General features: G+C 43.2%; 1 protein-coding gene across 3 annotated transcripts; it reads right to left on the reverse strand.

The window, feature by feature from the left end:
- Nucleotides 1-21807: 21807 nt before the first annotated feature.
- On the reverse strand, nt 21808-56865 carry Rnf212 (ring finger protein 212). 3 transcript variants are annotated; one of them, XM_028867448.2, is made up of 12 exons: nt 55729-56865; nt 51278-51339; nt 42449-42523; nt 39023-39079; nt 37857-37915; nt 32962-33014; nt 32805-32856; nt 31878-31920; nt 30152-30215; nt 24506-24578; nt 22366-22529; nt 21808-21994 (listed from the first exon to the last, which is right to left on the reverse strand). In XM_028867448.2, the coding sequence occupies exons 1-12, from the start codon at nt 55835-55837 to the stop codon at nt 21882-21884; spliced, it is 924 nt and encodes a 307-aa protein (XP_028723281.1). In that variant the 5' UTR covers nt 55838-56865; the 3' UTR covers nt 21808-21881. The 3 variants fall into 3 exon arrangements, with proteins under 3 accessions (XP_028723281.1, XP_037065204.1, XP_037065205.1); XM_037209309.1 differs by having other exon boundaries at nt 24506-24599; XM_037209310.1 differs by lacking the exons at nt 32962-33014; nt 42449-42523; nt 51278-51339; nt 55729-56865 and having other exon boundaries at nt 24506-24599; nt 39023-42007.
- Between the last annotated feature and the right edge of the window lie 8593 nt (nt 56866-65458).

The following is a 65458-nucleotide window of genomic DNA, read 5'->3' on the forward strand; positions in this document are numbered from 1 at the left end:
GCTTGTAGAATTCTTTAATAGAATAAGAATCTTAGTCCAGCTTTGTGGTGTAGGAGCTGTGGTTATCAAGTCTAGGAGGCTTGGCAGAACCCTTCTGAGATTTGTGTGCGTGGCGATGCGGGGTGGAAGACCCAGGTGTGTTTCTGTAACACCCTATAGTCAGTCCCAGAGCTGACAGTTTATATTATGGCCTCACAAGTCTCTTTCTGAGGAGAGATTTCTGTGAAGGGCATTCTTGCCTCAGGCCATGGCTGAGGCTGACCAAGTACCTGGCTGATCATTTAATTCCTCCGTTGCCTGAGCCAGTATCCAGGTACCCGGTGATGAGCTTGGGCAGGATAGCCATCCTTGGTGGTCAGGGTTCCTCAAAGAAAGAGTGGGAGGTCCCTGAGAGGGACTCCTGTGACAGCAGCTCCCACCTGCATAGGAGCCCCTTCGATCTGAAGAGGAGGAGGCTCCAACAGAGCTGGAGACAGGGGCTGTGAAGCAGAAATGGATGCTAATCTGGTCCCAGTTCTGGGCCTTTGAAGACTGGGAGCTGTGGGATCCTGGTTCCTCCTGAGCCTTTACAGATATCAGGGCTGAGCCAGTCCCTGATCGGTGTCTCTCATGTAAATGGAAGGCCTACAGGAGGGTCCTCACCGGACTACTTACCCCCTCATGAAGGGACAGGGAAACTGGCCAGTTAATTGTTTTCATTCTTCCTGAGAGGGTTCTGATGCTCAGTGCTTGCCTCCAAGTAAGATCGTGGTTCCCCACATTGTGCAGTAGGACTTGGAGTAGAAGGGTGAGGCAAAGGGCCCAAAATCCTTGGCTGCTGAGAGAGGAGTCGACAGTTCTCAGTGGGGTTACCCTGAATGTGCACACAGGCAACTCTACCCTGTGACTTGGGGTCATCCTTTTAGACTGCCTGCAATCCCAATACTACTGGGTTTGGATACTGGATTGTGTTACATATCCTTCCACCAAAGACCACGCTCCTTATAGATCTTGCCTGGCCCTCTCACATGCCTACAGGATGGGAGAGGGGCCTCAAAGGCCCAGGCTGCCCAGGAAGGTAGGATGGGCACAGGGAGAGATATAGGCAGGTGATCCTGTTCTCTTTTGGGTGAGCCAGCTGCTTTCTTTAGGCAAGGTGTTTCCTTTAGAGATCTCAACTCTGGAGTCTGTCTGATGTGGACAGGGTAGCACATTACACTAGGCTCAGGGGCCATCACAGAAGCCTGAGAATTGTAGCCCTGGGAGATCCAGGATCTCCTGAGTGAGAACACTCTGACCTGCATGTAGAGTGACTGTCCCAGATAGGAGGCAGACCTCCCTGATTTCCCCCTTGTTGCTCAGTTCAGGAGAGGTTGATAGATGGACCCATCAGCTGCCTCACTTTGCCCAAGTGAGCACTGGGTGAGCATTGGATGGGAAAAGGAAGATGACCACCCACATCCACATGCTTCTCTGACTAGGGAGGCCAAGTATCCAGAAATGAGATCTCAGCCTGGGTCTGCAGTAGCCTAAGTACGAGTAGTAGAGGTAAGTGAGAGGGGGCTGAGGCTCTCATGCCCCAAAGCAGCTGCCCCCTGGCCCCCACTCTGCTGCAACAGCCGTCAGACATCTGGCCTTGGGCCGTCAGGTGGTGACAGCTGCCAACAGCTGGCAGAAGAGGCAGTGGGATGTCTGAGTTTCAGGGCTGGGTTCTGGCTGGGCTGGAGCTCCCTTCAGCTGCATGGGAGCTAGTGAATTCCATGCAGGAACATGGATGTCTCTGTTGAAGAAGCATTTCTCCCTCCCCATAGAAAGTCAGCATGTAGAGCTTCTGCTAACAGGACCCAGAAGGAAAATCATAGCAGCTGTACTGGGTCTGGAGACTTTGTGAGGCTCATCTGTCTCCAGGATCTAAAGATCTTGGGACTGTGTCAGAGAGCCAGTTAAAGGATCAAGAATAGGAAGCTGGAGTCCTGGCTTCCAGAGGAGCAGCTAGGCAGCTTTTTGCTAGGCAATGTGCCTACCCTAGCCCACCTGGAATGTGGAATTCCCAAGCAGGTCTCTACCTAGGTTACCTCACCTCCCAGACTGACACTGGGGAGGTAGAGGCAGAATACCTGGCTGGTTAGCTAAGGAACTCATCCTTCTAGGGACATAGGCTCCTGTTTCTCTACTCCCACCTACCCCTCTCCAATCTATCTTAGCAGCTAGTTCAAGGAGCCCTTAGCCTCTCCTTCCCAAGGTCCTCCAACCTTCTTGACAAAGGGTGGGGGCTGTATGTCCAGGGGACAACCTGGCCTTAGTGGGGACCCAGTGATTCTGCTAGGCAGGCTTCCTTAAGGCTAGAGGTATTGCTACCAGCCTTCATGAGGACTCAGGCCACATTGGGTCCAGTATCTGACCCTTCAGTGAGGCTATGTCCAATTGTGAAGCTGGAATTTGCTGTTCTGAAGCTAGGGAGCATAGCCTCTAGAACCCCGTTGTTTTTTTGTCTGGATTTGCCAGTGTCCAGGGCTAGCGCTCTTGCCTGAATGTACAGGCCAGATGCTCTGGGGCTAGGAAGACCTGTGAGATTCCAGGAAGCCACCCAGATTCCATGTATCAGTGCACTCTTACATGACAGAAGCTGGCAGGAGCCAGCGGTGAACACACAGAGGGTACACAGACCAGCTTAAGAGAAATTCCTTGTCCATTTACAGCGTTTTCTTCAATTTTGTTGCTCTTTCTTCCAAAAGCTATCCTCCATCACTCCTCTTGGAACTTCTCCAAGACAATCGGCACCCGCCTCACTTACAGAGTACAAAAAGTCTTTTACAGAAGTAGCTGGAGCCAATGTAACAACAAGCAGAACACGAGCAGCCACAGGAGGACCAGTGCTCAGAGTGCGGGTGGTGGGAATATGACTCAAAGATTGACCCTCAGGTGAAGCCTAGATCCCCCAAAGGTCAGGAGTGAGCATCAAACTAAGATCCTACCACCATGATGATTATGCCTGGCTCTGGCTATGACATTGGTATTCCTGCTTCCTGGTATGAGGCTGGGTATCCTGAGCCCAACCCTATATCTGGACTCAGATATCCATAGCCTGTGTTAGGACACAGTCCTGGCTACCCAAAGGAGCATTTTGCTGCCTCCTTGCCTAAGCCCTGTGCAGCCATTCTTATCCTCAATTCAGATATACCCCAAGTTGTTCTCTACCCAGCCAGTGACTGGACTGAAGTCTTATTGGGGCAAGAGGAGGCCTCTGCCGCGTGGATTCTAGACCCACACTGGGTGTGTGGTGATGGGAGCATTTGTGTATCATGGGTACTCTGCCCCACTGGGAGGAGGCCCTGTTTGGCTCTCCAGAGTCTCCCAAGGCCAACACTGAGCACAGGGCACTCCCAAATCCACATGCCAGGGATGTCTGACTGTGAATGGTCAAATAGAGGTTCTTGTTCCTGATTCAGGGCAGAAGGGCTGGGGGAAGGTTGTAGGATATAGAGGGTCCCAGTGTTTTGGGGGCTGGGCTAGTTGTCCTTGGCATAGATGGGGACAGGAAGTTGTTGCACAGGGATAGGCACTGGAAAGGCACAGCTAGGCAGCCCAGCCACTATCTTGAATTTCTGGAGGTGCCTGGGGCTGGTGTCTCCTAAAGCCCTGTTCTTGGAGCCCACAAGAATTGTCCAGGGGAACCTAGTTGGCTGGAAGCACAGCTGTCACCTACAAGCCCCTGTAGAGGCAGTAGCTATACTGAGGAGCCTCCCAGACTCAGGGCCAGTATACAGGCCTGAAGGAGGCACAATCCACCCTTTGTTTCCAAGGCAGCCGAGCCTTCCAGCCAAGAGGAAATGAGAGGAGCAGCAGCCAGCAGTCCTCGCCAGCCTGCCTGGGCCTGGCGGCCAGAGCCCAGCCCAGCCTAGGAGCTGCAGGGCCCTGCTGTGGGGAGGGGCAAGTCATCATCCATGTCTCTGCACAGCTCAGCCTTAGCTGGGATACCGGTGAGGCAGTAGAACCCGAGGGAGCCTCAAGGTCTGAGAGACATGCATACAAATGGTAGAGAATCTGGAAGGGCAAGACAGTGGCCTGAGACAGGTGTGCCACCAAAGTCTTTTTCCCCAGGCCCCTGCTGACACTCCTGAAGAGCCCGTTACTGGAAACCCTGGGGAAGGGTCCCAACTACATGGTTCTAGCTCCTCATCAGCCTGTAACCTGCCCTCAAATCCCAGGGGCATTTATGGGGCTTGGTTTTCTGAATCTGCAGGGCTTATGATCTGGACTCCTGCTTTGCATGTTCCATGTGTGCTATGGCCAGGTTTGGCATATGGGTCCTCCTAAAACCTGCCCTCCATGTTGAAGACATCCCTTTCACTATGACCCCCAGCCACCCATCCCACGTTCTTGCCCCTATGGTCCTTGGGTCTTTCTTGTTAGAGTTGGTAGAAACCAGTTAAGGGTCTATGGGATTAGATGCCCTACCCAGCTGTCTAGAAAGGTTTTGCTCCTGCTACTTCCACCTCCTACCCAGGGACTGAAGTGAAGCTTCCACAGGGCATCTTCTGGCTACTGCTCTGTGCTCACTGAGGAGCCGAGTCTGGAGAGCAATCTTGGATGTAGCATGAGGCATCTGGCCCCAGGCCCACCTCAGAATCCCATTTCCACAGCTACTGATGGAAGTGTGCATATATGTGAGTGTGTACATATATAATACATATATATGTATTCCTGAGACTCTGCTGTCCCCTCTGTCACATTTCCTTCCTCAGCAGCCCCCTACCTACATGTGGCTTGGTCAGGAGGACAATGACAAGGCTGAATTCACATAATGGTGCCCTGGGCCCTATAGCCATAAGGTTGTCCACTGAAACCCCTCACCCCCAGACAGCAGGGTCTCAGACAACAGCTAGGCAGCCAGATGTCACCCGCTATTTCCTATCTTGTGGCACACTCCAGATTGGCTAGCTCAGGGCTGAAAGCAGAGCTCTGAAGACTTGTCCTGGGTCCATGCTTAAATCCTGGGTCCAGTTCTTTATCCAGCGGCCCCTGCCTTTGATTCTGACAGGCACAGATCTCCATCAAGGCCCAGGAACCCTAGGGGACCAGTGTCACCTAGAATACAAAGAGTTCTCATGTCACTAGCCCTGGGGACTTAGACCTCAACCTTTGTGACAGACCCTCTGGAAGGTCCTGGGACCTGAAGCTCATCTAGAATGTGAGGGGCCTGAAAAGCTACTCTTGAGGCCCAGAGATCAACCTTCCCCAGAGGTTCTGGGTTCAGCTGTATGGCTGAGTGCTTGCACCCAAGACTGCACCACATGGGCTGAGTAGAGCTCTTGGACTCTGTGGGGCCCTGTCCAGGGAGTAGGAGGGTGGCCAGTGACTAGGGGGGGTCCACTTGGTGAGGTCTGTCTTGGTCATCTAGGAACTAGGACAGGGGTTAGACCCTTTGAACCAGCATGTTGTCTAGGTTAGGAGTAGAGAATGTGGTCTGTATTATCTGGGGCCTTGTATATCCACCCACAGGAGAGGAAAAGTGTACCCGGCCTTGAATACCCTAAACCCTCAGGCATGTCTGTGCACTTGCATGTGCATGTGCTAATCCTGCCAATCATTAGTCATCAGGGGCCTCTCAGACTCACCCACAGCTCTGTGGCCTTGGACTGTAGTGCCAGCAACTGTGGGAAAACACCCAGTCTATGGGTGGGATAGGGCAGTAGTACTCTGATCTGTGGAGAAGGGTCCACCCTTACTTTTGGTGGTATCCCAAGTGTATCTGATTCTGTCCTGGTTCACCAAATGGCCAGGATCTTCCTGGCTATTATCCATCCCACTTTGGGTGTAGCCAGCATATGGAGAAGAAATTCCTGGGAACTCTGGTCACCCTGAATTCCTATAATATGCCACACATCACTAGCCCAAAGTCTGAATTCTGCTAATCAGCTGCAAGTCACTAAGGTAGGGTTGACTTCTGGTGTTTCCATTGAGGCTTAGCCTGCCCTCTGCCCAAGAATCTCAAGGCTCACTTAGGAAGTTTGCCAGAACAAAGCTCAGTTGGCCAGGAACATGGGCCCAGGACTGGCTGACACCATGGCTGCTATTTATCCAGCCACTTCCTGGTGGAAAGCTTCAGGGTGCTGCAGTCAGGATAAAGGAACATGTCACATTATATGAGAGCTTCAAGGCAGGTACCGGGGACCATGTATAGCTCCTGGTCTGGACAAGGTTGTGAAGAATAGTTGGATCTCCTAAAGGGCTGCATGTGACAGGGAATGCAGTCTTGCCACACACAGGACATAAAACTTCCTGGAAAGATCCTACTGAGTGGGTTGGGTAGCTTCCCGACACCAGCCTACTTGCTGGCCCCTATAGAAGACTCTATACATATAGTGATTCCATAGTGGACACTGGGTGCTTGCTGGCTGGGTGGCTCTAGGTTCTGAATTATTTGTGGATGCTGCATCCACAGCATCCAAGCATGGCTGGGCTTGGAAAGAGAAAAGTTCCCAAGGCTGTCACTCTAGGGATTCAGGGACCTTATGCTCCCAGTGACCAGTAGGCATGTCAGTCCTGAAGGCTGCAGTTTATATCCAGAAACAGCATCACAGGCTGGGCAGAGGCCACGTCTGGGTGTAAAAACAGACCCTTGCCCTGGGTTTCTGTGAGCCTTTGACTGTGATGGGGATCACCGCTACTTTCTTTGGAGCATAAGTTTCTGAAGTGATGATTGCTCAGATGAGGGGCCCTAGGTCAGGATAGGGCTTAACTGGGAAAGCTGGGAGGCAGAAAGGCTGACCCCACTCTGTACCACCTACAGAGCTCCTCCGATATTTTGCTGGATGCACAGGGCCACCATGTACTCAGTTCCCTCCACAAACATGGCAAGCACCTTCTGTCTTCTGTAGGCTTTCTGTCTTCCAGAAGTTTGGCTGGGAGAGGGCTGCAGAATCAACAGCTTTTGTCTTGAGCTTTATTTATCCAGTGATGGCAAGGTCAGTGGCTGCTTTCAGGAGGACAAGTAGCCACAGGTTTGTTAGCTTGGTGGATGCAGACTTCTGCCCCCACAGGAGATCTCAGAAGCTGAGAGAGTGTGTGCAGGACAAAAACATGTCCCTGCCAAGTTGCCGCAGTGCTGGGGCCAGCAGAGTCCACTGCTGCATACCTCTGCTTTGGAGCTGTACTGCTTCTGGTGTTAGTCTCAATAGGGGCCTTCAGTTTCTTCTCCTTGGCAGGCACCCCACCTGCCCCTCTGAAGATGAACTCTGTCCCTGTCTGGGTGGAAGAAGCTGGCTTCTCCTGGCCCTGTAAGGGCCAGCCACAGGTGTTGGAGCATCTCTTGGTGGATCAGCACAAACTACTCTGCTGTTGCTTCAGTTTCCACTGGAAAACAGCCCCGTGGAGTGCTGGCTCCATGCTGCCCAACAGTTGCCACTGCACTGGCTTCTCAGTGAGGAATCACTAGGCAGACATGGCCTCTCCTGCTGGACCTACCAGGGAGAATGCCTGCTCTACCTGGTGAGACAGCCTTTAGCTTGTGAGGGACAAGAGAGTCACTCAGTCCTCTGTCTTAGAAATTCACCTATGTGTTCTAGAGTAGGCAACAACAAAAGTAGCTCCATGGTCAGGTCAGAAGTCCACCTCCAAAGTAAGCCTCACCAGACCCAAATCTCCCAGATACCATTCTGTGTGCCCTGGTAGCCAGATGTCTATGCACATGAATCTGTATATAAGTGGGTGTATGCATTAGTGTGCACCTGCATGGGTAAGTGTGCTCAATGTGAATTAACTCTACAGTGCAGGGTCAGAAAAGAGCCCAGTACTTATGCAATCATGGATGCATGAATGGGCTACACTGGGTAACAAAGGGCAAGCTCCCTGTTTGTCCTAGTGTCCTTAGCAAGGAGGATCCCAAGGGTGAGCCAAACAGCTTCCTGCTGGGCTGAGTCTTCTTGAACCTCTAGGCACTTACATGTCAAGCCAGGCCCCTCTTCTGCCAGGGCTCAGGGCTTGTGTCCACCCACCCAGCACAAGCCTCCTGCCCCTGACCTGTTTTCTTTGGAAGGCGGAGGATACTCTTTGGTGCAGTGTGGTTGATACATCAAACTACAAAAGGACCCACTGGGTAAACTGGAGGCCCCAGAACCTGAGTAGGCTGGACCCTCAGGTGTACAGGAGGATCATCCTGCTCTCACCCAAAACATCTAGAAGCTCCAGGGACCAGAGTCATGCTCTTTCTACTCAAAAGTTCTGGTACCTGAGGAGGACCGCAGGTTAAGAGCTCTGGAAGCTGAGGTAGAAGGAGTTTCTTGAGTAGCACCTGGTAAAATGCTTGCTCTGCAAGAATAAAGAGATGAATTTGACCTCAACACCCGCATAAAAGAAGTTGGGCATGGCAGCATGAGCTTGTAATCCCAGTGTTGGGAAGGCACAGAGGGATCCCTGGGCCTCACTGGCCAGGCAGCCTAGCCTATTGATGAATTCTAGGCCAGTGAGAGACTGTTTTCCCCCTCCTCAAAATCAATAGCACTCAAGGAATGACACCTTTGGCCTCCATGTGCACATGCACATCCATATATGTGTACCCACACACATACATATGTACTTGCATATGAATGAGCGTGTAGAAACACACATGCATGCACGTACACATACACATACACACAAATAAGACTTTTTGAGTAGCTCAGAACCAAGCATAGAGGTGCCTGCCTACTACCCTGTGGTCAGACAGATGGCCAGCAGGCCCTTCAGTTCATGTCTGGCAACTCAGGGAAAACCAGTCCAGGAGGCAGGAGATTGAGATGGGTAAAGGTGGTGATGCAGAGAATTCTAGAAGTCACAGTGTATCCTGCCCTATTCTCAGAGTATGGGATTCTGCTCTACCAGAGTGGGCAGGGGGAAGAGAGTAAAGGGCCTCTTGGATCATCAGCCCCAGGGGTCGTGTGAACAGGGCCTCCTGTGGGCAAAGCTTTTGTGCTTCTTCACAACAGGAGAACTTGATGCCTCTTCTCATGTTTCCTGCAGTGAATGTGTGCAAATGCACACCAGGGCTACCTCTGCTCCTGCTGCCCCAGTCACAGACAACAAGTAGAGCCTGGGTGGATTCTACAGCTCAACTTTGCAGAGAAAACAAACTTTAACAGAAGGGCCTTCTCTAGTGCTCTAGGGCCGTGTACTCAAATCATTAGCCAGTCTGTCCTCATAGAGGTCTTGGCTCAGAAAACTCCTGTGGCGAATCAGTTTTCTGCCAAGTGTCAGTCTGAGATGTAAAAACAGAGAAACCAGAAGCATTAAAACTAAGCAGGATGGGAGGGTCGTCTCAGCAGGAAGTGGGTCTGAGACATGTCTGTGGCCAGGCCAGCAGCAGCCTTCCTACATGCACCTCACTGGAAGCATTTAGCCAGTCCCTAGGGGAAATGCAGTGTCTTCCCTTCCTGTAGCCTGGGACCTGGTGTAAGGACCAAATTTCCCAGGGCCAGAAAGAGCCAAGCAGCAAAAACCATGGCCTCTTGGTGTGGGGCCAGTTGCATTTTTCACATCCTCCTTGTTTTGAGAGTGGGTTTGAGAGTGATCCCCAAACAGAGTCCATCTCTCTTTGCACACCACTGGACACTAGATGCCAGGACAAAGTCAGTGTGCAGGCTGCCCCTACAGGGCCTCAGGTCCCAGTGTAAGTGTGTGGTGTAAGAAGATTCCAGGCCACGTTCTGTGGGGTCAGCACATGAGCAGCAAAGGAAGCCAAATGGACCCTTGGGAGAGACAGGCCATGGGGTATAGGCTGTACAGAAGGTAAAGTTTTAATTTCCCTAACTTTGGAGACCAAACCCAGACATATTTGTGCCTTTGGGTCACCAACTCTGACACCTTCAGATATGGATTTGGGTTCTTAAGGACGACTCATGCCTTTTACTTGTCCCCCTATCAGCTTGGGGGTGGGCTGGCTTCTGTCCATCCTAGCCCCTCACAAAGGAGTGAGGGTTATGGAATGATGCAAACCTGTGTAATCAGTGTACTGTCTCACTCCACCCCATCCAGCCCTTGGCCCCAGAGCCTGAGCTATAGTTAGGCAAAACAGCAGAGGCCATGGGGAGGGGATACAGGAGGGCAGAGGTAGAGATGGTGAGAAGATAGTCTACCTGGGTACCCGAGTCTTGTCCCTACACCTTTTGGTTCTTCCCAGCCCTCACCCTAAGTCACCTCCTCTGCTGTCCTCCCCAGTGGCTGTCAGGCTTGGTCAAACCTAGACCTTCCCTTCCTGGTGTCTGGCAATCCCCTTGGGCATCCTTCTATTACAGTCACACCCTGGACATTCCCCCTAATACCTCACCTCAATAGGGCCCTGAAGTCTAGGCCTTTCCTATACTCAGCTCAGGAAGAGTTATGGAAGGCTCACAGGAGTTCAAGGTCATATTTCTCAGTGTTTCTATGGTGGGAGAAAAGATACTTCCTGAAAACAGATTCCTGAGGTTTCTAAAGGGCCCTAACTCCAATTACCAAATTCCTTCCTCCTCCTCCTCCTCCTCCTCTGAGAGGTACACAGTGCCCTATATCATAGAGAATACACCTCAGGCAGCGGCTACAGGGGAAGCATTGGGGCCGTGGGTCTCCTGCCCATACCCCTAGGCAGCTAGAGTCTCTTCCAGGTATTCCGAAGGTCCCTTGGGGAGGAAAGTTTGGGTTCCTGGCTGGACACAAGGCTCTGAGGCCCTAGTGTGCTCTGTAGGCTGACATGACACTTTGACTGGTATGCTCTGTTCAGATGGCACCCTTTGAAGGAGAATCCTGTTACACTGTGTTCTATGCTGTGTGGTCAGAGGAGCTCTTCTGAAGGAAGCTTTCTGAATAAATGTAACAACAAATGACCTATTGCCTTCAGAAAATGAGGTGACATTATCCCACAAACCAGCCATTTTGTCAGCAGTTTTTCAGGAAATCTTTGGACTTACCTAGTCCTATTCATGGATGTTCACCAATTCATGCCCATCCTGATCATGCTGAACCTGCAGCTACTGTCCATGGTAGAAGGTATGTGAACAGTCACCCAAAGCCTCATGCTCCTCACATAGTGTTGATCTGGGGCTGAAGCTCACTGAGTCAGGCAACTCCCAAGAGCCTGCACAGACCAAGGTGGCCTCTGCTTCCCCTCTAAGTTGTACCCCATTTCTGTTGGTCTAATCAGTCCTTACACTCTGACTGTGGGAAACTTCAGACTCTCAGAAACCTCTGGTATCTGGCCTGGTGCAGGTAAACTCCTATCTGCTCTTAAAGCTCTTTGCCAGTCTTTCAAATTTCCCTGAGGTTGAATTGCATGGCAGGGCCCAGTTGACCCTGGGTGAGAAGAACAGGTGAGAACTGGTAGATGCTCATATCTGTGGCAGTAATAGTCCTGTCCTGACAGTAGCAATAGAAGCTGACATGCCCATAGACAGGCCAGGAACAGAGCAGATCTTATGACTAAGGGCCTTGTAGCACTGGCCTAAGTTGCTCATTGCTATGCCTAGTATAATATTTTAATTTTTTTTAGATTTAAAAAATTTGAGGGCCAGCATTTGCTGCCAAACCTCATGACCTGAATTTGACCCCTGAGACTCACATCACAGAAGGAAAGAACTCACTTCTGCAAGCTGTCCTGATCTCTATAACACACACTGTGTGTGGCACATGCACTCACAAACCCATATAGTGAATAAAAAAATATGTAATACAAAATTAAAAAGAAAATTGAATGTGGTGCTGAGCAATGGGCCCAAGTTTTTGCACATGCTTTATCACTGAGCTATAGCTATACCCCAACTCCAACAATTAGTTTTGTATATGATGCATGTACTTGTGTATGTGCACATGTGCACATGAGTGCACATGGATGTGAACACATTGCATATGGAGGTCAGAGGCCAATATTAGGTATCTTAAAACTACCACTCTCTCACCTTTATTTTTTAAGATACTGCTTTTCAGGCTGGGAAGTGGTGGCACACAACTTTAATTCCAGCACTCGGGAGGCTGAGGCAGGCAGATTTCTAAGTTTGAGGCCAGCCTGGTCTACAGAGTGAGTTCTAGGATAGCCAGGGCTAACAGAGAAACCCTGTTTTGAAAACCACCACCAACAAAAAAGAGTTTTTCACTGAACCTGAAGTTCGTTGATTCAGCTATGCTGGCTAGCCAATGAGCTTCAGTTAACCCACCCCTTTAGAGCCAGAGTTACAGATATGCACCACCATTCCTGTCTTACATGGGTGGTGGGATCTGAACTCAGATCCTCATGCTTGTGTGGCAGGCACTTTACCCATTGAACCACCTCCCCAGCTCTCCCCAATAGTTTAATTTTTGAAAAGGGAAACAGGAATAATGGGAAAATGCATTAAAGCAGGCAGCAGAAGCAGTGTCCCCAACACACCAAAGTTTACCCTGTGTTTCCCATAAGTGACTGCATAAGGACACATCTCTATTAGTGACGGTGTATAGTAAAGGTTAAGATCATGGGTCCTGGCATGAATGCCTTAGGTTGAAACATACCACACTCCTGAGAGGCTCGAAAATATGTATTTCACTGTCTCTTGTGTAGGCTGAACAGCACTCCCAGAAGCCCACAAGACCACAGCTATCCACAGCTGCACTCTACCTGTACCATAATTGTGGTACCATCTGTCCCTTCTTTGGCCTTGTAGCTGGGTGACAGGTAGGCCAGCCAAACCAAAGCTCTGTGTATCTTGGTTTTTCTGGGCCTACCTATTATCAGAGTTGGCATTTTTTCTTGAAGAAGTAAGAGTTCTGGGTGCAACAAAGTTTTCCCAGGTGACTCATGTGTATGTGTCCACTGATGGGAAACCATATTGTGTATACACTGATGGGGAGCTGTATATGTGTCTAGTGATGGAAACCATTTGTGTACCTGAGGGAGAACCATATGAGTGCCCACTGAAGGACTACATATGTGACAAATAGGTAAGTGTCCACTGACAGGAAACTGCACATGTGTTCACTGAAGGGAATTATGCAAGTGCCAATTGATAGGGAAATGCTTGCTTGCCAACTGAGGCAAACAATGAGAGTAAATCTTGATAGGCAGAGGTGTATATACTGATGGGATTTCATATACCTACTGCAGACTTGTCTTTCTCCTCAGCACTACTTTTGAGGCTTAGTCTCGTTGGTGCATTTACGTCTAACTCAAGGGTATTTATAACATTGCATATGTGAAGCCAGTCTCTGGTGTGCCTGTCTGTGGACACTCTGGGCTGTCTTTGGTGCAGATGCCACCTTCTGCCTTTCCAGCTCTGTTCCCAGTGTTCCCAAGACACTTGTGTGTCCAGAATCACCAACTAGTATGGTGGGGACAGGGTGGCTTCAGATGAGGGGCTATCCTGTAGCATATAGCCCAACAGAGTTAACCTGCAATGGATACAGATCTAACTCCGGATTCTTAGCCCAACCCCCACAAGGAGGTTTTCTCATAGCCCTAGTTGGTTCAGTGAAGAGTATAAGTAGAGATACTGATGCAAAGTACATGGGGTGGAGAACATGTTCCATCAGGCTCTGAAGCCAAACTAGGGTTCTTCAAGACTGTCTTTTGGCACAAAGCCCAGCTGCTGCTCAGCTCTGCACAGCAGGTAGGAACATGCACAGCATGGACATTCACTTTAGAACATTCTATAGCTCAAACCTGTCCACAGTTTTACATTAATTGAATCTAGTAAAGAAACTGTGAGATAAGCAGTTACTAGAAAGAAATGGGCCTGTACTTTGTATCTTAAAAGGTTTGTTTAGTAAAGTTTTCAACTATATTTTACCTAGGTATTACTTTGTGACAGTCTAAAGCAAAAACTTTTGTCAGAATGTAGGCTGGTGCACATTCATCTGGAGTTAGCAGGTGGTTATTGCCTTGAGACTAATGGACATCAGAGTCTTGGGCATTCTTCCTGTGGCTGCTGTGAGTCCTGAGAAGTGTTCTAGGTTAACTGGCTAACACCTGTGAGAATTCACCACATTAAAATTGAAGCCCAGAAACTAGCTTAAAGAAACAGAATCAAGATCTGCTAGTCCCTCTAGGATTACACCCTCATTCATGTATTTGTAAATGTTGTGCTTAGAAAAAAAAAATCACCAGTAGAAAGGGCTGAATCTCTGTGTTCACCAAAGGAAGACATTCATGAAAAAAAAAAAAATCAGGCCTTTGTCTAAAATAGTCAATGTCAGAAAACAAAGGCAAATTTGTGGAAATGTTCCAGATTCAAATTCACCAAAGAGGCACTTTATGCAGCACAAGTTCCAGACTAGACTTAATCCAGATGTACCAGACTGGGCAAGCTGGAACATAGTCCTGGGAAGAAACTAGTTTATGGCTGACCTCAAGGTACATGAAACCTGCAACTATCAAATAGTTCACAATAAAATTGTGTATACATGTAAATGTGGGCAGACAAGAGCAAGCATATTTGAGCATATGCAGGAGTATGTGTATTGAACATCATGTGTGCATATACAAATATATACTCAGTGGGGTGTCAAAAGCTGGGTTTTTTTTTGTATCCACATCTACATTGTAAATTTTCTGCCACTGTGAAATTAATCTCAAACTGAAAGGTAACCATAGGCACTTCTGATGAAAGGGCAAGTGCAGGTGTGACATGATGGCCTAGGGAGACTCAGGATAGCAGTGATGAATGGCTTTCGATGTGTATGTGTCCAGTATACTCTCTGCTCAGTTCCTCAGTGGGCATTCCTCTCTGGGGATGTAGGGCATCTTTTGGGCTTTGTAGACCAATTTGTACTGATACAGGAAGAGCTGGAGTGGGGCTTGGTAGGGGTAAGATGGGTGTCAGGGCAAGGTTGAACTTTATGGATAACAGGTTGCAGGCCTAACTTACTCTCAGGCTCTCCTTCCTCTGGTGCCATTTCTACCCAACAGAATGCTCAGTACCAATGAAGTCGGTGTGAAGGCTTGAATTTACCACATAAGAATTTTAGGAATTTCCTAGTCTGAAAACTTGCTCAAAGCATCCCTTTGTATTTACAACTGCTTGGGTTTTGAATTTTTGTTCTGTTCAGAGAAGCCCTGGCTTCTTAAGAGTTTGTGTTTATGAGGATCAGGATTCAGGCTGTCTAGCTGTGCTCCACTCCATTTGGTGTTCAGGCTGGGTCAGTATCATGGTGCTGTCTCAGGGAGCTGGCTAGGAGCCCAGGGTTCCTCTGGGCCTGGCCAGGAGGAACATTACTGCTTGGAGGGCCAACTAAAGGTGACTCAGGCTCAAGGGAGAGTGTCTTGTGGTGACAGGTCAGCAGAGGGCTTTGGGCCATTTGGCTAGACCCATCTCCTGCATGTTGGTCTACTTCCTGAGCCTGTGTCCTAGGTCTTCCTGTCTGTCGTGGGGCTTCTGGATTGTTCTTTCTAATAAAGTGCTCTGTTGGATGGGATGATGCAGGGGTCCCCACACTGTTATTCTTCCCAGACCCACCTTATAATATCTAGGTTCTCAATGATAGGCCTACATCAACAACTGCCTGGATGCTATGGTCAGGAAAGGCACAAGTTTAGCTGAGGCTAAGCACTCTGGTCTCTCCAGAAGCATGCCATCAGTATTATATGGTAGTGGTAGTGGTAGTGGTAGTAGTGATGATATTTTGTTTGTGTTCTAACAAATAAAGCTTGCCTGAAGATTAGAGTGCAGAGCTAGCCACTAGGTTAACCATAGAGGCCAGGTAGTGGTGGCATACACCTTTAACCCCAGCATTTGGGAGGAAGAAGCAGGAAGATCAGGAGTTCAAGGCCACCCTGGGCTACATGAGATTGATCCAGTCTAAATGAGAAACAGAACCAGGCGTAAAAGCTCACACCTTTAATCCCAGCATTAGGGAGGTGGAGACAGGAAGTGATATGGCTGGGCAGAGAGAGGAATATAAGGCGGGAGGAGACAGGAGGAGACAGGAGCTCCGCTCTTTTCAGTCTGAGGACTCCTAAAGGTAAGAAGTCTCTCTAGTGGCTGGTTCCTTTACTTCTCTGATCTTTCAGCATTTACCCCGATAGCTGACTCTGGGTTTTTATTAAAACCAATCAGAATTTGCACTACAGTAGTAGATTCTGTTTGACACTGAGAAACAGTGCTCAGAAGTACCACTCATTTTTGAAAAGCATGTTTGTAAGGTAATTTCTAACTTCACAGTCTTTATTCGTGAAAAATTTAAAGCCAAAAATGCAATCTCTGCCAGAAGTCAGAGAATTTTTAGTCTTAGAGATGGAAAGTCAAGAAAGGCAGAAGTTGAGGTTGAACTTAGGATCTGGTCAGCTCAGCAAAGGCACATGAGAAGGGACAGTGCTGGAACCATTGGAAAAACAGGGATTCTGATATGGGAACCATGAAGTTTATGTTGGGAAAGAATGTTTCTCCAAGCAGTGTTAGGATGCCTTTGAGATATGTTTGGGGGCTGGGTACTGGTAGCACACGCCCTTAATCCCAGCACTTGAGAAGCAGAGGCAAGTGGATCTCTGTGAGTTCAAGGCCAGCCTGGTCTAGAGTGAGTTCCAGGACAGGCTACAAAAGCCACACAGTGAGTGAGTGAGTGAGTGAGTGAGTGAGTGAGTGAGAGAGAGACAGAGAGAGAGACAGAGACAGAGACCAATGAAGAGCAAAGTAGCGGTTAGAGGTCTTAGAAATTTTTAGGAGGTAGACCTGACTTCACAACCATGTATGTGTATGGAATTGTGAGCACACTGAGATGGAGAAACAATCCCTAAAATGAGCAAAAGGCATAGTGCTGCTGCTTGTTCATCTGGAGGTTTATCTACATAAGGTCTCCTACAAGGGTATCTAGAGAAAGCTGCTGGTGTGGGAAGAGAACAAAGATGTGACCAGTCACCCGCTCACTGGGCTTGGACTCTAAGCTGAGTCCTAGATGTAGATATGAACTGTTTTGTAGTAGGGCGTTTCTTCACTAAGCCTGGCCACAGCTTTCAATAAGACCTTCCCTCTGAGCCTCCTTTAGAGCAGTGCACTCAGCCCACAGCTCTGCGGCCACCCTTGCCTTCCTGAGCCATTCTCATTGGGGTGGGACATTGTTTATGCTCCCCTTGGAGTTCCTGTCCACTTCTAGGGATATTCACCACAGCCTCCCAGTTCAGCCAGCAGCACTTGTATGAATCTCTGACCCTCCTCCATACTCAGGACTTCTTTAGCTACTTACTACTAGCTCTGTTCCCACTGTACAGAGACGTGACAGAGACCTGTATCTCTACTGGAGCCCTCAGCTGGGTCACCCCATCCTGTCCTGTGTTAGAAGGCCATTGTGAGAGTCCTGATCCCTCTTGTTCCCTATATACCTATGAAATCCTTCCCATCTTCTGGGCCTCTGTGTGTGTGTGTGTGTGTGTGTGTGTGTGTGTGTGTGTGTGTGTGTGTGCGCATGCCTCAGTGCTGGGATTAAGGCATGTGCCACCAAGCTGGATTGGAACAGATTAAAAAAAAAAAAAAGATTTACAGCCGGGTGGTGGTGGTGGTGGTGGTGGTGGTGGTGGTGGTGGTGGTGGTGGTGGTGCAGCACACCTTTAATCCTTCCCAGCACTTGGGAGGCAGAGCCAGGCGGATTTCTGTCAGTTCAAGGCCAGCCTGGTCTACAGAGCAAGATCCAGGACAGGCACCAAAACTACACAGAGAAACTCTGTCTTGAAAAAAAAAATTACTTATTATTATTTTATATGTATGGGTGTTTTGCCTGCATGTATCTGTGTACTGTGCACATGCATGTAGTTCCATCAGAACCAGAAGAGGGGAGTTGTTGGATCCCTTGGAACTGGAGTTACAGACTCTTGTGATTGATGCTGGAAACCAAACCTCGGTCCTCTGCAAGAGCAGCATGTGCTTTTAACTGTGGCCAAAAACTCTGGGCAGATTCTTAAAAGGACTTATGCTTGTGACTTGAGGGGGTTCAGCTGTGCCTCCTGCACTCTTGTCACTTGCTCTTGTATGTACAATGCGGTTATAAAAGATGGGCTATAAGATGTTACCTTGTAATAAAAGTTATATAAGGAGCTGTGGTGATACACACAGCATGGACTACACAGCAAGATCCTGTCTTAAATAACAAACAACTGGGGTTGGTGGTGATGTGATCAAGTGTGCACTCAAGAAGGAGGACAATGAAGAATAGAAGGCAGATAGTTATAGTGGGTAAGGTAAAATATTTACTCAGTACCTATTGGGTGTGCTATGGCTAAGGAGATTAGATATGAGAAACAATGCCATTATAAGACTGATTATCTATTAAATAAGAATCTAGTGTGGAGTAACCTAAGGCTGTTGGACTCTGTTCCATTCTTGAATGCTTAGTGATAGTCTTTACTTTTGGGCTCACTGTCCTGCTGTTGTACATAGAACACTCCTAAGATACCCTAGCTTTTAGGGATACATGGTTGCTCCTAGTGTGTCTCCCTGGTGTCATTGATAAACTTGGTTTAGTTAGACCGTGAGGCACACACACTAGAAAGGATCCAGGGAACCTCTGCATCTGACCTCATCATCCCATTTTCCCTTTGTGAGTTTCTTCAGTTGCCTAAACTTTTCACAATGCTACAATCAATCGACAGCTTGTTTTTCTATGAAATGAATCCTACAGGGACTCAGAGCAACTCCAGCTAGCATGGTTCAGCGCCCCCTAGTGTACCACATGGTACTGTGGCAGAGCCATGTTATCCCCAAGAAGGCACTGCCCCACATAAATGGATCTGTGCTTTGAGATGACACTGTTAACCTGTAATTATTTTACCTGTCAACTAGTTAGTTACCCAAACTTTCTTACACCACACTTAAAATGACTGTCTTTCCATTCATTTTCATACAATATCACTATTAACAGCAAACATCTGAAAGGAAATGGCTTGTCCAATCTGAACTAGAATTATGTCATTATCCTAAAGAACATCCCACTAGCTTACTCATTCTGGCTCCAGTGAACAATCTGGCAATGGTGAAATGGCTCAGCAGGTAAAGATGGTTGCTGACAAGCCTGATGACTGAGTTTGAACCCTAAAACTCACAAGGTAGGAGAAAACTAACTCTTGCAAGCTCTCTTTGTACCTATATGCATGCACACACACACACACACACACACACACACACACACACACACACACACACACACAAATAAATTAAAATAGAGTAAAATAAAAAAAACTCTTCAGATTTAATTCCTCTTGGTCACTTCCTTCTAAAGTATTCCCTCAGAATTTCACATGGCAATGACATTTTCTGTTATATTATTTTTAGTTGTAAAGATTTCCTCCTCCTTTAAAACTCAGAAACTTAGCAAAAGAAAACTGACAAGTGTGTTCATTTCCTGGTCATGTGTGACATACACTGAGACTGTGAAGCACTTGTAGCTCTGCTTCCCTGTGTCTCTTACAAGGGCTTTTCTTGTTGGCTGAGAGCGATGCTCATCGGGAAAAGGGGTCTATGAATCTGTAGTTAGGGAGGAGCCAGAGGGACTTCTGAACTCTGCTACATTGTGACTTTAGGAAATAAAAGTCCATTTGGTGGACAACATGTGACCATCTGACACAGCATACCACTGAGCCAAAGCTATTTTGTTAGTTACCATGGCAAGTCAAGGCGAAGGCAGAACTCAGCTGCTGATGAACTGCAGGTGGGACTGTGGCAAGCAGGAAAGGTACTGCTCTTCCAGGGTTAGGGTAGGTGGGACAGGGTGCTTCCTCGCCACCCCCACAGTCTTACTTCTCTGCTACTCATACCACCCACCACTGGCCCTTGACTTCCACACACCTTGCCTCTGAATAATTCACACTTCTATGCTGCTGTTGGGGGGTGAATGTGGGCTTCCAGTATTGATTGGTGACACCCAAGAGCCCCACCTTGGAATGCTACCACCTGTGTAAGTAGCAGGGTTTGGGCAACTGCCTACATGTTTACTTAAGTGAAGATTATTGGAAAAAAACAACAGATGGACTGGGGTTAGTGATAAGTGCTGATGAAAGGGTCCGACAAGGGTAAACATCTCTACTCAACCAATGTGCCCTGGAACTAAATGGCTCCCTAAAGCTCAGTTGTAACTTAATAAAAATAGTGTGCAATGCTAAATATCATGCTATCAAAATTTATGTGTAGAATGTAATATAAAGCAATGGAAGAAATTGTAAAAATTTAAGATTATATCTGAATTATCAGACCCTGTGATCTAGAGCTCTCCTGAGGGAAGAATGTAGTGGGGTGAGATGCATCTGCTGGATTCTTCAGCACTGTTTTCAACATTATTTCCCTGAGCAACACTACAGCCATGAGTGTGGAGCTCAGTCTGTTGTGCCCCTTTGCACCTGACCCATGGGTTAGGGTTAGGCTCAAGGTTCATCTTGAGGTATCATAAACACAGGAGGTCATTTATATTTCACATTTATCTGACATCTTAGCATTAAGTAATCATGTTTTCATTATATGACAGAAAAACATTTCTATCATAAATATGGATTTTATAACATTTTGTAAAGTTATGGGAATTGGAGGTGTAGAGCTGGCTCAGGAATTAAGAGTGCTTGCTAGTTGGGTGTAGTTGTGCATGCTTTTAATCCTAGCACTAGGTGGGGAAAGGTAGGCAGATCTCTGTGAGTTCCAGGCCAGCTTGGTTTATATAGTGAGTTCCAGGACAGTCAGGGTTATGGGAGAGACCCTGTCTTAAAAAAACAAAACCAAAACAAAAAAACCAACACCCTGCCCCAATCCAAACTATACCAAATAACAACAAGAAAAAGAATGTTTGCTGCTCAATCTTGAGGACTAGAGTTCAGATGCCAGTACCCATGTTAGGTGGCTCACTATTGTATATAACTCCAGCTCCAAGGGATCCAATGCCCTCTTCTGGACTTGGCAGAGCCCTGCTCCCTCACATGTACAGATACTCACTCAGACACATACACATAAAATAAAATAATGTAAATATTTTTAAAGAGTAAGAGCAAGTGGTGATTATGATCTAACACATTACATGAAATTCACAAAGAATTTATAAAAATATTTTTACAAACAAATTCTGGGAATGGAAGCAACTTAACACAGGTATATTATTACAAGATTTCTGAACACCCATCACATACTTTCAGGATCAAGCACACTCCTGGGAGAAAGCCATGCCTGGGTCATATAGCCTTCTTGTATAGCAGAGGAGGGCTATTTCTGCTCAGCAGTCCAAGCATCATTTCCCGAGGGCTGGGGAGGTGCAACACTGGCAACAGCATTGACAGAGGAATAATTTAGTGTGCAGTCTGCCTGCATCTCAGCCCATCTGCAGAGTGGGTACTTACTTCTTTCTGCTGTTAATGTCTTCTACAGAACCAGACAAGTTCTCTGACAAATTACAGGCAAATAGAAAATAAAGGATTAGCCCCTTTCCCAGCCCTTAGGGTGTTGAATTATGAGAGACACAGGGACTAAGGCTGAGGCACATGACACTTACCTATGAGTGCCAAATGTCTCCCACAGGAAGGGTCCATTGTCCACAAAGCAACGGGTTCTATGCCCTTAGACCTTACCTGCAAGGTCTCTGCAGAGATCTGTCCATGGTACATAGCACCACACACTGGCTGGCACAAGCCCTGCATAACAGAACTATGCCACTGGAAACCCACAACACATGCAGGAAATGGAATCACCCTGAATTGTTGGCTTCCCATGGGGATGTTCTGTGCACATATATTATGTTGTGGCACAAGCCTGGCACACCTGAATCCCAGTGAGCTGCAGCTGGGGATCCCTGACAGTAAGCCCCAGGTGGCTGCTCATGTTGCGTCCACAGCCAATTTAGGAGAATTCTACAGTGTCAGGAAGAATACAGCTGCCAAAAAATCCCACAAGGCTATCCAGATGCTACTTTACCAGAAAGCTACTTTATTTAGTTACACTATCTCTCTAGAATGAACTGTACAGTGACATTTACCGAGGAACACATACATGCCAGGGGCTGGCTGCAGAGCGTAGATTTGCAGGTGTGGAGGGCAGGAATGGGCTCATCTTTTCACTGTCCATCCCCCCAGGGGATGCTGACCCTGTAGAAAGCATTAAGAGATGTAAGGAGCTGTGAGCTTTGAAATGACTTCTTAATTCTATACTGCTGAAGAAAGTGCATGCAAACATCAAATAAGAAAAATAACCTGAAAAAAAAAAAACCCAGAAGAGTTTACTGGCTTAAATATATGTTTTTAAAATTTCATGTCAGATTCTCTCAGAGCACTGATGACTAATGTAAAAACTTGTCATGGAGACAGGAACCAGCACTAATGGGCTTCTGAACTACTGCCAAGAAACTGAGGAGTGTGAGGTTTTGTGTTTGCCCACACCACATGTATCTACACAAACATCTCATGTATATACTCTTCTGAGAGCAGCCTTGGTGCCAAAAAGCTGGCTGAGCACTTGCCTGCACACTGCCTCTGCAGCAGGCCCGAGATGCTGATGGGCTGTCGGGGTAGTCCAGTCCATGAACTACTAAGGCTGGGGGAAGGCCCTTGTGCTGCTCTGCTGGATAGCTGTGATGCTGGAGCTGGTGATAGTTCCTTGTAGGGCATCTGCAATGGTGGGACTCTAACAATAAATTAAACAAAAACATTCACAAATGCTCTTCATATTTCTAGTAACATGGTCATCTAAGCACTGACTACTATGTGGCCTTAAAGGTCATCTGTTGATAAAAAACCATGTTCTGAATACCTAGGATGAATAAGGCCTGCTCTAGGCTGAGAAGGTGGTGAACAGGACCATTCAGAGGCTGCCCTTGTTCTGTCTGCTGTCCTAGGGACTTGCTGTACAGATGCTGACCAAAGTCAAGAGGCATCTGCATTTCTCCTAGGGTCCGTGACAATGAGTAGCTGAGTAGGAACAAAGGGAGCTAGGGTCTTTAAAACTTCATGATCTGCCCTGTCACCACAGCCAGCTTCAGCCCGTATCTACCTGTTCCTAGAAGCCACCTCACTCCACCTTTCCCAATGCCTTCCAACAACTCTAGGCAGTTCTAGCACCTTCTCACCATGTGGTACCATCTTGCCTCTTTAGGCCAGCCTGTAGTTCCTCCTCTCATCTTTTAGTCACCAAGGGCTCCAGGTTCCATTCTCAGCATCCTGAAGGTTATGGAAGCTTCCTTGGCAATCTTGTCCAGACAATGTTTTTGACTATGTCCTCCAGAAAGATGAGTTTTTACTCATGTGTGCTGCCCAGGCTCACCTTACAGGCTGTATTCAGTATGGTGTTATCATCAGCTGACTGAATTCCCCTTCTTTGCTAATCGCTACTTTTTCTAGATTTTATGGGTTTTGGACATCCTGGAACCTTGTAGTTCTTGGGGACACTGCTCATCCTGGGGCAGCTAACTTCTGTAACCCATGAACAGCTTGCCTGTGGGCACACTTCTCACCAGCAAACCTACTTGCCCACACCCCTATCTTCCTTTTTCAAATCCACAAACACCAGCCTTTCTCTTGCCTATACATTCTGGATGAGCAGGGACTGCCAGTGAGCCCAGGATCTACAGAGTTATTCAGAATAAACAATCAACACTTCTTGCCTTCCGCAGAAAGCACAGAACAAATTTATGTTCACTTTTCCCTACCCTTTCTGCAACAATCTCTAGACAGTCATCTCTGTTGCCTTCTTACTACAGATGATTCAAACAGAGTCAGGGAACTCAGCAACATACTTACCCTGTATATAACCATGTAGTTTAAAGGAGCCAAAAATGGATGCTGGGGTTGCAATAACAACACAATATACCACCAACCAGGGGAATCAAAAGCCAGTAGAGAGTAAGGTGAGGTTGGTGCTTCAGGGTGAACCAGCGTCAAGGAAGGGGGATAAAGTCTCCAGGGTGGGCAAAAACCTTTTGTCAGGTTCTTCAACCAACAGACAAATGCACATAACCTCAGGACCCAAGAAGCAGACATGGCTACATAGGCCATGTGCTTACTGCAACTGGGTTAGCCGAAGGTAGGCAGTGAAATACAGACTTTATTATAGCATTGTAGGATGTTCAAGGGAAGCAGCTGAAAGTTCAGGGCTTGCCTTCTGGAGACTAGCCTTTGAGTGCTCAGAATGTGTGTAAGAGACATTGGGAGCCGCCCACCTGACCATGGAGAGAGGTGTGGCTGAGTGAAAGATGTGTCTTTAGAGTCACACTATAGCTACAGGCTAAGCCAGCCTGTCTCTGCTTCTGTGAAGTATTTTATGGGGCACAGTCAGCCTGCAAGCTTCTACTCCTCCAGCCACACTCCTCATACAAAGGCAGAGCTGAGGAGCTGCATGAAAAGCAAGAATATTTACCTCTTGGCTTTCACAGGAAACATTTGTGACCCTAACTTACTCCTTTAAGCAGTTACTGTGCAGCCATTAAGTAGTTCTTTTTGAGGTCTCTAAGTCATACCTTGGATTAAAAAAAACTATAGCTATAAAATGAAACATATAATACAACATTCTCCAAACATGGACACATAGGATTAAGAGGCAACCTGTCAGCTTCAACACTGGCTGGAGGTTTGGTTGGCTTATGTTTTACCATAACAAGGACCTACCTGATAGCCTTTGTCATGCTTGCATGGCTGGGTGTCAAGCTGAGATGCTGGGATCCCCGGCAGGAGACACTGCCTGTGGAGGGAATAAAACATACTGTGTGGTATTAGTGTGTCACAGTACCAGATCATACCTGCTGCTGCTTCTTTGCGGGTATGGTAATGTCTCCATTATGAGACCAGTATCAGGTGGCATGTGTACCCACAGACCATCTCTGACTCTAGGCAGTTCTCTGAGTGTGACTATTGACCCACCATGCACCCCAAATCCTTCCCATTGCCACACAAGAAACATGTGTCTTATCTTCTATTTTTCACCTATGCCACTTTTCAACTTGGAGATAATGTGAACAATTCAAATAAATTGGCAGCTTGATGTCAGTGGTTGGGACCAGAATCAACCAGGCCAGTTGAATTTCAGCCTCAAAAAGTTGCCTCTGAGCCATGGAGACTTCTCTGATGGCCAGTAGTTAGTCAGCAAGGGCCAGACATACATGCCTGGTACACAAGTGCTCAGTGAATACCAGTAGTCACATATGGAGGCCTGGAAAGCATCTCCAGGAGAATACCCCATTTACACTTAAAAAGAATGTTCATTCTGCTATTGTCAGGTGATGTCTGTATGTGCTTTTTTTACCCCCCGAGACAGGGTTTCTCTGTGTAGCTTTGTGCCTTTCCTGGAACTCACTTGGTAGTCCAGGCTGGCCTCAAACTCACAGAGATCCGACTGGCTCTGCCTCCTGAGTGCTGGGATTAAAGGCGTGTGCCACCACTGCCTGGCTGTATATGCTTTTTTTTTTTATAAGTTAATTTGGCTAAATTTCTTTGGTCTTCTAACTTCTTAGCAATTACATAGTCAGTGGTTTATCAATTATAAAGATTTGGATATTGAAACAACCAAACTATAATCTTTGGATTTCTTTTTAACTCATCATATATTTGGGTTTGTTGTCTATACACAGTTAATTGTTTTAGCTTCTTGTATAGTAAACATTTGGCATCATAAAATGTCTCTTTGTTACTAGTAATATTGTTATCTTAAAATTTACTTTGTCTATTATGAATAAAAGTCACTCTAATTCCTTTCTGGTTGCTGTTTGCATGATATCTGCTCTGTAGGTTTTCCTTTGCCTATTTGTGCCTTTGAATTGAGTATATTTCTTTTTCTTTCTTTTCTTTCTTTTTTCTTTTTTTTGGTTTTTCGAGACAGGGTCTTTCTGTGCAGCTTTGCATCTTTTCTGGATCTTGCTCTGTAGACCAGGCTGGCCTCAAACTGAGTATATTTCTTATAGACAGAATGTATGTAGAATTTTTATGCCAGTCTGACAATCTCTGCTTTTTTGCTGGAGCATTTAGTCCATTCCACTTAAGGTAACTTTTGATGTGGTTGGATTTGGGTCGACCCTCACATATTGATAATGGGAGACTTCAATACCCCACTTTCACTAATGGACAAAGCATCCATACAAAAACTGAACAGAGACATACTGGAACTAACAGATGTTATGACTCAAATGGACTTAATAGATATCTACAGAATATTCCACCCTAACGTAAAAGAATATACTTTCTTCTCAGCACCTCATGGAACTTTCTTTAAAATTGACCACATACTAGGTCACAAAAATAAATCTCAACAGATACAAATAAATTGGAATAACCTCCTGTGTTTTATCAGACCACCATGGCTTAAAGTTAGATTTTAGCAACAACAAAAATTACAGAAAGCCTACCAACCCATGGAAATTGAATAATGCTCAACTGAACCACCAATGGGTCAAGGAAGAAATAAAGAAATTAAAGACTTCCTAGAATTCAGTGAAACTGAATGTACAACATACCCAAACTTATGGGACACTATGAAAGCAGTGCTATGAGGAAACTTTATTTATTTTATTTATTTATTTATTTACTTATTTTTTGGTTTTTTGAGACAGGGTTTCTCTGCGTAGTTTTGCGCCTTTCCTGGAGCTCACTTGGTAGCCCAGGCTGGCCTCGAACTCACAGCGATCCTCCTGGCTCTGCCTCCCGAGTGCTGGGATTAAAGGCGTGCGCCACCACTGCCCGGCTGAGGAAACTTTATAGCACTAAATGCCTACATAAAGAAGTCAAAGAAATGTCACACTAGTGATTTAACAGCACACCTGAAACCTCTAGAACAAAAGGAAGCAAGCCTACCCAAGAGGAGTAGATGGCAGGAGATAATCAAGCTGAAGGCTGAAATCAATAAAATAGAAACAAAGAGAACAATACAAAGAATCAATGAAACAAAGAGTTGGTTCTTTGAGAACACCAACAAGACAGACAAACCCTTATCCAAACTAACTAAAAGGCAGAGAGAGAATATCTAAGTCAACAAAATCAGAAAAGAAAAGGGGGGCACAACATCAGACACTGAGGAAATCCACAGAATCTTTAGGTCATACTTTAAAAACCTGTACTCCACAAAACTGGAAAATCTAAAAGAAATGGATAATTTTTTTGATAGATACCAAAGTTAAATCAAGAACAGATAAACAATTTAAGTAGAACTATTACCCCTAGGGAAACAGAATGAGTTAATAAAAGTCTCCCAACCAAAAAAAGCCCAGTCCAGATGGTTTTAGTACAGAATCCTACCAGACTTTCAAAGAGCTAATGCCAAAACTCCTCAGATTATTTCACAGAAGGAACAATGTTAAATTCATTTCATGAGGCCATAGTCATCCTGATACCCAAACCACACAAAGATTCAACAAAGAAAAAGAATTACAGACCAATTTCTCTCATGAACATAGATGCAAAAATACTCATTAAAATACTTGCAAACCAAATCTAAGAACATATCAAGATCATCCACCATGATCTAGTAGGCTTCATCCCAGAGATGCAGGGATGATTCAACATATGAAAATCAGTCAATATAGTATTTGAAGTTGTAGCTGGAGCAAAAGACAAGGAGACTAAAGGAGATTGAGAGGATACAAACTGGAATGGAAGAAATCAAAGCATCATTATTTGCAGAAGATATGACAGACCCCGAAAATTCTACCAGGGAATTCTTACAGCTGATAAACACCTTTAGTGAAGTGGCTGGACACAAGGTTAACTAATAAAATAAAATAAAAATCAGTAGACCTCCTATCCACAAATGGCAAATGGGTTGAAGAAATCAGGGAAACAACACCCTTCATAACATCCACATATAATATAAAATATCTTGGGGTAACTCTAAGCAAGTGAAAGACTTGTATGACAAAAACTTCAAGTCTTTGAAGAAAGAAATTGAAGAAGATATCAGAAGATGGAAAGATTTCCCATGCTCAAGAATTGGTAGGATTAACATAGTTAAAAATGACCATCCTAAAAAAAAAAAAAAAAAAAAAGCTCTTTTGGCCGGGCGGTGGTGGCGCACGCCTTTAATCCCAGCACTCGGGAGGCAGAGCCAGGTGGATCTCTGTGAGTTCGAGGCCAGCCTGGGCTACCAAGTGAGCTCCAGGAAAGGCGCAAAGCTACACAGAGAAACCCTGTCTCGAAAAACCAAAAAAAAAAAAAAAAAAAAAAAAAAAAATGACCATCCTACCAAAAGCAATCTACAGTTTTCAATGCAATCCCCATAAACATTCCAACACAATTCTTTACAGACCTTGAAAGGACAATACTCAACTTCATATGGAAAAACAAAAATCCCAGGATAGCTAAAACAATCCTGTACAATAAAAGAACTTCCAGAGGTATCACCAGCCCTGATTTCAAGCTGTACTACAGAGCTATAGTAATAAAAACCTCATAGTATTGGCATAAAAACAGATAGGTTGATCAATGGAATCCAACCAAAGACCCAGACAAATTCACACACCTATGGACACATGATTTTTGATAAAGAAGCTAGAAAGAAATATACAATAGAAAAAAGAAAGCATCTTCAACAAATGGTGCTGGTCTAACTGGGTATCATCCAGCAGCTGATGGGAGCAGATGCAGTGACCCACAGCCAAACAAAGGACTGTAGGCGCCAGAGGGTTGGAGGACACCATGAGAACACGGACCACACAATCAAATAGCAGGGGACACAGAGACTGAAGCAACAATCCTGGAACCTGTATGGGTCTGAGCTAGGTCCTTTGCATATATGTTATGGCTGTGTAGCTGGGTGTTCTTGTGGGATTCCTAACAGTGGGAGTGGGGGTGTCTCTGACTCTTTTGCATGTTCTTAGAACCCTTTCCTCCTACTGGGTTGCCTCATCCAACCTTAAGGGTTTGTGTCTAGACTTACTGTTACTTGTTATGCAATGTTCAGTTGATATCCCTGGGAGGCCTGATCTTTTTTTTTTCTTTTTCAGAAGGGAAACAGGGGAGTAGATCAGGGAGAAAGGGGAGGTGGTGTGGGTAAGGGGGGACTGGGAGGAGTGGAGGGAGGGGAAACTGTGGTTGGGATGTAATATATGAGAGAAGAATTAAAAAAAAAAAAGAAGAAGAAGAAGAAGAAGAAGACTCCTTCCTGGTATGGCTGCCTTGAATTAAGGACTGTCAGTCAAGCAGGCAGTTGGACTACCCTTATGTGAGCACTGACTGTCCTAAATACTCCATGGATGTTTTGTGGTAGCTACGTGACAACTAGAGCTGCTTGCTGCTGAAACACAGATCTAGCTCTTGAAGGCATGCACACCATTGCCACAATGATTCCAAATAGCTGTGCTAGACTCTGCTATCACAAATTTCAGTGAAGTTTTCACCCAAGCCAGAGGGAAGCATGTCCCCTGTTGATCTAACAGAGGGATTGTTAGATAACTGTATAAATGAACAATGCCATAACTGGTGAATGCAGTGGGCCATTTACGTGATAGTGGCTGTTATTGTTGCAAACCTCTTTGTGGCTGTATAAGCCACACACACACACACACACACACACACACACACACACACACACACACACACACACCTAGAGCCAAGGGGTTAATGTTAGGTATTTTTCTCTATCACTTTGAGATATGAATCTTGCCAAATGCCAAATCTGAAACTGGCCAATTCAGCTGGACTGGTTGGCTAGTGAACTCCAGGGATCCATCTCTTTCTGCTCTCTCAGCACTAATACGTGCACTGTTGCACCTGGTTTTTACATGGGTCCTTATGCTTTCAGAGCAAGTACTGTATTCACTGAGCTTTCTCTCTAACTGTGACCAGGATGGAGCAGGGGGAATGGCAATGGGCTCTACACTTCCTAGAACTGTAAGGAAAGACTATAGGTTTTGGAATTTGATCTGTTGGGTAACAAGAGCTCCCACAGCCAGAGCAGGAGGGCTGTGGATATTAGGAAGCCCACATGAGAAGAATCAGGGTCTGGAGGGATCATTGGATAAGAGCCACCAGGGCAATGAACCAGCAACCCAAGTCAATTACCAGCAAATAAAGAGGCAAAACAACTTTTGATTAAACTACAAGGAGATAATAAAACAAGATCAGTTTTTTCCATGGTGCATGATCCCAAGAGCTTCTCCTAAAATGGTTCACAATATTTCTATTGTGGTGAACCCAAAATCTCCCAGCCAGCTAGTGGAGGGTAACTCTTAAGTAGGTAAGAACTGACAACGTTGGTGAAATATGACTTTCAGGGAAAATATCCTAGTTTGTGCATGGATTTGAAGTAAGATCACAGGAAATTTTACTTACCCATGCGTCCATCCTGAGGTGGACTAATCAGAGAGATTCTTGAAGGGCCTGCTGCCATTTCAGGCTACATATGTAAAAGAAAACAGCCAGTGAAATTTCCAAACTGCCACTTTTGAGAGTCCAATTTTGTTCATCAGGACCCATGTCCTGAAGCTCGAGCTCTGCACTCCTGTCACCTCTGACAAAACCCCCTGCTTACTGGGTGACAGCCACATAGGCTGAGACAGAGCAGGGCAGGGCAGAGGATTGCCTGTTCTCCCTGGCTCTGAAATAGTAAATGATGCAGGACCCCCACTAAATTCCTTTAGGAATATCAGGAGAGTAAAGGACAAGTAAGATCTCAAGTAATCTGGTTGGAGTTGCCTTGCTGAACCCTTTTCCCACAGACACTAGGAGCACAGGTAATGTTACTATCCTTGCTTGACTCAGAGAAGACTTCTGCCTTGCAAAGTTTAAAATGTTTACTAACTGCCCCCTTTCCAGATGTCTGCCTATGTGCAGTCTGACACTTCACTTTGGAGTTTCACTCACTGAATTCTGGTTTTTTTTTCCAGCTGCAATATATCAACTGTGCTTTTTATCTTCAGTATCTCTAGCTCACCCTAACTGCTTGGGTGCTAAGGAAACCTGAAGCTGAATGATCTGACCCCCTCCCCCCAAAATAAGGGTCCCTCTCCACCATTAATATGGTAGTCTGGAGAACGATGAGTACACAAGTTCTCAGGTAGAAAGGTGGAAGCAGGTGTCTAGCCTCCAAGGAGCTGAGATATGTAGCGGGGAATCTGTGAATGTCTGGGAGGTCTAAGGTAGGGAGCAAGGGAGGTGGAGGTGCCCAGGGTATGGTGGGCATACACTGGAGGAAGTGAGCATGTACAAGAGGTCAGTTGAACAGAGAGGGGCAGTCTTTGTGCCAACTGCCAAAGACCTCCTCCTCAAGGAATAACTTCTCATGAATAACTTCTCATTCCCTGCTAAAGTCTTACCTATCTACTCTGAAATCTAGATTCCTTTATAAGGAGGTTCAAGAGATTCTCTTAGAAATGGACATGATTTCTGATTAACAAGTCTACACACTGGTGTCTACCTTGGAGGGTTATTAGGAGAATGGTCCTCATTTACAAAGCATTTAAAACAGTGCTAGCAGGCAGACAGCTCTATTAAAGGCCCTTGAAGCAACACACAACAATAAATTCACACCAAAGAAATAGTGTCATTAGAGTGTATACAGTCTCTCTCTGCTTCATCCTACCGGTTACAGCAAGCTTTGTCAAACATCTCTGAGGGCCTCGTGTTTGAACTATATGGCATGCACAGAATCCAGTTCTGCCTGAACTGGGAAGGTGACCCTCTTGGTGCATTACTAGGTTTGGTTTCATTTCCTCCGTTTTTGTTTCTCTCCAATTAACAGTTATAGTTTTGTTTTTTAGGTCTCACATTTCTGGCCCATTTATTTTTATGGGCTGATAGGGTTCAGTTTATAATAAGTATTTCATTCTTTTAGATTATGGCCAAGGGCAGATGAAACACAGGGCTATGAGCCCTGCCACTTTTACTAACAATGTATGGAACCCTGTTGCCCTTACCATAGACCTAGCCATAAGGACAGAAAGGAATGTTCTTGTTTCTGATCACAACCCACCCATTAACTCTGGTGTCAACACAGTGAAGAGTTCTGCTAGAGACCACTATGTGCCTTGAGCAAATGTGGCAGCCTAGGCATACTTACCTTTCTTGCTGGAGGAGTCAGGTCAATTTCCATTGATTCTATTCTGTTAAACAGTGAAACATGCTAATGAGACTGAAGATTTACTATAATTTTAAAACATCAATTTAAATATCCTTGCATGTAATAGGTAAAGAGTGAATTTCCCAGCCCTTTCATGGAGTTGTCAGGGTGTGGTCCAATATAAGTCTGCTACTTCCTGTGTATCCTACTAGCTGTTCATTGACTGTACATTAGGCATAACTTCTCCAGAGCAGAGCTACAGCCCCCACATCTATTTTTTAGTTCTTCAACTGTTGCCTAGTATCACTGACTAGACTAGCAGGAACATTCATTTACTGCTATTAACACATGTGGTTAGCCCACATGTTACAGCATTCATTAGTCAAAAAATAGACAGGGAAACATCAGCTGGCTTTATTTTCAATTTGGCCCTCCCCTGGCCTGGCTACATGATGGTAGTGACCTCAGAGCAAAGAGATACCCTTTCTTAACTACTCCAGCAGGAATCCCAGGATGGCTCATTAGCTCAGCCCATATACAGAGTTGCTCCAACATCTATTTTACATTTAATTTTCCTGGACAGGGATGTCACCTCAAGAGTTTTCCAGATTCCTACCTTCTTCTTTGTCTTCAGTGTCTTCAATCCAGATATATGTTCTACATAATATTCTCTAGGCGAGTACAGCTAGAGACAGTCTGCTTAACTGGCCTGATGTCTTTACACTCCACAAGAAGGCACAGATGTTCTACAGTGATGACTAGAGTAGTTGGACATACAGTGAACTGTCCATGCTATTAGTTAATGGGTGAGATTTGGAGACTTGGAGGGAGAACCAGATAGGAAGAAAATGTAGACGTGTCCATAGATATGACTATGGGTTACTCAATTTTCACAAATTCTTACACCATCCCACCAGGCCCACACACCTGTCAGGAAGTGAAGAGTTGGGTGGCAGCAAGAGATACCCATTTGGCTTTGCTGAAGGAACAATGATAAAAAAAAAATTAGTCTTTACATTAGTGCCTACTTTTTATGGCTCAGCAGCAGGTATCTTTGTATATTCTCCTTTATGATATTACTTACTTGAAACAGAAGTTTTAATTGTGTTGAAAGCTGCTTGTTGTGATGACCTCATACTAAATAGATGGAGTAAAGTTATTGGATTAATTAATGAAATTGATTTCTCCCTCATTCATCCCAAAGTATAAAAAGGCTTGGAATAGTTAACTGCATGAATTTCTACACATTTTCTTGGCCTATTGCTTTATTCCTTCACAACTAGAAAGCAAAGAAAACCAACACTGGCCACCATGTGCACATAACTGATATTTGTGGTTGCAACTATTATAATGATGGGTCATTGGCAAGTTATGTTTTAAATGTATGAAATTCAAATGCAACAATAAGAGATACTAATGGCTAATCAGATTTAATGGCTAACAGGAGAAATGGAAACAAGTAGATGAGGGTTCTGTTTTTTTTTCCCCAGCAAAGCAAGCCTGGATTTCTGTGACAAAAGGCAGAAGAGACAACCTTGCCTGAGGTCTGATACCTAATAATCCTACTCAATGTCTGCTGCATGCTAAGCAGTCTGTTCACAGTAGGATGCACCCTGGGCCCCTCTGTCTGCCTGGCCTAGCTTAGTAGATATGGAATGCTTATGTGAATGTAGGTCAAAGAATATCTGTTTCCACAGACTCACAAAACATGTATGAACAATGCAGATGAGCTACTGCAGCCTAGTCTGAATGTTAAGATAGTCTGTGCTTGCAATCAGCCCAGTCAGACCAAATAAGCTAAGAATAGACATTCATCAACAATTGTGACTTGGACCTCTGCTATAAGGTCACTTCATGGAGCTGTCCATAGTATTCATTTCTCTCCTCAATACCATTTCTCATAACAGCACATGTCCCTGTCTGACATATAAGTTAATTTATTGCCCTCCCTCAAACAAAAGCATCTGAGCACAAGCAGTTGACATGCTTGGCTCACATGAACGTCTGAAGTCAAGAATGGTGCCTCTCAGGTGCCCATGGAGGCCTGAAGAAGGCACTGAATTTCTCAGAACTAGAGTTATAGGCAGCTGTAAGCCACCTGATGTGGGTGCTGGGAACCAAATCATGGCTCACTACAACAGCAGTAAATGTTCTTAACTGCTGAGCCATTTCTCCAATTCCTCAGTTTTTTTTGAGAATAAGGATAGAGAAGAGAGATCCTTTTCTTCAAGATGGAGGCAAAGAAGAGGTTAGTCAGGAACTATAACAGGTACCCACACCTGTGGTGGTATTGTGTTCCCCAAAATATCGTGTACCTTAATAAACTTATCTGGGGTCAGAGAACAGAAAAGCCACTAGTTAGGCAGTGATAGCACACACCTTTAATCCTAGCATTCCAGAGACAGAAATCCCTCTGGATCTCTGTGAGTTCAAGGCCACATTGGAAACAGCCAAGCATGGTGACACACGCCTTTAATCCCAGAAAGCCAGCCTTTAATCCCAGAGAGTGGTGGTAGAAAGCAGAAAGATATATAAGGCGTGAGGACCAGAAACTAGCAGCATTTGGCTGGTTAAGCATGTGGCTGGTTAAGCTTCAGGCTTTCGAGCAGCACAGTTCAGCTGAGATTCATTCTGGATGAGGACACAGAAGCTTCCAGTCTGAGGAAACAAGACCAGCTGAGGATCTGGCCAGGTGAGGTTAGCTGTGGCTTGTTCTGTCTCTCTGATCTACCAGCATTGACCCCAATAACTGGCCTCGGGTTTGATTTTATTAATAAGAACTTTTAAGATTCCTGCTACACACACCTGCCTCTCAGTCGAATTCCCAGGCCCAATATGGCCATGACACCTTTAGGTGCTTGGTTGGTCAGGCCAGTAGGTGTCCACACAACTCAGGTTAAAAAAGCCAAACTGACCATTTCACACATAAAAGTTTCACAGGAAATTGTACCATTATCTCAGAAAAAGACAACCACCACTGGACAAAATACAAATCATGTCTTATATCACGGTGTTGTCTAAACTATGGTGTGTTATGGAGTCCATATATCATGGACATTTATCTGTGCAAATAAAGAGTTTCACAGTTGCAGTATGGTTAAGGCATTGTCCAAAATAGACAAAAAATGTTTGTTATCTTCCAGACAGTTAAATGTAATATACTTCTGATTATTTATAGCACTTTGAGATGTGCCTCATTATAATGCATGACTATGTGGCTCATATTAATTGCTAACTTGATAGGATTTAGAATTGCTTAAACCTTTGTCATATTAGTGCGCAAGTTTCTAGATTTGAGTTGGTTGAGTTGGACAACTCATTCTAAATATGGGTGTGGTACCATGTAGTAGGACAGGCCCATAGGGTCGAGAAAATTGGTCAAACTAGTTGCCAAGGCATGCACATAATGTACTTCTTTATGAGCCAACCTGGAGTCTGTCTGAGGGCCTAGCAACAGGCACTGTCAGAGTTCCTGGTCGCTGTCAGAGTTCCAGATCATGCCCAGCCAATGAGGGATGACCATGCAATGCCACCACACTGGGACACAGCTTGGGTGCTGGGAGGAGGGTATATAAGGCCTTCCCCATTATTGAATAAACTAGCCTGCTGTTTTCCTTCAACTGACTCCTGGTGTCTATTGCTCCTTCTTACCCCCTCCCCCGAGGGAGCTGTTGGGATCCACCAACAGTACCATCCAATGGGCTAAGAGGGCCTAGGAATAAAAAGGAGAAAACAAGCTGGCCATCAGGTTTTATCTGTTGCTTGACTGTAGAAGCCATATGACCAAGTGCCTCATTGCTACTACCTCCATGCCTTCCCTACCACAAAGGACTGACACTTCAAAATGTGGATAAAAATACTTATTTCCTTAATAAGTATATGCTTTTGTCATAGCCATGAGAGAAATAATTAATATAGAAAATTGGTACTGAAAAATGGTACTGTTACTGTGATAAAGCTGATCACATGGTTCTTAGGCCTTGGAAACTAGTTTTCAGGGAGAATGTGGAATAGTTAGGAACTTCAGGTTAGAAAATTCTTAGATACACCATAAGCAGAGCTTAATGGGCCAGTCTGGTGGGAGTTTGGAAGAATAAAATGCTGACAGAAATGTAGATAGTGGAGGCTTAGCTCATGAGGTTTCAGAGGGGAAGGATTCTATCAGATATTGGGCTAGAGGCCATTTGTGTTATGTTCTGGCAAATAAGTGGCTGCATTCTACTCATGTTTCAAGAACTTAAGTGAGGCTGAATTAAAAAGAAATAGACTAATTTGACTGTGGAGCAAATTCCAAGATAGGATAGTACCCAGGCTATGCCATGGTTACTGCTCACTGCTCTTACCTCTTATCCAGGTGTGCAGGAAGAAAGAGCAACAGTAGAATGAATAAATAAGTAAATTGTCCCTTAGCAGGGAAAGGGCATAGTTTAAAGTTTTAGATAGACAAGGTGGGCGATGAGAAAACAGCTGTACTTGTTAAACTCTGCACTGGGAAAATAGGACAAGAGCTCTAGATAAGACTCTAGCCATTAAAGGCTCCATCTTGTGAAAGCCAAACTCTTTTGAAAGGAAAGAGCCTAAAGTGAGAATGACTGACAATCACAGCCTAGGGAAATGTTTCCTTAGAATCAGCTTGGAAGGTACACACAGAGGTTGACGCAACTATGGTCCAAAGGGCTAGGCTCAAGCTGGCAGCATAATTTGGTAGCCTTGTCCATGTGGTGTTGGTTCTAAGGAATGGAAGACGAAAGAATAAGGGAATCATAGAGGCTTGTATTAAGATTACAGAAGGCCACTGAGACCAAGCAATGTGTGGTATAGTTGGCTTCTATGCAAGGTGTGGGGGGGGTGTCCTAAGGAACTACTGTATGAAGATGTGAAGCTGAAGCCCAATGGAGACCCCAGAACGCTGGAGATGCCAGGATCATGGTACAGTAGCAAGGAAAGCTGTAGGCATGGAGTAGGGCCATTTCCAAAGAAGAGCTTTATGCATTGGAGAGATGATTCTAGCAAGACCCTTGGGTGCTAGACATGGACCAATACAATTTGGTGTTTTCCTTTCTTGGTATTAGTCTTGTCTACCTTTGCTTTTCCCCTATTATTTCCTTCTGGAATACAAATTTGTGTCACTGTATGTTAGAAGTACATAACATTTTTTTAAATTTTATTTTATAGAATCTCACAGTTAAGATATAGACTGTGTCTCATAAGAGACTCTACATTTATACTTTTGAGCAGTTTTGGAACTATTAAAGATTATGTGGACTTTTAAAGTCGGACAGCATTTTTCATTATGAGATGGTCATGGTGGAAAGTTATGGCTTTAAAACAATGTGCAGGTATGAAGTTGACAAAGGGTAGGTAGACTGGTGATGACTAATATCAACTTTACAGAATCTAAAATTTCATAGGAAACAAACCTTTGGGCATATCTATGAGAGAATTTATAGGTTGAATTAAATGAGGTAGGAAGACCCACCCTAATTTGGGTAGCACTATTCCATGAGTTGAGGTCTTGGACTTAATAAAAAGGAGAAAGTGAGCTGAGTACCGAACTCATCTTTCTCTGCTTTCTGAATGTAGATATGATATGACCGGCTGCCTCAAGCTACTGCTGCCATGCCTCTCCTACCATGATGCACTACTGTACCCTCAAACTGTGAGGCAAAATAAATCCCTCCTTCCTCAAGTTACTTTTGTCACAGAAATGAGAAAATTAACTAATACAATGATTTACTCAATATAACTGCTTTGAAGAACACATGCCATGCCAAGCTCTCCCTCAGCTGGCTGCCATGTCATGCACAAGAGACTGCAGGTAACCACCATTTGCATTATAGTCACTGTAATTCCTGGCCCCTTAAACAATGCCTTGGGAATCATTTGTAAGCCTCTATGGGGACCCTTCATCTCTTCCATCTGTTCTTGTCCACTTCAGTGATATGGAGCTAGATGACTGTCCCCACAAGGCACTCTTACCTTTGTAGTCGCTTGATTTGTAGCACTGACTTTCTGAGGGACTCCTCCAACTGAGAAATCTGAATATAAATATGACCCTATTATTAGACAGACTATTCCAAGAATCAGTTCAGAGAACACACTTGTTTTGTCTACAAATGTGACATTTCAGCAAGCCTGGCTCATCAGGACCTTTGTACAGAGCTGGGTCAGGTCAGAGCTCTAGAGATACCCAGCTCAGTCTCTATAAGGCAGTGGATCTGAACTAGCCAGTAGGATCCCAGAGCATGAAGCTCTGCTAGGTACTCTTTAGAGAGTCCGATGTTGAGTCTGAGACATGTCCTCCTCTACACAGGTGATTTCAGAATGCAGCCTACAATATGTTAGAGTTTAGATCTTGCTTTCTCACAAGGCACTAGGAAATGTCAAGGGGTAGATTTAAAGTATCCTAATTTATAGTGCTGTATGTAAAACCTCTTGTTTGCTGAGAGGTTTAAGATGGATAATACACATCAAATGAGAAACCAAGACTAGACTGGAAGAAGCCTCTAGGCTGGATTCCGGGCAGCTGTTAGGGAATGATGTAGGAGTACTGTAGATAGAACAGTGGATAACAGAATGAGGACAATGAACTGTGCACAGAACCTAAAGGCCTTGCCTGCTTGTCCCATTTGTGTACTAAGGCAGTGGACTAGGAAATGCCTTCTATACTTAACAGGTTATTAGGAATCTATGGCTTTATACCCAGGATCCTCACTTCATTTATTATATAACCTTTGGAGTTTTTTTTTAAAGGACTTTTATGTAAAAAACAAGAGGGATGAGAAGAGAAGCCTCTGTGCTGCTCTCATGCTTCTGAGGTCCTAGCATTGGCCAGTCTAGCTGAGGGAGTCCAGGTGGATAGAATAGGTAGCTCTGTGTAGGCTGCCCAGAGCAGAGGGGCTCTTTGGTAGGTCAGGCAAACAGACTATGGTCATAAGAAATAATCACCTCCTTAACTGGAAATGCAAAGGAAAACAAATCTCATAGTGGGACCTTGAGAGAGAGAGAGAGAGAGAGAGAGAGAGAGAGAGAGAGAGAGAGAGAGAGAGAGAGAGAGAGAGAGAGAACGAACTTGAATTATAACAATATGACATTGCAATTACAAGATCAAACAATTCAAGAAGCAAGAGCTTGATTTCATTTACCTTTTCTCGATAGAAGGCCACCAGTCTCCTCCTGTGTTTTTCTTGAAATTCTGAAATCTGGTAAGATAACACATTTTAGCTGCTGAGGGCACAAAGTCATGGCATATCTCTTGTGGGAGTAGAAGGTTGGTAGGAACTTTAAGTGTGGGTTGCAGCATGTTCTGTTTTACATGTACTCCCCTAGTAGACTTGTATTTCCTCTCACAGGGACAGTCACAGATTCCTTGGGTTTGCTTGTGGTTAATGTCTGACCAGAGTGGACAGATAGCTTAGATATTTCAGGAGGGACAGAATGCCAGAAGGCTATAAAATGCAAAGGCAGGTAAGCCTATCCGATGTGAACTCTAAACAATAAGGCTCTTTGTCTCTCCAGCAGTCTTCCTGTTTAAGAAGCACCTAGTGGTGTGCTTACTCTTGTGGTAAGTAAGACAGAATACATGGTCCCATTTTGATTGTAGTGATTATCCGAGGAAGGCCTCCTGTCCAGTGAGTGACCCTAATACATGGTCTAGGGCAGTGTTAGAGAGGTGGAAAGAGTTGAAACAAAGAAGCCCAGCATGGTGAGTAGAGCTGGTAGATACCAAGGTAGCCTTGTATGGACTGTTAGAACCAGCTACATCTGAAGCCAGCACCATCCTTGTCTTCACATTCACAGGAAACCCCATGTATCCTATGTAATTGGGCTTCTGAGAAATGGCAGTGTGAACAAGTGAGCAGTGGTCTGAGGCTCAAAGAAAGCAAGCTTGTTGATGGTTTGAGTAAATAGTGTCAACCATTTAGCTGAGACACTGAACTGTCACTCCTTTAATCTAATTCTGCCACCACTTAGTGCTGGGTCTACAGGTACAGGGTGATTATAGGTAACATTTATATTTTAAGGTTCCATACACCCCTCTAGGTAATAATAGCAGACACAAGGATGGTCTTCATTCACCATACTTGGCTTCCCTTGGATCATAGTAGCAATAGCTTCTATATACCTTCCAGTATAGTCTGTTGTGGAAAGCAACAACTCCACAGAGCATGCAACTCATCCACTGAGAGCCTGCTCCTAGAGATGGGACTATATAGGGCATGAACCTTCAGGTCAGCAGTGACATTATCATCCCTATACCTGAGCTCGGGCTCTACATTTTTCATGTGGCTTAAGTCTTTGAGTCACGAAAAAGAATCACAGCTTTTGAAACAAGACAGGGACAATTGAATGACTACTGCTCATATAGGTAAGTATAGTCTCCTTTGAGGCCATCCCTATAGGAATCCTCATTGGAGTATCTTTGAGCATCTTCCTCAACTGTGTAAGCAACTCTTGCCCCTCAAATCCCAACTGCAAGGGTCTTGTCATGAACCCCCTCTTTGCCTGCAGGCATAACCCTGATCTTCCAGCTCTTAACACTCATGGTAGATTAGTGATAGATCTTCCTTCCCTGACTATGGAAGTCCACTGGTGTCATGTTTGAACAAGTAAGGCTGTGTTTGGGGATTTTCTTTTCCTTCATTTTCCTCTTCATACTTGTTAAGGTGCATGACATTATCCATGCTCTAAATTTGACCTAGGGGCCAGGTAGAGCTGGGAATTGTTCTGGCAGCAGACTGATGTCTTCAGTTTCTGTTAGTAACCAAAAACCTGCCAGCTGCCTGTCTTCTGCCCTCTTCCTCAGTATATCCCACACTGGTAACAAGAGAGAAAACTGAATTTGCTAAGCTACTCTCTCAGGGACCCACATTTCTGTAGCATGTGTCAACCAATCAGAATGTAGGCTCCCAGTAGAGTGAACACTGGAGTCTGACAAACCCTGTTGATGGGGAATGCTCCTCTTGCCAAGGCATAGTTATTTTTCTATAAGGACCCTGGTAAGAGCAGCTTTTAGGCCTATGGATGATTGTCCAGTGTCCACAGCTGCAGATTTGGCAGACACAGCTTGCCCCTAGGATAGAGCCAAATGGAAAGCAGCACTGGAATCCAGAATCTTGTCATGGTGATGGGCTAAGGCTTCTTAGAGAGACAGGCTTGCACTGTAGATGAGAGTAGTCCAGAGAGCCTCTTATGATAATGGGAGCAGGCAAGACCCCAAGCATTTGTGTCACTGAATCTTTAGTCTGCCTGGACTTTCCCAGGTCTGTAATCTCAGGTTGTCTAGGAGTTCTGGCTTGTGCTCTAGAGACTAGAGTGCTAGCAATGGTCTCACAAAGGAGATTTCATTAGTAAAAACAAAGTGAAAAAACACTGTGAAACCTGGGAATGGTAGCATACAACTGTACTCCAGCATCTGGGAGGATGAGGTAGGAGAATTATGAGTTTAAAACCAGCCTAGGCTGTATAGCAACTTCTATGCTAGTTTATAAATAATGACACCCTGTTGAGAGAGAGACAGAGACAGAGAACACAAAGGAATTATATGGATTGAGACAGCGGAAAAGGCCAACCCCAATGCTGAGGAAGCCCTATGCTAGACCATTGGACCAGGTCTGTTTCAGAGACAAGAGCAACACAGCTAAGAAAGAGAAGACAGAAGGATGGGCTGAGGTGCAGGAAAGGATGGCTTCCTCTGAAGATTAGCATACCACAGGTTGTTCAGGAAAACAAGCTAAATGACATGGAACCTTGGGCTCAGCATAGGGGACACTGACACATGATGTTAGGGACAGAGGTCTAGTGAGAGTGTCACTGACTACAGGAAGTAGCATATAGCAAGTATGTCAATGGAGAGAAGGGTAGGAAGGAAGTGAGAGAGAGGCAAGTGTCATAAGAACCAGGAAAAGGATCCATGGAGCTATATGCCATTTTAACAGGAACAAAGCAGGGATGTGCAGCCCTGGGTGACTACCCACAAAGGATAGTCTCAAGAAGAAATCTACTGATTGAACTTAACAGAGCTCCACCTAGGTGGAAACTGGTCTTCCAACTGAGATTATTAGAAATACAGCTAGTTTAGCCGGGTGGTGGTGGCACATGCCTTTAATCCCCGCACTCGGGAGGCAGAGCCAGGCGGATCTCTGTGAGTTCGAGGCCAGCCTGGTCTACCAAGTGAGCTCCAGGAAAGGCGCAAAGCTACACACAGAAACCCTGTCTCGAAAAACAAAAAAAAAAAAAAAAAAACAAAAAAAAAAAGAAATACAGCTAGTATCTGTGGGGGAATAACATCTAAAGAAGGGTAGATCTAAATTAAGTTGAGCTCACATGTGTCTCAATGTCACCCAGAAGCACAAAAAACAACATAGATCAGGCAGATAATGTCAGCACTGGAAACTTTTATGTTCAACTATTTTACAAGTGAGATGGTTTTAAAAGAAAACTCAGAGAAGGAGAAGATATTTTCATACTCACCTCTGCAAGAGACTGGCCTGCAGAGCACTTACATCACAGGGTCTCTGAGGTAATGTGCTCTAGGCATCACCAAGTTAAGCCTCAAGCTCACAACTTACCTGAGAGGTCTCCTGAGAATACTTCTTACACAGACCATCTATGCCCAGAAACAATGTCTGGATATTGGAGTTAGTCTGAAGAGAAAGCAAATGACTATGTATAAACTTCTGGCCACTAGTTAAAAATTTTTCTTTCAAGATCTACAATTAACTATACATAACACAAACAGCAATTCACCCATGTGAAGGTAACCATACCTCTAAGGAGCATGCAGGACTGTGGTAGTCCCTCTGGACCATATGCCCCTTTATATCTATTAAAAATGTGCTTCAAAATGAAGGTAAAAGGGGTGACATTTTTCCAGACCACCACCACCACCACCACCGCCAACAACAACAACAACAACAACAAAAGCAAAACCAACCAATCAACTAACCAATCAAAAACCCAAGAGGATTTGTCACCAACAGATCAATACTAAAAGTAAAAATAAAGGAATTCCCTATGGGTAGGAAATGATCATTGACAGACCATAGAGTTTTGGGAGGCAGCAAAGAGCAAGAGAAGAGGAAGTATGGGGAAATTCAACCAATTAGCCATGTGTGGTAGTGCTGGGTTGTCAATTTAGCACAAATTAAGAGCCAATATTCCATCTGAGAAGGGAGAGGATGGTAGAAAGATCAATGGACTGAAACCACCTGAAGTCCATGCACAGTCAGGAAAATCTAACTTAGATGAATCTTTAAAAAAAGATTGTATTTTTATTTTAATGTGTATAACTTGTGTATCTATGTGTAGGTATGTTCATGTGAGATCAATGGAGTCAAAAATTAGCTTTCTGAAAATGCTGAAATGAGTTCATAGTACTTAATACACATTTAGCAAGGTTGCTCAAGAAAAAAAGGACTCATAATAGTCACTCAAAATTAGGGATGGGGAAGGAGCCATATGTGGAGGGAGACACATGACTTTAATTCCAGCACTTGTGAGGAAAAGGCAGGCAGACTTCTTTAAGTTTGAAGCCAGCCTGGTCTACATAGTGAGTTCCAGGATAGTCAAAACTACATAGAAAGACTCTGTTTCAAAAATCCAAAGTAAGTAAATAAGTAAAAGAAAAGAACATCATTCTAGACCTTATGGACATGTTTTGAGGTAAGTAAGTACATAAAAATGTAATTGATACTGAAGGTATAAAACTCTAAGTGAATCTCCATGGCTTCAGAATTTTAACTTTACAGAAAATCATTGAGATGTATAGTTTGGGGATGGGTTTGAGTGGCTATGTTAATCTAGCCATGTAGTGTTTCTATCTGTGAGTTCATTACAATAAACTTATACATGCATATATACATACATATGTACATAAATACATATACACATACACATCCAGGCTGGTCTTAAACTTGTTATGTAGACCAGCTTGGCCTAGATCTCCAGTTTCTGCCTCCTAAGTGCTGGAATTAAAGGCATATGCTACTGCTCCCTACTCTAAGAACTTTTATGAAGTTATAAACTATGGTTTATCAAACTTGAATATATAATTCAGGAAAGGAAACTTTCAACTACAGCTTGTATATGAACATGGGTGCAAGAAATTCCAAGTGAAATAATAGCAAATTGAATCTATCTGTAAAAGCTGAAGTATGTCATCACAAGTTGACTCTATTCCTGGAATCTTACATGGGTTTTTTAATTTTAAAAGTAAATGAAGGGGTTGGAGAGTTGGCTCAGTGGTTCCTAGAACCCATGTTGGGCACTTCACAACTGCCTGTAACTCTAACTCCAGGGAATCCAATATCTCTGGCCTCTGTGGGCATGGCACTCATGTGTACATACCACATACAGACACGTAATATTTTAGAAAATAAATGTATTTTTTTTTAAAAAAGTAAATGTATTCTCCATCCCAGAAACAAAATATGGTAAAACAGAATATTATAAAGAGTTACATAAAAGCAATAAATATAATTATATTGATTATATATCATTCATGATTTTAAAAATATCTTTAGCAAAAAGTAAAATAAAATAAAAATACCTTTAGCAAACTAGTATACACATACTTGGTGAAATACTAAAACACTGACCATGAAGTTAAGAGAGAGACAAGGGTGCTTGCTGTAGTCAGCATTTCTACACAGCAACACACAGGAGTTCCTGCCAGTGACTCCAGACACTACTGCATATACAAATTTTCTAGAATAGGACCTAGTGAATAGCAAAGTCACTGGTGTAACACATTTTTTTTTGTGATATATATTTTTTATTTTACAATATCAATCAGTTCTACATATCAGCCATGGGTTCCCCTATTCTCCCCCCTCCCATGCCCTCCCCTTACCCCCAGCCCACCCTCCATTCCCACCTCCTCCAGGACAAGTCCTCCCCCGAGGACTGTGATCAACTTGGTAGACTCAGTCCAGGGAGGTCCAGTCCCTTCCTCCCAGACTAAGCCAAGTGTCCCTGCATAAGTTCCAGGTTTCAGACAGCCAACTCATGCAATGAGCACAGGACTTGGTCCCACTGCCTAGATGCCTCCCAAACTGATCAAGCCAATCAACTGTCTCACCTATTCAGAGGGCCTGATCCAACTGGGAGCCCCTCAGCCTTTGGTTCATAGTTCATGTGTTTCCATTCATTTGGCTATTTTTTTTTCAATAATTGAGTAAAACTGAAATTTATTATATGCCACAGTCGTCCTAGGGACCTCCATGCTATATATATAGCCTCTATGGTTCTATGGGTTGTGGTCTGATTGTTCTTTATTTTATATCTAGAATCCACCAATGAGTGAGTACATACCATAACTGTCTTTCTGGGTTTGGGTTACCTCACTCAGGATGATTTTTTTTCTAGTTTCACCCATTTGCCTTTTAATGTCCTTATGTCATTGTTTTTAACAGCTAAGTAATACTTCACTGTGTAAGTATACCACATTTTCTTTATCCATTCTTTAGTTGAAGGTTTTGTTTCCAGGTTCTGACTATTAAAAATGAAGCTGCTACGAACATAGTTGAGCAAGTTTCCTTGTGTTATGATTGAACATCCTTTGGGTATACATCCAAGAATGGTGTATCTGGGTCTTGAGGTAGATTGATTTCCCATTTAATAAGACACTGCTATATTGACTTCCAAAGTGGCTGTACAAGTTTGCATTCACACCAACAATGAAGGAGGTAACACAACATTTTTACATACTAATAATGAATGCTTAGGAGATGATATTTTCAAAGCTGCTGTTATAGCTCTTTAAAGCAGCCAACACCTAAGGACAGGGCTACTACAGTTTGCAGACCTCCAAGGAGAAGCATTTGTAATTTACTGAGAGGTGAGAGAGCACCTGAACAAAACACACCCCACATTCATGAGCTAAAGGAGCCATTACTGGATAGTCAATTTACCTTAATAAGTATAAAATAAAAAAGTCAATGAGGGAGGGGGAAGGAGAGGTATTTTCATAATCAGATTATTTGAAGTAGGAAGACCTACCCTAAATCTGGACCATATCTTCTAATGGCAGCCCATATAAAAGAACATAGAAGAAGGAAACTTTGCTTTTTGCCTCCTGGCAAGTTCTTCTATCCTGTTGCTAAGGTATTCTTTCACCAGTATTAGAACCAGGTTTTTCAGGATTCCTGCATAGATCAGCAGCTCCTCAGGAATCCTCCAGGACAACAGCACCAGATTTGGATAACTGAGATACCCAGCCTTGTGGACTGAACAACTACCAGATTCTCAGCCTTTCCATTGTGAGACAGTCATTGTTGGACTACTCTGGACCACAGCTTTCACAGCAAATCATTCCTCCAGTGGAATACCCTGAATGCCACTGCTACTGTCCATGTCACTGCATAGGTTCTCAGGCAACTTGTAGTCCTTTCTTTCAGGTCCTGTTATGATCTGCAATTTATGAACTAGAAACATAAGGAATATTTTTGGGCCCTCATTATGGCCCAATATCTAATGGGACCTAGGTAAGACAGTGAAGAAATGCTTAATGGACCAGAAATAGAAGGACACAGGCCTCAGGGGGCTCATTTTCTGCAGAAGATCTTTGCTAGACCCTCTTTGCCTTCTGAAACACATTTGCCTCTTTATCTCCAGCCATGGTTCTGTCTGTTTCAGGGCTCTCCAAGGTTAAGGAGCACAAGGAGTTTCCCTTACCCAGACTGGTCTTTATTATTACAAACATGACTATATTACTTGGAGACTAAAAGCCAGAGATTTTCCAGTCTCATTAAGCATCTGTCTCCTTAAAGTTACCTATTATTTTCTACCTCTAATTGAAAGCCAGTTACACTTCACTTGGACTCATTCTTCCTTGTGGTCCCTTAGGGAGGCAAATTCCAAATAATGCATCCTTCTGCTTTGCTCTGAGGTCACAAGAGGCTTTCCTTCCAGAGGCCCAGGTGCCCCCTGCATCTTGCAGGTATCTGATTTACTGCATTGGCATTGTATTTCATGTGTGAACTAGTAGTGGCTCATTTTGATGACAAACAAATCAATACACAAATATGTCTCCTGTAAAAGTATCTATCCAGGCGCACCTTTTGAATAGTCTGGGACATTTCTGAGAAAATCTGCTTATATAACAAATTTGAAGGAATAGCTCAAACTAGAAACCACCAGAGGGCACTTCCCTAAAACTTACTTCCTAGACTTAAGCACAGGTACAGATGATACACACTGAGCACATTACAGAAGCCTTCCTACTGCGGGTCATGTATTTGTTGAACACAGATACACATGTTCAACCAGGGGTAGAATTGCTGGGTTTCTGGAGTATGCTCAAAAAGAAATTCTGGTGGTTGAGCGAAAAGTAGTCTGGGGTGAGAGAAATTCAGAAGGTGTGCAGCGGGGCATGTTATATAGAACAATAGAAATGACAGTTACAGAGACCTAACTTGAATGCTGTGCGGGACAGACTATGGCCATCTGAGAAAATATTCCGGAAAGAGCAGAAAGACCAGGCATGAGATGGAGTCATGCTGCTGCAGAAGTAGCACCATGTTGGAATTGCTGACCTGGAGACCAGGAGGCCCCCAGAGGCCAGGCCACAAGAGCCCTTTGACTTTGTCCTAAGCAGTGAGACTCATAAAAGTGGGATATGCCCTACATACAAGTAGATTCACTGGCTACAGAATGAAAAGCAGGAAGGATTGGCACCTGTGGTAGGGTACAGCCATAGGGAAGGAAGACATGGATTCCCAAGAGACTGCTGAAGGAGAAGCCTACCATGTGTTGATGGCATAGGATATGATGTGGCAGCAAGAGCAGAAGGAGTGGCCTCAGTGTTTTTAGCAGCTTCACTGCTTGCTAAAGGTTCATTTGCTTGCTCTCTCATACACAGAAAAAAGATGTGCTTTTTACAAGCAGCCACAGAACAGCCATAACCGCCATATATTAAAACATAATAAAAGGGACTGGAGAGATGGCTCAGTGGTTTAGAACACTGGCTGATTTTCCAGAGGACCCAGGTTAGATTCCTGGCACCTCCATGGTGGCTCATAACTCTAACTCCAGTTTCAAGAGATCTGACACCATCTTCTGGCTTCTGTGGGTACCAGGTACATATGTGGTACACAGACATAAATGCAAGCCAAACAACCATAAACAAAACAAAACAAAACAAAAAACCCTTAAAGCCAAAATATCTGGTCACATGCTATAAAATAAAATTTCAGCACAAAGGTGATAGTGGAGCTAAAGTCTAACCATTTAGAAATTAAAGATGTTCCTATCTTTCTTCTCCTCTCTCCCTGCCTCCATTCCTTCCTTTCTTTCACTGTAGCCCAAGCTGACTGTGAACTCACAGCAATCTTTCTGCCTCAGCCCCCCAAGTGTTAAGATGTTTGGCATATGTCACCATGCTCAGTTCTGGAGGAAGAGGCAGGCAGATCTCTGTGAGCTCAAGGCTAGCATGGTCTACACAGAGAGGTCCTGTATCAAAATAAAATAAAAAAATGAAAGAAGGAAGAAGAGCAAATTATAGACTGTGGAGATATCTCAGTGGTTAAAGGATGAGGATCAGAGTATAGATCCTCAGAACCCATGAAATGCCAGGTGAGCATGATAATCCACCTGTAATTCTAGTACTTAGAAGGCAAAGACAGAGGATCCACAGAGCAAGCTGGTTAGCCAGACTAGCCATATTGATGAGCTCTGAGTTCAACTCAGAGACCTGCTTCAATGAACAAGGTGTTAAGTGATTGATAAAGACTCCTAGTGTCAACCTTGGGCCTCCATATGCATGCATGCACATACACACACACTACCCACATGCACATCAAACACGCACATTCATAAAAAAGAATACATTATAGCTTATTCAAGAATCAGGAAGATTTGATACAACTGACATCCAGGCATGTCCACTTTAGTTCTATTTATAAAATACATCAGATTAACTTATTCTTTGGTATAAACTTTCACATGATTCCAGGAAAGCAGTCTTCAAGACAATACAGACATATAGTGCATGGAAGGAAATGGACAGCTTAAATACATTTATTAATGTCCTAGTTAGGATTACTATTGCTGTGATGAAACACCATGACCAAAAAAGCAATTTAGGGAAAAAAGGGTTTATTTTGCGTATACTTCCAGATTACAGTCCATCATTGAGGGAATTCAGGGCAGGAACTCAAATAGGTAGGAACCTGTAGGCAGGAGCTGATGCAGAGGCCATGGAGGGGTGCTACTTATTGGCTTGCTCATTGTGGCCTGCTTTCTTTCTTTTTTATTTATTTATTTTTTTTGGTTTTTCGAGACAGGGTTTCTCTGGGCAGTTTTGGTGCCTGTCCTGGATCTCACTCTGTAGACCAAGCTGGCCTTGAACTCATAGAGATACGCCTAGCTCTGCCTCCCGAGTGCTGGGATGAAAGGCGTGTGCCACCACTGCCTGGCTCAGCCTGCTTTCTTATACAACTCAGAACCATTAGCCCAGGGGCTATGCCCTTTCTATCAATTGCTAATTAAGAAAATGTCCTACAGGTTTGCTCACAGCCTGATCCTATGGAGGCATTTTCTCAATGGGGTTCCCTCTTCTCAGATGATGCTAACTTGGGTCAAGTTGACATAAAACTAGCCAGCACAATTAAGAATCAAGAAGGGGCTGGGCATTGGTGGTGCACCTCTTTAATCCCAGCACTCTGGAGGCAAAGACAGGCAGATCTCTGTGAGTTTGAGGCTAGCCTGGTCTACTGATCTGGTTCCAGGGTAGCTCAGGGATACACAGAGAAACACCGTCACCAAAAAAAAGAAAAGAAAAAAGAAAAAGAAAAAGAAAGAAAGAAAGAAGAGAAAGAAAGAAAGAAGAGAAAGAAAGAAAGAAAGAAAGAAAGAAAGAAAGAAAGAAAGAAAGAAAGAAAGAAAGAAAGAAACAAGGGAAACAAATGGCCTAAATATTCAATCCAGGAAGCTGGAGAAGGGTCAAGGTCAGAGGTTCTCTTTCCAGACTGACCCTGGCCTTATGGAAGAAAAAGGGTGCTGCAGAGCTACGTAAACAGTAGAATATGGCATTTACAAGGAATTCAAACTGTTAAGTGTGTTAAGTGTTTTGAGAAAAATAAGGTACTTTCTATTAAAAGTTAAGTATTTTCCCTTTTTTCTACTTCTAGTAATTTATGCCATATAAATACTCTAGCAATTTTGGACAGAAATTGGTAAAAATGATGAGTGTAAGGCAAAACAAACAGACAAAAAAACCCATGATAAAACAGATTGTTTACCTGGGCAGTGGTGGCACACGCCTTTCATCCCAGCACTCGGGAGGCAGAGCCAGGAAGATCTCTGTGAGTTCGAGGCCAGCCTGGGCTACCAAGTGAGTTCCAGGAAAGGCGCAAAGCTACACAGAGAAACCCTGTCTCGAAAAACCAAACAACAACAACAACAAAAAAACAAAACAAAACAAAACAAAACAAAACAAAAAAAAACCCCGACTGTTTAAAAGGAAAACAGTAAGATATACAACCATGTAAAAAGAATGTACTCCAAACATGGTATCATTTAGAGAACATTCTGTAAAAAGAATAGTCATAAGATACATGGACTAGATGCTACTCCTGGATGTTGTCATCTTTTGGACAGGATCTGGGGATGGCTACATTCTCTGTTATGACTTTCTATATTGTCTGAGTTGTTGGGTAACTCTTTTTTTGTTATAAAAATCATGTTTAAAAATAGCAGTTCAAATATACATTGGAGAACAGGCATAGAAGAGACAAATCATTTGATAAGAAGTTTATACCAAAGAATAAATTAATCTGACATATTTTATAGATAGAACTAAAGGCACTGGTTTAACACAATGGAGCAAATAATTGACTTTAGCTTACATTATGAACAATGCTCTTAATTATTCATTATAACTTTTATGAAAAACCAAACTTGCCCAATTAGGAAGCCAGTGTTGTACAAAGGAAATCTAACCCATTTTCATTTCTAAGAACATAGCACAATCCAATAAACTGTGAATAAGGCCAACCTGTGGGTAAGAAGGAAAGCATAATGAGGTTTTAAAACCAAATCTTGATTGATATGGAGGCTCATGTCTGTAATGTCAGCACTCAGTAAGCTAAGGCATAAGGATCTTGTGTTTAAGGATATCCTGGATGACACAGTGACAAACACATTTTACTTAGCAAAACTAAACAAAAATAAAGAAAATTAAAAACAAACATCAATCAACCAAAATCAATCAACAGTAAAACTAAATCACAGAATAAACAGCAAAACCAAATCCTGTTATGCTTTATTACTCACACGTCTCATTAGTTCATCTAGCAAAATGAATAAAAATTTCAGATATTAGTTACTAAAAGTTTAAACTCAAGTTAAAAAGAAATAATACTATAATGAATAATCAAATTCTAGAGATTTCAACTTACATGTTTCGAAAGTAAAACTGTATGACAAGGAACTTGACAGATCAAGCATTCATCCTTTTTACCTATCAAAGAAAAACAAACGTTTAATTACATTATACTGAACATTGCTGTGAAATATGTGTGAACACAGCCTGAGTTAGAATGCAGGATTACCATGTCTAAATGTTTTAAACGTTCTTATGTGATGAGGCTGTGGACTCAGTGAAACACTTTATATAACCATTTACTTTTCTGCTTTGTAAATGTGCCCCCACAACAGTGACCATTAAGTGTCAGCAATATTTAAATTAGATTTTACAGTAGTATCCTTTCTCCCCATACCCAGTGCACTCGTGTGTGTGTGTGTGTGTGTGTGTGTGTGTGTGTGTGTGTGTGTGTGTGTTTCATGTAGGAACTCACATACACATAATGTTCTACCATTAAATTTTAGCACCAGCCCTTTTAAATTTTTCTTTTTAGGGCTAGGAATGATGGCATACGCCTTTAATCCCAGCACTCAGGAGACAGAGGCAGAAGTAGCTCTGTGAGATGCTGATCTACACAGTGAACTCCAGGATAGCCAAGCCTACATAGATACCTTGTCTCAACAAAACAAAACAAAACAAACAAAAAAACCGAAACAAACAAATACACCCCCCCCCAAAAAAAAAACTTTTTGAGACTGGGTCTTGCTAAGTTGCCCAAACAGGTTTTGAACTTCCAATCCTCTTGCTTCTACCTCTTAACTAGATACAAGGCAAGCACTACCACCTGGTTTAGTTATTTTAATATAAAAATTTTTTAACAATTTAAAATGAAAATAACTCCTCTAAGCCTCTATAATACCTCTAAAGATCACCAGTCTCAGCTGAAGCACAAAAGGTTTATACACCTGTTTATCTTCAAGCATGTAACTAATTCACCTGCTCATGCTTTAGTTCTTTGCTGACCACCTAGGGGGATTCTGTCCACACATTACTATCTTCTTCTCCATGAAATTGGCCTCTATCTTGGCTTGAATCTGAACTCCATGGCTAGCTCTCAATACCAGCCTTGTTATTTCATCCATTCTTATAGACACACTCTGGGCCCCTTATCAGCATCTCTGTGGCTACCAAGTCCTGGACCTCCTTAGTGCCCTATGTAAAAATGCAGACTTGCCACAGAATTTCTTATAATTAAACTCCATATGTTGAGATAATTGTATATTCCCCCCCACACACAGACACAGACACAGACACACACAGACACACACACACAGACACACACACACACGGTAGGGGGTGTTGAGGGTGAGCAAATGCAAGCACATCAAGGTCAGAGGGCAATTTTCAAGAGTCAGTTATCTCCTACAGTATGTTCTACGGATTGAACTCAAATAATCAGGCTTTACAGCAGTATGGCTAACTGCTGATATATCTTTACCAACCCCTCCTCTCTTCTTATAAAGACCTTCAAGTCACCTTTCCCCACCCCTAGCATCCACTTCCCACATGTTTCTATTCTCTCTTACTCCATGTTCTATTGCACTCTCTCATATAGACGCTGCACAGCAAATGATTACAGAACAGACTCACAAGCATTGTGCTGGGGAAGGGAGATTGAGAGGGGAAGAGAGGAAATGCTTTGCAGCTCACTGCCAAAGTGGCTGATACTTAATATATACTGTTTATAAGTCAACTAAAAATAAATACTACACTAAAAGGCTGTTAGAGGACCTGGATGAGCAATCAACAAAAAGAAAAGAGCCAGTAAATGTATAAGAAAACTTTGGCCACTCAGGAAAAACACACAAGTGAGGAGGGCACATCAAAGTGGGAATCTAGATAGGCACTGCCTCTCTGGTGAGCAATTTGGCCTACATTTTAGCAGTTCTACCCCCAAGTGGAAAACTGTTTTAATAGTCAAATGACATAAAACATAAATGTTTTTTGGTAGGGAACAACTTATAGTAACTGAGGATATTTACAACCTTAAAAATAAAACAAACGTGTGTGTGTATGTGTGTGTGTGTGTGTGTGTGTGTGAGTGTGTGTTTCCGAGACATGGTTTCTCGACATGTGTAGCCATGGCTATCCTAGAACTCTCTCCATAAACCAGTCTGACCTAGAACTCAGAGATCCACTTGTCTCTGCCTCCTGAGTGCTGAGATTAAAGGCATGCTCCATCACTGCCTGAGTGAAACAGACTAATTTTAACAGTGAAGGCAATCTGTGCCCTAGTGAGCAATAAAAGCAGTTTACTTAATAGTATACATATCATTTGTTTTAAAAATCTGAAATACCATGGCCAACAAACTAGTTCAACTTGAGTAAAAACACTTGCTACAAAGTGTAATCCACATGGTGGAGAGAGAAACAACACCTACAGATAGTCCTTTGATATCTACCCCACAGTGTGTGTGTGTGTGTGTGTGTGTGTGTGTGTGTGTGTGTGTGTGTGCGCGCGCGCGCGCACGCAAAATTTCCATCAAAGGCTGGATAAATGACTCAGCAGTTAATAACACTAGCTACTCTTCTAGAGCACCTAAGCTCAATTCTCAGCACATAGTGTCTCACAACCTTCTCTAACTCCAGTTCTAGAAGAGTCAATGACCTTGCAGATACCAGGCACAAACACAGTGCACAGACATACATGCAGGCAAAACACCCATACATATAAAAATAAGTAAAAAATTAAAAAAAATGTATTACCTGAAAAATCTGGGAGGATATCAGATTTTAACAAGAGTGTGTGAACATGAATCACTAGAACTAGCTAAGTTAAGACTGTCTAGAGGCCCCTATCCTTTTCCTCCAACTTTTTTTGTGTGTCTCTGGGGTTGACATACTTCCAACATGCAGTACCTGTGGTTTTTGAAAGAATAAGTTCAGGGTATTGGAACCTATGTAGGCCTCATGATTCAAGAGCCAGAAGTACCTTGATGTGCCCACATCCAAAACCCTAAACTAGTCACCCACACCAGTGTTGGGTGGGGCCCTGTAATTTGCAACATCATGAAGGCACATATCTTTAGGTTATGTGCTAAATTGTTTTAACTTTATTTCAAATCATTGGTAACTTCTATCACTGACCCAGTAGATATTTTCAAACCCTGATTCTTTGACCTCAGGAGAAAATCTAGGACACCTACACACCTCTACTTCCTTCTTTACCTAACATCTTTCTTCTGTTTCTGCTTACCACCTACAAACTGTACTACCCAATGTGTTAGTATTTTCCACCTGCCTTATCCTTTGGCACTCACTTCCATGTTACTGACTCACCATTAACATTCCTGACTCTTATGAATTCCAGATCCCCAACCAGGACTACCTCCTGTCTCCTCCCTAGCCAGCTCCCACAAGATAGGGTCTAAAGTAGCAGTTCTCAACCTGTGGGTCGTGACCACTTTGTGGGTCAAAGGTCCCTTTCACAGGGGTCACCTAAGACCATCGGAAAACATATTGACATTACGATTCATAACAGTAGCAAAAGTAGTTATGAAGTAGCAATGAACACAATTTTTTCGGTTGGGGGGAGGGGTCACCACAACTTCAACTGTACTAAAGGATCTCAGCATTAGGAAGGTTGAGAACCACTTTTCTAAGGTGAGCTTACCAGCTTTACCCTCCATTCTGCTGTTGTTCCCTGTCCAGCATCCATCAGCAAGAGTTCAGCTCCTTACTTCCTTGAATTAAGTCTGTTGAATCTGCTTGGCATTCCCCAAACCCATTTCTCCTGATCCCAGGGCTACATCTTGTTCATCACATTGCTTCTCACAAGTCTCACTACACAGTTTCTACTGAATTTCTCTCATTAAAGACTACTTTTCACACCAAGCTTCCTCTTGGAACATACACCAGAAAACCAGGAATTCTACCCCTGGTTGCATACATGTACCTACAAATACACGAGTCAGAATTTTCACAGTAGCATCATCTGTCACATATCTGGAAACAACTATGTTAGTTCAACTAATGAATAATTTGGAGTGTGACCACACAGCAGAGTTCCATGACTGTGACACCTACATGTACAATGCTCACCCAAAATACTGTGTGTTAATTCCTAGACAATTAAGGTAAGGCTGGGAAACAAAATGAACCCGAATTTCCGAGAATCTTCCGTGGATTGGTGGTGTACTTGTTCCTTTACTTGCCAAGTTAAACATGTCGGTCACTTTGTGAAAACCCACTGCTTCTGCACCCCTCCACCCTCTCACCCCCCCACCCCCCCCACCCCCCGCAGAAGCTTTACTTCAACAACAAAAACATTCACATCTGACCAACTGGCCGCTGCAAACCAGCTTCCAGGTATGGAGCAGCTGGCTTTCTGCAGTTCCAGCTCTGGATCCCAGTGGGGGTTCGGTGGTCCTGGAGCCGTGCAGGCCCATAGAGGTCTCTCGCCTCTGCCCCGCCCGTGGGAGGAAACCCACCCTGTGAACCATGGCCAGCGACCCTCCTTCGCCCGTTTCCTCTGCCCACGCAGACCTTTGCGGAGGCAAGAGTCGCAGTACACGTGACCGCAGCTGGTCAGGCTGAAGGACGACTTCCTGTGCGGCGGCTGGAAACAGCGATTACAGAACACCCAGCTGGCCATGACCGCAGGCCCACGTGAGGCCCACGTGAGACCCTCGCGAGGTCAGCGAGGCCGCCGAGGTAGGGACGCACTTCTAGAAAGACAGCTCTGCGCCTGCGCTACTTTCAGCGCATGCGTACTAGGGAGTGACTTCCCGAGCAGACACGGAACCAACCTTGGAGCGGATCCAGGTTTCCTGAGGAAGCTAGTACCAAGAGCACCAAGGCAAGGAAAGGCCGCCTTCTTGGTGATGGAGGGAAACCTGACAGTGCGGGCTAGGACAGTGGTTTCTGGTACATCAGGAGGAATTTGGTGAAACTGGACATCAAGGGAGACTGGGTGGATCAGGCCTCAGGGTAGAGATAGGCCCAGGGACATCTGTACATGCCATAATGGAGATGAGGGAAAACGGGGAACCAGTGAAACCAAAGAGAACCACGGTGTCCTAACAGGGCTGGAGCAAAGGACTACCAGGAGGATGGGGCATGGAGTTATGGACCAGGCTAGCAGGGCCGGAAGTACCGAGGGAACAATGGTTGCGAGATTATATCAGGGCAGAACAGGAATCCCTGCTTGCCACCAACATGTACACAAGAAAGGGCTTAATTTAAGGAAGATCACTTTACCTTAGAAACAAAAGATAGTGGAAGGGGCTAATTTCTGGTGATATTAAAAATTATTTCAAAATTAAAAACATTTTTTGATAGTTGTGTTTCTTACATAATTCTGGATATTTTTCTTTCCCATTTCATAAGTCTGCAAGGATTGATAGAGGCTGTATGAGAAAGTCCCTGGGCTATTTACATGTACGGTCAAAAGTTTACTCTCTTTCAAGGAATTAGGAAAAAGTAAAGATGGAAAAAGATGCATTTGATCTGTGCAGAACTGTATTTATTTCATCAAGCCCTTAAAATATGGCTGGTCAAAATTATGCTGTTAGCATAATATAGAACCCAGGTTTACAAACTTAGTATGAATAAAAAGATATAAAATACTGTTTTGTATTGAGTGTACATTAAAATTAAAGTAATTTTGTTTCTTTGTGTTATATATGTGAGATAAGGTCTCTGTGGTGGTTTGAATAAGAATGGCTCCCATAGGCTCATATATTTGAATGCTTAGTCACCAGGGAGAGGCACCATTTGAAAGGATTATAAGGATTAGGAGGTGTGGCCTTATTGGGGATAGTGTGTTACTAGGGATGGGCTTTGAGGTTTCAAAAGCCCATGCCAGGCCCAGTGTCTTTCTCTCTCTGCTCTATTGATCTCTCCCTGATCTATTGGTCAGGATGTAGCTCTTAGCTACTGCTCCAGCACCTGCCTGCATGCCACCATGGTTCCCACTGGTTAAAATACTAAACCTCTGAAACTATAAGAAAATTCCCAATTAAATGCTTTCTTTCATAAGGGTTGCCTTGTTCGTGGTGTCCCTTCACAGCAACAGAACATTGAGTAAGACAGTTTCCTTTTGCTGCCAGGCTGATCTCTACTTGGGGGCTCTAGGTATCCTCCTGTCTCAGCCTCCTTAGGAACTAGCATTAGAGGCCCATGCCACATGCCCTGTCTGATAGTATTTTGATATGTTAGATTAAATATATACCATAAGGGTTAAAACTGTACCCTTTTGTAAAATCCTTTTTAAGTTCTGACCAGGTAACTTAAAATTGCATCTATAGCTCATTGGTTGTTGCTGATTTATATAAAGCTTAAAATAAAATGATGTGCTTATTTCATTACATTATTAAAGTAACATTTTTACCAGGAATGCCATTCTGTAATATTAACTTCAACCTTTAATGTCTTTTAAAGCATAAAATAAGACACATATATGCATATATTTTGGTTTATTGATTCAAACATTGTGCAAATTATTTGCTTTCACTTATATTTTAAACAAGCTTCTTAGCTATGGAGAAATCTTTACGGTGTGTCATTTGAAAAATTCCAATTGAGAAAAGATTAATATTTGTGCAAAAGCCCACCATAAAACATTTCAATTTGCATCTTCACTGGTCATACAGAAATATTTCACAGTCCTATTCAGAAAAGAAACAAATAGCTTTAGTTTGCTAAAGTGCTTTGTGTGTGATTTTTGAGGGGAAAGTTGCTGTATGTATTCTTAGTATTTAATATTATCCAGTTAATATAAAAAGTTGAATATTATTTTCTAAGCTGTAACTTGTTATTTAATCAAATGCAAGACAGCAATTTACTTGATCTATTACTTTATACGTATTTTACCATCAGGCAAAACAAGTATTACTTAAAGTAATATATTTTTTCTTTTTTTTAAGAATTTTTAAAATTCTCATCCCTCCTTCCACTCCTCCCAGCCTTCTTCTCCCCAGCCCACCCCCTCTAAAAGGGTAAGGGCTCCAGTGGGAAGTCAGCAAAGCCTGGTACATGCAGTTGAGGCAGGACCAAGCTCCTCCCCACTTCGTCAAGGTTGAGCAAGGCATCCCATGATAGGTATGGGCTCCAGAAAGCCAGTTCATACACCAGGGATAGATCCTGATCCCACTGCCAGAGACCTCTCAGACAGACCAAGCTACACAACTGTCTCTGGTATGCAGAAGGCCTAGACTGGTCCCATGCAGGTTCCACACCTGTGGGTCTAAAGTTTGTGAGTCCCTATGAGTTTGATTCAGTTGTCTCTGTAGATATCCTCATCATGATCTAGACCTCCAGTGCTCATATACTCCCTCTTCCCTCTCTTCCACTGGAGCTTGGCCTGGTGCTTGGATATGGATCTCTGCATCTGCTTCTATCAGTTACTGGATGAAGGCTTTATGGAGGTCTCATCTTTTTTCCCTTCTCAAGAGGATCATGTGTCCCTCTTAGGGTTCTCCTTGTTTCCTAGCTTCTCTGGAGCTGTGGGTTGTAGTCTGGTTACCTTTTGCTTTACATCTAGTATTCACTTATGAGTGAGAACATACCGTGTTTGTCTGAGTCTGGGTTACCTCATTCAGGATGATACTTTCTAGTTCCATCCATTTGCCTGCAAATTTTCATGATGTCAATGTTTTTTACAGCTGAGTAATACTCCACTATGTATATGTACTACATTTTCTTTATTCATTCTTGGGTTGAGGGTCATCTAGGTTGTTCCAAGTTCTAGCTATTAAGAATATTGCTGCTATGAACATAGATGAGCCAATGTCTTTGTGCTATGATTGAACATTGATATGCCCAGGAGTGGTATCATTGGGTCTTGAGGTAGACTGATTATGAATTTTCTGAGAAACTGCCATACTGATATCCAAAGTGGTTGTACAAGGTTGCACTCCCACCAACAGTGGAGGAGTGTGTGTTCTCCTTGCTCCACATCCTCTCTTCAGTGTTTTTGATCTTAGCCATTCTGACAGGTATCTTAGATGGTATCTCAGAGTCGTTTTGATTTGCATTTCCCTGATGACTAAAGATGCCAAGCAATTCCTTAAATGTCTTTCGGCCATTTGAGATTCTTCTGTTGAGAATTGTTTTTTTTTTTTTAATTGTATTGTTTGGTATTTTGATGTCTAGTTTCCTGAATTCTTTATAAATTTTGGAGATCAGCCCTCTGTCAGATGTGGGGTTGATGAAGATCTTTTACCATTATGTAGGCTGTCATTTTGTCTTACTTACTGTGTCCTTTGCCTTACAGGAGCTTCTCAGTTTCAGGAGGTCCTATTTATTAATTGTTGCTCTCAGTCTCTGTGCTACTGGTGTTATATTTAGGAAGTGGTCTCTTGTGCCAGTGCATTCAAGACTACTTCCTACTTTCTCTTCTATCAGGTTCAGTGTAACTGGATTTATTTTGAAGTCTTTGATCTACTTTGACTTGAGTTATGTGCATGATGATGGATATGGATCTATTTGCAATCTTCTACATGTTGACATCCAGTTATTCAAGCACCATTTGTTGAAGATGCTTTCTTTTTTCCATTGTACAGTTTTGGCTTCTGTCACAAAATCAAATATTTATAGGTGTGTGGATTAATGTCAGGGTCTTCAGTTTGATTCTGTTGGTTCACGTGTCAGTTTTTATGCCAATACCAGGCTGTTTTTATTACTATAGCTCTATAGTAGAGCTTGAGGTCAGAGATGGCAAAGCCTCCAGAAGTACCTTTAGTGTACAGAATTGTTTTAGATATGCTGTGTTTTTTGTCTTTCTGTATGAAGTTGAGTATTGTTCTTTCAAGGTCTATGAAGAATTGTGTTGGGATTTTGATGGGGATTGCATTAAATTTGTAGATTGCTTTTGGTAAGATTGTCATTTTTATTATGTTGGTTCTACCTATCCATTAGCATGGGAGATCTTTCCATTTTCTGATATCCTCAATTTCTTTCTTCAAAGACTTAAAGTTTGTGTCATACATATCTTTTACTTGCTTAGTCAGAGCTACCCCAAGGTATTTCATATTATTTGTGTCTATTGTAAAGGGTGATGTTTCTCTGATTTCTTTCTCGGCCTGTTTATCATTTCTATATAGGAGAGCTACTGATTTTTTATTTTTTTTTTTGAGTTAATCTTGTATCCCACCACATTACTAAAGGTGTTTATCAGCTGTAGGAGTTCCCTGGTAGGTTTTGGGCTCACTTACGTATACTATCATATCATGTGCAAATAGCAAAAGTTTTACTTCTTCCTTTCTAATTTGTATCCCCTTAGTCTCCTTTTGTTGTTCTATTGCTCTAGCTAGAACTTCGAGTACTGTGGTGATATATTGTGTCCTCCAATATAGTGTGCATCCTAATAAACTTATCTGGGGTCAGAGGACAGAACAGCCACTAGATAGACATAGAGGCCAGAAAATAGTGGCACACACGCCTTTAATCCTATCACTTGGGAGGCAGAGATCCATCCGGATCTCTGTGAGTTCAGGGCCACACTGAAAACAGCCAGGTGTGGTAACAAGAGCCTTTAATCCCAGGAAGTGATCTCAGAGGGCAGAGGGGTATATAAGGCATGAGGATCAGGACCTAGTGCTGGTTAAGCTTTTAGGCTTTTGGAGCACCAGTTTAGCTAAGATTCATTCTGGATAAGAATTCAGAGGCTTCTAGACTGAGGAAACAGGATCAGCTGAGGAATTGATGAGGTGAGGAAGCTGTGGCTTATTCTGCTTCTCTGATCTTCCAGCGTTCATCCCAATAACTGGCCTTGTGTTTGTTGTTATTAATAAGATCTTTGAAGATTCATGCTACAGAGTACTATACTGAATAGATATGGGGAGAGTGGGCAGCTTTGTCTTGTTCCTGACTTCAGTGGAATTGCTTTGAATTTTTCTTCATTTAATTTGATGTCGGCTGTTGGCTTGCTGTAAATAGCCTTTATTGTGTTTAGGTATGTTCTTTATGTTCCTGACCTGTCCAAGATCTTTATCATGAAGGGGTGTTGGATTTTGTCAAAGGCTTTTTCAGCAACAAATGAGATGATCATGTGGGTTTTTTTTCTTTCAGTTTGTTTATATGGTGTATTACATTGACAGATTTTCATATGTTGAGCCATTCATGTATGTCTGGGATGAAGCCTACTGGATAATGGTGGATGATTTTTTTAATGTGTTCTTTGATTTGGTTTGCCAGCATTTTATTGAATATTATATATATATATATATATATATATATATATATATATATATATATACACACACGCACACACACACACATTATATATATAAAATCATCAATGTTCATGAGGGAGATTGGTCTATAATTTTCTTTGTTGCATCTTTGTGTGGTTTGGGTATCAGGGTAATGGTAGCCTCATAAAAAGTTTGGCAATGTTCCTTCTGTTTCTATTGTGTGGAACAATTTGAAGAGTATTGGTATTAGCTCTTCTTTGAAATTCTGGTAGAATTTTGCACTGCAACCGTTTGTTCCTGCGCTTTTTTTTTTTTTTTTTTTTTTGGGTTAGGAGACTTTTAATGGCTATTCCTAGTTCCTTAAGGGTTATAGGTCTACTTAAGTTGTTTATCTGTACCTATCAAGGAAATTGTCCATTTCTTTCAGATTTTCCAATTTTGTGTAGTACAGGTTTTTGAAATATGACCTGATGAGTCTCTGAATTTCCTCATTGCCTGTTATGTTTCCCTTTTCATTTCTCATTTTGTTAATTTGGATATTATCTCTGCTTTTTGGTTAGTTTGGATAAAGGTTTGTCTATCTTGTTAATTTTCTCAAAGGACCAACTCTTTCTTTCATTGATTCTTTGTATTGTTCTCTTTGTTTCTATTTTATTGATTTCAGCCCTCAGCTTGATTATCTCCTGCCATCTACTCCTCTTGGATAGGCTTAATTCCTTTTGTTCTAGAGGTTTCAGGTGTGCTGTTAAGTCAATATTGTGACATTTCTTCAACTTCTTTATGTAGGCATTTAGTGCTATAAAGTTTCCTCATAGCACTGCTTTCATAATGTCCCATAAGTTTGGGTATGTTGTACATTCAGTTTCATTGAATTCTAGGAAATCTTTAATTTTTTTATTTTTTCCTTGACCCATTGGTGATTCAGTTGAGTAATTTTTATTGTTGAAATCTAACTTTAAACCATGGTGGTCTGATAAAATATAGGTTATTCCAATTTATTTGTATCTGTTGAGATTTGCTTTGTTACCTAGTATGTGGTCAATTTTAAAGAAGGTTCCACAAGGTGCTGAGAAGAAAGTATATTCTTTTGTGTTAGGGTGGAATGTTCTGTAGATATCTATTAAGTCCATTTGAGCCATAACATCTGTTAGATCCCTTATTTCTCTGTTAAGTTTCTGTCTGGCAGTAGGATGTTGAAGTCTTCCACTACTAGTGTGTGGGGTTTGATGTGCGATTTAAACTTAAGTGATGTTTCTTTTACACTTGTGGTGCCCTTGTAGTTGGGGTCTAACTGTTCAAAATTGAGACGTCATCTTGATGGATTTTTCCTGTAATGAATATGTAATGTCCTTCCCAATCTCTTTTGATTGATTTTAGTTTATAGTCTATTTTGTTAGATATTAGGATAGCTATACTGGCTTGTTTCTTCATGGGAAAGTATTTTACCAACCTTTTACTCTGAGGTAGTGTCTGTCTTTGAAGTTGAGGTGTGTTTCTTATATGCAATAGAAGGATGGATCCTGTTTTCATATCCATTCCATTAGCCTGTGTCTTTTTATAGGCAAATTGAGTCCATTGATATAAAGGGATATTAATGACCAGTGATTGTTAATTCTTCTTCTTATTATTATTATAATCATCATCATCATCATTATTATTGGTGGTTTGCTGCTGTGGGATTATCTATTGCCTTTGTTTTCCTGGCTGCATCTAACTTCCTTAGATTGGGGTTTTCCTTCTAGTGCTTTCTGTAGGGTTGGATTTGTGGATAGGTATTGTTTAAATCTGGTTTTGTCATGGAATATCTTGTTTACTCCATCTATGGTGATTGAAAGTTTTGCTTGATATAGTAGTCTGGGTTGATATCCATCCAACATCTGTCCAGGGCCATCTGGCTTTCAGAGTCTCCATTGACAAGTCAGGTGTTATTCTGATGGGTCTGTCTTTATAAGTCACTTGGCCTTTTTCCTTCACTGCTCTTAATGTTCTTTCTTTATTCTGTATGTTTAGTGGTTTGAATATTATGTGGCAAGAGGACTTTTTTGGTGGGTCTAGTCTATTTGGTGCTTTGTAAGCTTCTTGTATCTTCATAGGCATTTCCTTCTTTAGGTTGGGAAAGTTTTCTTCTATGATTTTTGTTGAATATATTTTCTGTGCCTTCGAGCTGGTATTGTTCTATCCCTATTATTCTTAGTTTGGTCTTTTCATGGCGTATTATGACGTTTTTTGCTTTAGTGTTTTCTTTGACTGATGAATGTTTCCTCTATTGATATCCTCCATTCCTGAGATTCTCTGGAAATCTCTTGTATTCTGTTGGTTATGCTTGCATCTGTAGTTCCTGTTTGTTGCCATTTCCAGCATTCCCTCAGTTTGTGTCTTCTTCATTGCTTCTATTTCAATTTTCAGGTCTTGAACTGTTTCCGTCACCTGTTTGATTGCTTCTTCTTGGTTTTCTTTGAGGGATTTATTTATTTCTTCCAACTCTTCCTTTATTGTTTCCTCAATTTCTTTAAGGAAATTTTTCATTTCCTCTTTAAGGGTCTCTATCATCTTCATAAAGTTATTTTTACAATTGTTTTCTTCTACTTCATCTGTGTTGGGGTGGTAGGACCACTAGGTTCTGGTGGTGCCATATTGCCCTTTATGTTGTTGAATATATTCTTACATTGTCATTTACCCATCTGGGTTTGGGATAATTATAGGTATAGGTGTTACTTCTTGTGATGTCTCTGTTGGATGGGTCTTTTGTTCCTTTATTTTCTGTTTCCTTTATTGCCTTTCAGCCTGAATGGCCAAGTATTCTGGTGATTGGCTGGTTGTCAGGTTGAGTAAGGTTGTCTCAGCTTAGGTTTATAGGGGTTTGGGTGCCTAGATCCAGAATTCCTGCTCAGGGATTGGTTGGTTTTGTGCTCAGTTGGTCAGGGGTAGTGTGTGTTTCTTTGGCTCTGTTTTCAAGGCCAAAGTGTGTTTCATTCACTGGCCTTTTTTAACCTTTTGGCTCTGGTTTCAGAGACAGGGTGTGTTTCTTTGGCTGGCCCTTTTACCCTACATGTAGGGCTTCATAAATTCATTTTTCTATAAGTTTGCAGGTACAAACAATATAAAAATGGACATAATGCTTGAACAGATTGTTGACATCAATTTTTTTCCTACAGAATACTGTTGTGTAACTGAATGCAAGTGTGTTGGATAAAGATCTTCCCAAATAATAAGCTCTCATGATTTTTCTTTTCAGGTACTCAAAGACTATTGTAATATGTATGGCTTTAACAGAATGATGTCACATAAAAAACTTTACTCCTGTATAAACTGTAAAACATTACTACACTGACTAATTTACAGGGTTTCTCTGCAATATGTCATTTTCTCATGATTTCGAAGACTACTGATACATGCAAAGGCTTTACCACAATGATTACATATATAGGGTTTGTCTCCAGTATGTGTTCTTTTATGCACTTGAAGAGTACAGTGCTGTGCGAAGGCTTTACCACATTGATTACATTCATAGGGTTTTTCTCCAGTATGTGTTCTTTCATGCCTTTGAAGATAACTGTGACATGTAAAGGCTTTACCACACTGATTACATACATAGGGTTTCTCTCCAGTATGTATTCTTTTATGCATTTGAAGAGTACAGTGCTGTGCAAAGGCTTTACCACACTGATTACATTCATAGGGTTTCTCTCCAGTATGTGTTCTTTTATGTACTCTGAGATTCTTGTCATGTGCAAAGGCTTTACCACATTGATTACATTCATAGGGTTTCTCTCCAGTATGTGTTCTTCCATGCCTTTGAAGAGTACTGTGATGAACAAAGGCTTTACCACATTGATTACATCCATAGGGTTTCTCTCCAGTGTGTGTTCTTTTATGCACTTGAAGTTGATTGTGTTGTACAAAGGCTTTACCACATTGATTACATTCATAGGGTTTCTCTCCAGTATGTATTCTTTTATGCACTTGAAGATTAGCATGATGAGCAAAGGCTTTACCACACTGATTACATTCATAGGGTTTCATTCCAGTATGTGTTCTTTTATGTATTTGAAGTTTATTGTGTTGTGCAAAGGCTTTAC

Source organism: Peromyscus leucopus, chromosome 10 (assembly GCF_004664715.2).
Source record: "Peromyscus leucopus breed LL Stock chromosome 10, UCI_PerLeu_2.1, whole genome shotgun sequence".
In the NCBI taxonomy this organism is placed as follows: domain Eukaryota; kingdom Metazoa; phylum Chordata; class Mammalia; order Rodentia; family Cricetidae; genus Peromyscus; species Peromyscus leucopus.

Coding starts and splice junctions, on each gene's coding strand:
- Rnf212 (XM_037209309.1), bottom strand. CDS start 55,837: ATGGCCAGCTGGGTGTTCTGTAATCGCTGTTTCCAGCCGCCGCACAGG. Junction 39,080..42,448: donor ATTCTCAGGAGACCTCTCAG/GTAAGTTGTGAG, acceptor TTATCTTACCAG/ATTTCAGAATTTCAAGAAAA. Junction 32,857..32,961: donor AATTAAAACTTCTGTTTCAA/GTAAGTAATATC, acceptor TTGTTCCTTCAG/CAAAGCCAAATGGGTATCTC.